The 71291-nt window shown below is 43.5% G+C and overlaps 5 protein-coding genes across 5 annotated transcripts in view; 3 read left to right on the forward strand and 2 right to left on the reverse strand.

Annotated features, from left to right (window-relative positions):
* The first annotated feature begins 1559 nt into the window (after positions 1 to 1559).
* yeats2 (YEATS domain containing 2) lies at positions 1560 to 29060 on the forward strand. The gene is given in 33 exon segments (XM_071538813.1): positions 1560 to 1587; positions 2091 to 2196; positions 2344 to 2441; positions 2624 to 2716; positions 2816 to 3049; positions 3177 to 3295; positions 5299 to 5460; positions 7153 to 7264; positions 7959 to 8003; positions 8088 to 8253; positions 9076 to 9306; positions 10919 to 11086; positions 12242 to 12333; positions 13112 to 13297; positions 13433 to 13664; positions 14020 to 14181; positions 15453 to 15580; positions 16366 to 16512; positions 17732 to 17920; positions 20666 to 21038; positions 21169 to 21303; positions 22229 to 22369; positions 22604 to 22760; positions 23247 to 23323; positions 23444 to 23523; positions 24507 to 24711; positions 24976 to 24978; positions 25392 to 25508; positions 25511 to 25626; positions 26093 to 26167; positions 26329 to 26386; positions 26389 to 26401; positions 27403 to 29060. Coding segments are annotated over 32 exon segments (4323 nt in total). The 5' UTR covers positions 1560 to 1587; positions 2091 to 2096; the 3' UTR covers positions 27512 to 29060.
* Positions 29061 to 30145: 1085 nt separating this feature from the next.
* Positions 30146 to 35514, reverse strand: map6d1 (MAP6 domain containing 1). The gene is made up of 3 exons (XM_071538778.1): positions 34970 to 35514; positions 34018 to 34369; positions 30146 to 30223 (listed from the first exon to the last, which is right to left on the reverse strand). Exons 1-3 carry the CDS (start codon positions 35512 to 35514, stop codon positions 30146 to 30148), a joined length of 975 nt encoding a protein of 324 aa, XP_071394879.1.
* Positions 35515 to 40861: 5347 nt separating this feature from the next.
* On the forward strand, positions 40862 to 47199 carry LOC139660617 (multidrug and toxin extrusion protein 1-like). Its single transcript, XM_071538815.1, has 16 exons — positions 40862 to 40930; positions 41928 to 42029; positions 42238 to 42306; positions 42544 to 42692; positions 42961 to 43003; positions 43132 to 43176; positions 43265 to 43362; positions 43637 to 43734; positions 43989 to 44170; positions 44488 to 44596; positions 44729 to 44804; positions 45483 to 45552; positions 45687 to 45819; positions 45933 to 46027; positions 46754 to 46827; positions 46989 to 47199. Exons 1-16 carry the CDS (start codon positions 40862 to 40864, stop codon positions 47197 to 47199), a joined length of 1623 nt encoding a protein of 540 aa, XP_071394916.1.
* A 923-nt stretch (positions 47200 to 48122) lies between these two features.
* Positions 48123 to 52951, reverse strand: acsm3 (acyl-CoA synthetase medium chain family member 3). Its single transcript, XM_071538821.1, is given in 15 exon segments — positions 48123 to 48236; positions 48326 to 48445; positions 48652 to 48751; positions 48843 to 48970; positions 49327 to 49428; positions 49527 to 49607; positions 49695 to 49818; positions 49928 to 49997; positions 50000 to 50006; positions 50158 to 50223; positions 50226 to 50313; positions 50451 to 50594; positions 50742 to 50949; positions 51751 to 51961; positions 52742 to 52951. Coding segments are annotated over 15 exon segments (1746 nt in total). The 3' UTR covers positions 48123 to 48149.
* A 902-nt stretch (positions 52952 to 53853) lies between these two features.
* The window catches only part of ece2a (endothelin converting enzyme 2a), a gene marked incomplete at its 3' end in the record, with an annotated part of 32993 nt that continues 15555 nt past the window's right edge, over positions 53854 to 71291 (forward strand). Inside the window, exons 1-2 of the mRNA XM_071538822.1 lie at positions 53854 to 54082; positions 54445 to 54615. Of these exons, the coding sequence (XP_071394923.1) occupies positions 54456 to 54615 (160 nt within the window). The remainder of the gene's footprint in view (positions 54083 to 54444; positions 54616 to 71291) is intronic.

Here is a 71291-nt window from a genome sequence, read left to right on the forward strand (position 1 = left end):
TTTATAGGTATTAGGTGCATGGAATTTAGAGGCAAAACTGCTCAACATGGTCATTTTGAGATGAAATGATAGTGCTGTGGATCATCTTCAGTTACCAAATGGTGATTTTTAAAATCCTCTGTGACGTATGACCTAATTATAGTTCACATTCTTTATTAAACCCAGCTTTGAGTTTTGACTTGGAATATGGAGGCAAAAGATTTGAGAGGGAAAGCAGCTGTTGTGCAGACAGTTATGGAGGAGACGGCCCCAGCAAGGGTTAGTGGATGTTTTCATTTCAATATGGATCAGCGGATTGGTCTGTCTTCACACCGGAGGGAGCTATGGAAGATAGAAGAGGAGATATATAATTACAGACTGTGTGATAAGGAGAGATTGAACCCACAGCTGTCATCTTAATGGTCCACCACCCACTGAGACAGAGTATCAATCAACAACCAATAACAAGAAACATGAGATCTTATTAAAATTGTTGCAAGCTGTTCCATATTTCTTCAAGGGGTGGATCAATCATTGGAATGAAATTAAAACTGGTGTTTTTATGTTTTAATGGACCATTGTATTGAACAAGAATATAGAAAGCAAGCCACAGTATTTCAAGTTAGGCAGCTTGTATGCAATAAGCATTCACAAGGGCATGGTGTTGTTTCCTCATGTTTTGATTTATGTGCTCTATATTATGGTTTTGTTCAGTCAAAACCACAAACATTCTTCTTAAAGATTCATATGAGGACAATGTTTTTACATTTTACAATAAACAGTATAGAGTGGTGCAAGTTAGAGTTCATCAGGTGCAGCATGGTATGTATGGATCCTTCTCATTAGAGAAACTCCCATAAGGGAAAATGCATAAATGAATCAGTGTATAAGTTAAACTCACACAGAGGAGATTTGGCAGCATATGATGTAGCATTTTTTTCTGCACCTCACCCACACAAACATTCTAGAGCAGGCCACAGGCAGGAATGCATTATATATACTGTAGATGCCAATACTATTGCCACAAAACAAAGAAATTCATTGGAACATGACAAATGTGTGTGTGTTTGTGGTGTGTGTGTGTCTGTGTGTGTTTGTGGTATGTGTCTGTGTGTGTGTGTGTGTGTGTGTGTGTGTGTGCGTGTGTGTGTGTGTGTGTGTGTTTGTGGTATGTGTCTGTGTGTGTGTGTGTGCGTGTGTGCGCGTGCGCATGTGATAGCCCAAATCCAATGTCTTATGCACAACTATCAAACATGTGTGGAGAACTAGCTTGCAGGAGCACAAATAAGCAAACAAGAGGTGACCTGTAAGGTCATCATACATATGATGAGGTGTAGTCATACTGACTTCTACAGTAATTAAAAACTATTTTTTCAGTTTGCATATTGTTCAGTGCTCCTGAGGCATCTGCTCTGTAGAATAGTGGGCCCTGGTGGCCATTTTCCCGAAGTGCAAGGGCAATCTCCACTTTTTAGCTGACATGTCTTCTTCGAGATTTACCAATTCACGAAACATGAGTCTTTAAGATTAATATAGCACACAGGTATGCTGACATTGAATTAAAGCACACGCCTCACAGAGAAACGTTGGTCCGCAGGGCTTGTTCCAGTAAGTTTGCATTTCAAAACACGTTGTATCTGTGTCTGCATGAGTGTGCTAACTTTGCTAACGTTAGCTAAGCAGGCTAGCTTGCTACAGTTAGCGGCTGCCGGCTGCACGGACGAGTACAGACGGCTTTCTCAAACACATAGGCCGTGAGAGTGTAACACTGTGATGTAATGTTAAGGTAAATCATTTTAGCTTTATTGATGAATTTCATTTGCTCAAATTATGGGCCAACAGTATGCTACAAAACAGTGCTAGCTGGTAGATAGCTACCCGGGGCTGTAGTGAAGGCGTCCGTCTGCTAACGTGTATTATGTTAGCACTATGTTAGCTGGCTAGCTAGCTAATACTAACGTTAGCTGCGGGTAATGACTGTACAAGGCGACACCTCTGCTAGCAGGCTAACTCGATGCTAAGTATCTTTACAATTGCCCATTCGAGCATAGATGTGATAGATGTGTTAGCCATTCACATTTTCTTCTCTCCTGTTCTACTTTTCCTTGTAGGCAGTCATGTCAGGAATCAAAAGGAAAATAGAGGATAATGATCCAGACTATGAAGACATTTCACTGGTCCAGGAAAGCAAGAGAAACAAAGTGGCTGAACATAATGGTAAGATTATGAGCACAGAGTCAATACACCTACTTCAGGTGTTTGGCAAAGTGTTGTGACATTCCCTCCGACTAACCACACTCACTTGCCCCTATGTTCTCTGGTACTTAATCTCTGTTTGTTTCTCCTGTGTGCTCACTTTAACAGCCCGGGAGGCAACAGTACAGAAGATTGAAGCTATCATCAGAGAGCAATTCTCTTTGGAGATGAAGAACAAAGAGCACGAGATAGATGTGATTAGCCAGGTAACTGGATTATAGTTGAAACGTTTTGTATTGTGTTGTTTTGTATTTGTATTGTAATGCGGGAATGAACTGTTTTGCTCTCAAATGAAATACATTTTTTGAAAGGAATCCTTCTGTAGTTGCCACCTGGTAACAATGTGAGGTAGTACATTTTGTTCATAATTTCTCCATGTGTACTGCAGCGACTCAATGAAGCCAGGAGGATGATGGACAAGCTAAGGGCCTGCATAGTGGCCAATTACTATGCCAACGCTGGGCTGACAAAGCTCCCAGAGGTACATTTCTTTCTGAATATTTAGACCGTAACAGTTGTTGGCTGCAGTAAGAAAGTGAGATGTAATGGTCGCAACAATCACCATTCCTGTGTTACCCAGCAGGCATCGAAGAGCGACCCTGCAGTGCTGAATCATCCAGCCATCAGGCGGTTCCTGGAATCCCCCTCCCGTTCCTCTTCCCCCCTCAACCAGGGCTCTGAAACCCCATCTCTGGCCCCCTCAGAGTCTGAGTCCCTCTCACAGCAAGGAGAGGGAGCTGAGAGGGATGGAGAGGGAGCATGGAGAGAGGACAGCAGCAGGCAGGAACGCAGGCCTGGACGCAACACAGGCAAGGTGAGTTCAGTGGGCCGAGATGACTGGGTTATTAATCATTTGATGGATGGGAAATGGGCATTAACATTGATCTTGCTTTCTTTTTATCCTTCATCAAGCCACGTTAATTCTCCATTATATGTTGTAGGACACATTTGGTGTTCCGTCGTCAGCAGGAGCGGAGCAGAGGGTGACCTACCACACCACTGGAGATGAGGCCTCCAGACTCTACGCAAAGAAGACGATTGTAGTGGGGAATGTGTCCAAGTACGTAACCTTACTATCTAATCCAACACCTTATACTGACTCAATCATACTCTTAACTCAGGGGCAGTATTTAGAGTAGGCAACCATAATATGAAAGAGCATTACCACTTTGATTTGGTCGTCCAGTATAGGAGGGCATTATAAAGATGCAGCCTAGCTTAAGGTCACAGCGCTCCCCACAGATTACATTACCTCCCTGTTCTTTTTTCTTCTGCTAAATATGGTTACTAGAGAAGCTGAATGTGCGTACTGTCTCCTCACCTGCTGTGTTTTAATAGGAGAGTTATTGGGTGGTCTGTGGTGTGGTATGAGAGCTGTACCAAAGTTAGGAGTAGGAGAGACTTAAGGAATGCCAGAGAAAAACAGAATGTGCAAAATTAATGACCTACAGTGCCCCCAAGACAGAGTAAAACAGGGTGTTTTTCAGAGGGCATTTTAACTCCCCTTCATCTGATCTTTAAGAGCATTTTGGTCCTTTAAGGGGATTATACTATCAAATAATACATTTGCATTGCAAGTAAACACACAATTTGCACCGCTAAGATTTGTTTTATTTTAAATCATAACAAACCACACATCCCACACTGGCAGCAGGCCTTACAGAAGAGGATAGTGTTGTTTCCCCCTCTCTTCTTCAGTCAGTCTATCTCTATACCTCTCTATACCTCTATACCTCAATTGTTTAGTTTTTTACGATATTGGTTGTTGTTGTTGCTGCATTGTTTTTTTTGACACAGTGATTCATGTGGGGTTGGCATTTTCTTCTACTTCTGATCATAAAACCGCTCCATTTTTCTGGTCCAGAATGCACTGGAAAGATTCCTTCATTCATAGACTCAGATGAATCTCCTACAGTGGCCCATGGGGAGAAGTAATTGCATTCACACATTAATATTTGACAACTCAATGAAAAATTTTGAACAGGGTGAAATGCACAGAACTTCTTGTTATCGGGGGCATTTTTGTGCCATCTCATATTTATTTTCATGGGCATTTTCTCTGTCCCCTCCCCAAGACCAGCCCTGTCTTTTCCTCAACATTTTTGTTGTGTTTATCAGTGTTTGAAAGCCCAGCCTTTCTGCTGAGTTTCTTAGAATGTCTTGTTTTTTCATCGCTCTTCAGTTAAGAGTGGAATTATAATTTAGGTTAGCTGCAAGCCCAATCTTGATGCAGGTTGAAAACGTTGAATGCCAATTTTCTTGACTAATCGCTTTCCCCCTGGGCCTATATTTATCAAGTGTTGATCAGGATAACTGACAACTCTCCCAGACCATCTGTTTCAGTGTGATATGTAGTACATCTTAGATCAGCACAAATTCTTAGAAGCTTGATTGACGAGACCCATGGATCTCATGCAGTGTATATATATCTCAAGGGCTCAATGAGACATACTGTTATTTTTCCTGTGCTATAATGCATACCTCTACACAATACAAAGGCCTAAACCTGGCACGACAGCTACTATAGACAGTTAATGAAAAACAAATGGGATGAACTGTCAACGAGTTTAACTTGACTGTCAACTAATTCATCATTTAATGAAATTCTATGTGACAGGCTCTTTGTAAAGCTGTGTGCTGAAATGTTTGTGTGAAATGTTTAATGTGCAGACTATCTATGTGATAATCTTTCTATACACAGTGTACACCATATATTTTTCTTGGCTGTGTCCCAGACAGCCTCTCTGTCTTTCATCTTTTTTTCCCTCCCTCTTTCCCCTTCAAGGAAGTTTTCCCCAGTGCCTTTTCTTAGTGAAATGCAAACAATTGTCAGAAACGGTTACAGCTGCTTTACAGTGTTGCCAGCCCACCTGTCTATCACACACTGTCTCTCCCTCCCACTTTTGTGTACCCTGTGACCTACTTTCTCTCCCAGTGCATCTTTAAGCCCTCTCTCTCAACTGTGTCAAACTGTCTCACCCCCATCCATCATCCCTCACCTTTACTCAAACCTAATTCTTTACCCCCCTCTGCCTCTTTTTCCTCTCTTTCTCTCTTCCTCAGGTACATCCCTCCAGACAAGCGGGAAGAGAATGACCAGTCTACCCATAAGTGGATGCTGTACGTCCGAGGCTCCAGGAGGGAGCCCAGCATCGACCATTTTGTAAAGAAAGTCTGGTTCTTCTTGCATCCCAGCTATAAGCCCAATGACCTGGTGGAAGTCAGGTGTGTGCCACTTTGTGTGTGTCTGCGCATGTGAGAGAGAGGCAAAGCATGTGTCTGTGTGCACTTGTTGCTCATGCACGTGTGTACCGATATAGGCAGGGCTTCTCTCTTGTTATTGAAACAATCGCTTGGGTGTTGTTTTCTTATGTGGTTGCCTCAGGCACGAATAGAAGTAGAGAAACGGGAAGAAACTTGTTCTAAACAGATTTGCCCTCGTGGTGTTGCGTTGCCTATGGACACAATATTTACTTCTAGGCCTACGATATTATTCTAGGTCAGTAGTTTGCTCCCACCCCTTTCCATGCAGCACTTGCCAAGCTGACGAGAGTGAAGAAACAATTTTGGATTACACAGCACTACCTGGATGCATAGGAGCCAGTCTTCATCATTGCGTGACATTTCCAATTCGGTCTGGATTTCAACACAACATTCAGATCAGCTATTGAGTCCAGAAAGGGCCTGGAGCTCAAACAGTTGCTTGTGATTCACATTGTGTTGCACAGATCTCAGTTGTAAACACACAGCAATGGAAAAAAAACTGTTAACAGCGCCCCCTTGTGGACATTAAGATGATGCAGAACTCCAGCCTGCATCCCCTGACAAGATATATATAAGTTCATTAAGTTGATGGTCAGCTATGATTGATGTTTGTCCCTTTGAGTAGAAATACTCCAACTGAATGTTTACCCATGGTCAACTTTTATGCAAACTGAGAAAGAGCCGTTCACCCTGCAGACTGGACACACACATGCTTAGGTGGAGTGCTATGACGTTATTTAGCCCATTATGAGTCAGCCTAGGAGTCAGCATCAACACATGACTAATACTGTGGACACACCCAGCTCATGACATGCACACAGTGTAATCACTCAGAAGAGCTTGTGTCTCTGAGGGCTTGTCTCAGCCCAGAGCGCCGAGGTGTGGAGATCAGCGTGGCATGCAGAGTTATAATCGAGCGGTTGCTTTATGGCACAGCTAGGAAGAGATCTATTATCTAGAATGTACAGAACTTTGGTGGCCTCAAGTGCTGAGGTTTCGATGCCTCACTTTAGTTCTTATCCTCTGAAAGTGGTAAAGGATTTAAGTTTGCCCATGGCTTTTGAGTGAATGATCTCTTTTATCAGTCAGCAATTCTGATCCTGAGCCATAGCCTCCTGGCTGTTTTTAGCTGACAAGGCGCCCACGTTGCTGTAGCAGTCCCACATAAGCTCCCACCGACTGACTCAAGTCTTCATTCCCGCTGAACCCCACACAGTCCCAATGCTGTTTGCTGACTGACACATTCTGAGTGTAGATGTATGGGAGAAATACACATCAGAAAAAAAACAAATGCACCGCTCGTAGAGTCACACACATATTCCCTCTAATGCTTGCAAAGACACGTACACGCACTCACACACACATACACACACACTTGCACATACACATGCCCTTATAAATGCATGCAGTCAGATCAGTCTCTGTTCTGTGGGGATGAAAACCCCAAGCTTCAAAGAGAGAGGAGATGAGAGAGGAACCTTCAAGTCATTGATTTTAGGAGATTATTAACTCCAACTGAGTCAGAAAGCAGGGTAGGAGATTAGCATTTTTTTTGCAAAATCATTGTAATGCATCCTCAATAGTTATTTTTTTTCTCTCTGATGCGTATATTAATGATGTTACATAAGTCTTTTTGCATGTGTCTGTCCTCAGTGAGCCTCCTTTCCACTTGACGCGGCGAGGCTGGGGTGAGTTTCCCGTGAGAATCCAGATCCACTTCAAAGACGCCCGCAACAAACGCATCGACATCATCCACCAGCTAAAGGTCAGGCTGCATCAGAGTCAGTTAACTCACCTTCCGCTTTAGTTTGAGAGACATCAGATATTCATGTCAGATATTCACTGCACCCCTTCTCTTTGATGACTTCTGTCTCTGTCACTGGAAAATTACAAATGAAACAAAAAATAAATAACAAAAAATAATTTGTTATCTCTTAAATTTGCCAAGTACAGTGTGTGCGCAAGGAATTTCATCTGGTTAGTTGGTGTTGGTGTACCAGACAGTTACATAATGCAAGATTCAGACACTAAAACCAGACAGACCCGTTACATAATGCAAGATTCAGACACTAAAACCAGACAGACCCTTACATACAGTGCAGGCAAGATGTATGACTAGATCATAATGATGTAAAGAAACTGCAAATAAAAATTGTTCCAATGTAGGAGCATTGGCAGCACTGTGAAAGCACACTTGGCAAAGTACAACTAGGTTGACATATATATATATATATATATAAAAAAAAATTGCATAAATTACTAAATCCTTTTGAGAATATGTTGTCATTTGATTTAATTATTATTATGAGGAATCATTCACAATTCATAATTTATTCATAGTGGTTGAATTTATAACTTTTAATAGTCTTCACAACAGATTTACCCAGTCCTCTACCTTTTATTATGTTGCCTAAACTCAGTCGTAGTCTTTATTTCCACTTCTCTCTTTTTGTTTACAGCTGGACAGAACGTATACTGGGCTGCAGACACTGGGTGCAGAAACAGTAAGTTGTACATGTTCTCTTTCTCTCTCCTGCGTTCACTTGCTTTCAGAGCATTACTCTGATGACAAGCTATATTTGTTCCAGGTGGTTGATGTGGAGCTCCACAGGAACTCTCTAGGGGAGGACTACTTCTTTCAGGCCTCCTCCAAGGTGACTCACAGAGCAGCCAGCCCGACGTCCGCCGCCTCTCTGACCCAGACTCCCGGACGCTCCAGCTCTCCCACCCTGCATGATTCCAGCATAGATAAAGGTACACGCACAGAAAACTCTGTCCTTTCAAATGTGATCATGAACAAAGGACATGTATGTTGTGGGCAATTTAGACAGGACATCTGGCTTTTTATTGATATTGACTGTTGTGCGGAATTAACCTATGATCTTCTGGTTTCGTGACCGTCTCTCTAACCACTAGGTCAACCTGCTTCCCCAATTATAGGATATCGATAATTAAAGGATACTATGGGAAAGTCTGCCATTCTTTCACTTTGAGAGGAGTTGTTTTTCTCCCCTATTTATCCTCTATTCTCCCCACATAAGAAGATAAGAAACTATAGAATAAGTTAATAAGTTAGATAAGAAAATGCAGTGGACTTTTTGGCTCTGAACTTTAGGGGTTAATTTACTGCATGGTAATATTTAAACACATTTCTGGTGGAGTAATGTAACATTTGCGTGAACTGTAGTGCAAGAACTAGTTTGTTTAGCACTGAGCGTGCCACTTTGATCCCACTGGCCATTACTCATTTTCATCCTCTAATCCAGAGTGGGCCAAATTTCTGTGGTTTTGCTCTCCTCTGTAATCCTTTTCTCTACAGGCCAGTGAATTATTGATGATCTCTCTCTCTCTCTCTCTCTCTCTCTCTCTCTCTCTCTCTCTCTCTCTCTCTCTCTCCCCCCTTATCTACCTGGTTCTACAATACTCTTATCTTCTCTCTCTTCTGCCGACCCCCCCCTTGCCCCACACACTATATCTGTGTGTGCCAGGATGAGTCTCGCTAATTAACTCTAGATGAGGTTGAGAGTGAGCTTTAATGATCCGTGCTCTCCCGTACCCTTCCAGGTCTCATCAAAGCCGAGACGGGGAGGTCTGCAGGGGGACATGGCACAGGCCTCACAGCTGGCGAACGAACCCCGGCCAGACCCAAAGCCAGCGACAAAATCACTCTGGGCTCCCATGGCAACTCCGCCTTCCAGCCAATCACGGCAAGCTGTAAGATTGGCCCTCAGGGACAGCCACCCAGCCCCGCTGAGTCTCCTGGGAAATCGTTCCAACCAATCACCATGAGCTGTAAAATTGTCTCAGGTAACCATCTCCACCTGGCAAAATTTGGCCATTTCATTTCATTTATTTATATGGCTCAAGACCATGATCACATGGTATGGAGCACAAACAAAACATACAATAATAACAAAACGATAGCACAAGGCATGGCTGAAGTACAACAAATGTTATTTGAACAGAGGAAGGACATTCTTCAAAAAGGCACCTAATTTACAAATAAGTTTTGGCCTATCTGATTGTAATAACAAAATTAATTTAAACATAGATGGGCGATTTAAATAATACTTTGGCAAATACCTTTCTCTATAATTAATTATGTTTACATTCTTGCATTCAAACAAAATATGATACCCGTCACCCACACGGTTATCATTACAGAGGTCGCAAATCCTCTGGTTTCTATCCAGCCCTTTATATCGTCCAATGACCTTGGGGATTCTGGTGTTGTTCACCCTAAAGTTCCAGATAGCCTGTCTATACTTTTGGTTTTCATGCAACAGATACTTTTCCAATTTAAGCTCTTGTTTAAATTCTACATAAATATCACAATGCTTCTTTGAATTTATTATGTATACATTTTTAGGGTTTTTTTTTTTTTCAGTGTCTCATACTTTCTGTCCTTCACAGTGGGGGCGGGTTGTCATTCAAAGTCAGATAAAGCTGTAGTAAGAAGCACCCTTTCACTTGCTATCTTTCTGATATAACTGCACTCTTTCAAACTTGAAAAACCTTTGAATTTCATTTTTTTAATTCAGGTATTATACTACAACCGCTGGGAAATATTGTACGACTACTGCCTCTTTACTGATTTCATATCACATTTTTTCAGAGAAATTCTAATATTCAATCTTTTGTTCCATCTCTTGTATTTTGCACATTTTGTTCCCTGGTGTCGATGTTCATTTTTCACTTGGCCTACTTATTTGATATGCACAAGTCTGGAATGCACTGTGCTGTTCAGGGAGGATAAACTCAACAAGATTTCTTATGTGGATAAGGCACAAATTTGCAGCTCTAGGCAAATCTTGTAGAAAGAGGTCCAAAAACCTCTGAGGTGTTTTTAAAAATAGTTTCTTCTTCGCCCAATCCTCTGAATTTGTGCGGACGGCTTATTTTGGACCAAATCACCACAAATTTAACTGAATCCCAACAAATCAAATTGAATATATACATGACAAGTGATAGTGCAAGCGACATCGCTGGTCAGCAAGGTGGGGGAGTAGAGATCCACTGCATACATACATACACACAAACACACAGCACATAACATATTAAATAAAGGGTTCCCAAGCAGATGTAAAAAGTCTGGGAACTGAAGGAAAAAAAAAAGAGCTCTAGAAAAGTTTGGATATTGCACAAAAAGTTCATAAAAATGTGGAAGAAAATTTTTGTTCTATCTTGATGTACAGTGACCACACATTTTATGTAGTTGTACACCTATTGTCACATATTCTCTAGACTGAGATTACAGTACTCTAAATCTGCCTTAACGGCTTAATTTGCGCTAAATCTCAACAAATCCCAACGTGTTCTTCCACCACAAGAGCTTTTTTCATATTTATGTTCATTTGTCCTCATTAACACTTTTAAGGAGAATTATTCGGCTAATACTTTGTGTATTTTCTCCTCCCAGGCTCTCCCATCTCCACCCCCAGCCACTCCCCCCTGCCCCGCACCCCCACCACCTCCACCCCTGTCCACAGCAAACAGGGCTCCTCCTCGGTGCTCAACAACCCTTACATCATCGTCGACAAGCCGGGCCAGGTGATTGGCATGGCTACCACGTCTGCCGCCTCCACAGGTACACAACTCCTACTCAGTGTCAGAGTGGCGCTTGATATAGGAAGTGGACCTGCAGCACATCGAGAAGCAGAGTCTGAGCCGCCCACATAGAATATGAAAATGGCTGCTTAGAATGTCCTCTGTAGCGGTGCAGATGATGAACAACACCCCCGGCCTCCCTCTGTCTCCCTCTCTCACTCTCTCTTTTCTCTGCTGCTTCTTTGCCTAGTGGTACTCTTTTTTTCTTGCTTGTCCGCTTCCTCTTTTTCCCCCCTTTCATTTTTTTTCTTATCCAGCAATGTTGGACACTAGCTCTTTTTACTCTCTCCCATCCTCTATTCTCTCCCTCTCCCTCCCTCTCTATCTCTCTCTCTCTCTCTCTTTCTCTCTCCTTTGTCCCTGTTTTGCACTCATAAATCATGACGTGTGGTGAGGCAGCAGCATCGTTGCTGGATGAGAGGTTACCATGGTGACTGAGCTGCTGTGTTTCATGGCCAGATTAGAGGATATGGTGAAAGTTGGATGAGCCTACACAGTCACAACAAGTTGTATGTGTGTGTGTGTGCGCGTGTGTGTGCATACCCGCCAACAACAGTGTGAATTTTGCGATGCCCTCAAAGTTTGCATTTCACTATAAAATCTAACAACTGCTCAGTGTGTCGGCATCAACTTAAAGTGGAGCAGAGTCAACACCCGTCACCCTAGCTGTTGTATTTCGCTTCCTCGCAGCAGCATCAATTCACATTCCAATCAGGAGTTCTCTCCCCTAGATCGCTCACTCTCTCGCCCACTCAGCCACTTCCACATGCCCTCCGCAAATGCGCGGCTCCACCAGATCTAGCAGTGGGGTCGGAGTGTTACTAAGTGATGTTTTATCAAGCTGGATGAGGCTGATGTGGGCGTTGGCGCTGATTCACCACTCTTAGGTTAAAAATTTCGGTGCAGTAAGTAAAGAATTCAGCTTTAGCACATCTCCCCTCGCCGAGTTAGTGCGGTGCAGCCTAAATCCCACTTACACACCCCCGCTAAGTAACCCTGACAGAAATCTGTCCTCTCACACCACAACAGCCTTGATGTCTGTGGAAAGGACAGCAGGAACAGCAGTGAGCCATCAGCAGTGTAATCATCATTTTCTCTTACTGACGTGTGTGCTTGTGTGTAAATTACCCCGCAGGAAGCCCCTCCGCCAAACACTCTGCGGCCCAGGGCACTCGCTCTCCTGCCCCCAAAGTTCACACCGGCAGCTTCCTCTCCTCGGGGGTGAAGGTGAGTTGGTATGATCTTGTCGGTGTCGGGGTCAGCGTGGATTCCTATCGGTGAAAACATTCTTCTACTGATCTGTTCCCCTCGTGTGAAGATGATATTCCGCTCCTGTCCCTGTAGAGTCTGTATCTCTAACAAGGCAGTGTGGTATTAATAGTACGCCAGGGTGCTATCTTCAGCAGATGTGAGCGCCTTGGCAAGCTATTTAAATGGGACATCACTCCAAAGACGAGGGGGGGGGGGGGGGCATTGCAGAGTGAATTGCATGGTTCTGTATCATCCTCTCACAGACAAGGCACACAGGGTGTCAAAACCCTGCAGTAAAATCCACCCACTCCCACCACCTCATCATCCACAGGCAATAAAATACGATTTCAGTTAAAATGTCTGTTTTATTGCAGGGATATTCTCACTATGCCCTGTGAAACTGGCTGAGGTTCTAGGGTTGTCTCTATTGCAGTCTGCTGGCTCCTAGTACTTCAGACTAGGGTGGATGGGGAATATAGAAACACCTACTTGATGAATAAATGATGGTGTTGATTTTAAAACTCACTTTTGAGCACACCACCCTGTTCTCTGTTGCCTGTTGGAGAAGAATAAGGATCTTAATTTGCAGTCCAAATACTTATCAGGGATTCACGTCATTTTTATTAGATTGTAAAGTATACACCAAATAAATAAATATCAACTGTTGCAATACCTAGAACCTGTTGTCTTTCAAAGCACCAGGGCCTTTCTGTTACAGTCTTCCTCTCCCTCTGTGCACTCATGCCTTGTGCAGGTTATTATCAAGCAAGAGCCAGGGGAAGTTTCTACTCAGCAGCAGCAGATGGTTTCCACGGTAACCACCCAGCAGCAACCTGCCGCCACAGCAGCGCACCAGTTTGTCGCAGTGAAGGGAGGTCATGTGATCTCCATGTCGCCCCAGAAACAGGCAGGAGGGGCCACAGGGGCCACAACTAGCAAGGTCCCATACACACACACACACAAAAGCACAAAAGCACTTTAAACCTTTACTGATTAATACTGATACAAATGTGTCTTTCTTATCAAAAGTTATTGTCATTTGGAAACTATATTTGGGAATTGTCCCCGTTTCCAGATGTTAGGCATCCCTGTTGGCTCAACGCTCCAGTCTGCGGTCAAACAGGTGGCTATCAGCAGTGGACAGATTCTGGTCGCCAAGGGCAACCCCTCTGGCTCCAAGGTGATGGGTGGGAAGCAAGTGGTGGCTCAGGGAGTTGCTAAGGCCATCGTCAGTGGAGCAGGTGGCATCGCTGGTCAGCAGGCTGCCACCAAGGCAGCTGGTGGTTCGGGAAGTGGAAAGAGTGGAGGTTAGGTTTCACACACACACACCTGAACATCATGCAGAGGTACATGCGACACACACAAACATATTGCATAAAGGGCTCAAAGCGGGTCTAGGAAGTTTGGAAACCTATAGAAAATCAATTTGACATTTTCCAGGTCTTGAAGTTTTGGAAATTGCTCAAAAAGTGTATAAAATAATATAAAAATTGTGTTTTTTGTTTTTCTGTGTGTGTGTGTGTGTGTGTGTGTGTGTGTGTGTGTGTGTGTGTGTGTGTGTGTGTGTGTGTGTGTGTGTGTGTGTGTGTGTGTGTGTGTGTGTGTGTGTGTGTGTGTGTGTGTGTGTGTGTGTGTGTGTGTGTGTGTGTGTGTGTGTGTCAGTGATGGCTACTCTTCAGCTGCCAGCCAACAACTTGGCCAACCTGGCCAACCTGCCTCCAGGCACCAAGCTCTACCTGACCACCAACAGTAAGAACCCATCAGGGAAGGGCAAGCTGCTCCTCATCCCACAGGGGGCTATCCTCCGAGCCTCCAACTCAGCAGGTAGGGCACATTGCATACTATGGACGGTACCTTACACGGTCAGTTGCAAAAGAATAGGGACACAGTGTTTCCTTTGTTTGTCATTTAGCTCTGTTGCCGCCCCACAGCTGAGAAATTTCCCCCACAGCTAGAAAAATGTAAATACAATGAAAATTCATGGTTTGGCCGTATTGCTCTGCAGACAAACAAATAATAATATTTACAATTGCTATTACAGCACAATTGTATACATATCATGATATAAATATACAAATAAGAGCTACTCTTAAACTGCAACACCTAATGGAGCTGATGCTGGAGCCCAGGAGCAAATCTGGGTCCACTTGAATAGAAACATCACATGAAAACAGTTGGAAATTTTAACTTTGAAGGACCTAAATCACAATTACAAAGGCAGTTGCTCAAATGACTCATATTAGCCGAATGCAGTATGTATGTATCAGCTGTAAAAGTGGTCTGACAATCACCGCTTTTATGTTTCAAAGCAACAGAAGGCAGGTAAGAGTTCCAAAGAGGCCAAATAGCGAGTGCCCAAATTGCAGGTACATCAGTCAGAAAATGGTAAAATTAGGCTATTTAATGTGGCAAGGGGAACAGTCTCAAATCATGACAACATATGCCAAATACAGTGACACATCAACAACAAGGAACAGTGGTTGCAAGCCTGTGTATCTCTTACATGGAATTTTGAGTTGGGCAATTTTGTGACTATAGCTGACTCGATATCCAGGGTTAGTTTCCCAAAAAGCTTTTGCCCTCACACTGTCCTCCATGCCTCAAGTGGTACAGGGTCATATTAGGAATGTTATTGCTCTTGGTTCATTATCATCCCACTGCTAAAGTGACTGTTTACAACTTGAGGCATGCTGGTGGGAGTTACAAGATTTTGGCTGGTACACAACCCCTGGACAGTGAGTCAGTCATACAGTCAACTGTTTGTTCTACAATATACTTTATGTACTGTGGGGCAAAATTGTTCACACAACATACATCCTGTCAAGTTGCATTGAGATCTAAGAGGGTTCACAAGGTCCTGTATCATATGATCAGAAATACAAATTTAATTCCAGTAAACCAATGTCTAATACTTGGGCCACTTGGGACTGTATAGCTCTACTCAAAATCCTATTGTCCTGGATAGAACATGATTTTTTTTTTATTTGAAATTACTCAAATTAATGAATTGAATAAAAGATGATCTGAGATTTGGGATCAAGACTAATGGGTTTGTTTATGAGGTTTGAGACTTATGTGTGTTGTGTGTAATTTAGGTCAGCAGTCCCAGAGCAGCTCGTCTGCAGGCGCCGGAGGCTCCCAGGCCACCTCCTCCTCTTCCTCCTCGAGCAGTCTGCCTTCCAACCTCTCCTACACGTCCTATATCCTTAAACAGACTCCACAGGTAGGTAGAACTACATACACACTGTAATACAAACCCCACAGATGCACACACACTTTCTTTCTCTCTCTCTTTCTATTGTGTTTTTGTGGTTTTTCATCGCATTCTTTAGAGTATTTTGTCACTGTGGCATGTTTGGAGCGGTGTAAAGACTTCTTTTCAAAATCTGTAGGAGGCTTAGACGCTTTGCACGTTATCCTTCTAATACTCGTCAGCACACTTTATGTAATACCAAAACCTGGTTTTAGATTTTATCCCCTTATACCATGACAGGACTTCTATGCACAGACTGTCTACAAAGGACGTTGCTTTCCTTTGTGAAGCCCAGTTTTTTTTGTATTCTAGTGGAGCAGTTGAGCTTGGCGTGGTCTTAATTAGACACATTCATTACTGTAGCATTGATCCAGCAGTCAGCTTTGGAACAATGCTGTCTGTGCATTTAGCCAACAGCATTTAATGAAGCTGGAGTCCTTAACTGTTTCGCTGTGGTTTCCACCTAAATTTAAACTAAAGATCAAAACTACACCCCATTTTGTAGTCTTAATTATTTTTTATTGTAGTTTATTTATTTTGGGGCTTTTTTTTTGGAAGAGATTGTTTCACACTAATTCATGTTAGTTATTATTATGTTACTGTGTTGTTACTTTGTTATTATGTTGTTATTGATGTGTTAATGCTATGTGTTTCAACTAGCAAGATTTAGACCCTAACCATTCCAATAAATTCCTAAATGAGTCACTGTAATATAGTTGGATGTTTTTTTCTCTGCTTGTCCATTTTTTACCTAGGGCACGTTTTTGGTTGGCCAGCCAGCACAGGGCTCAGGGAAGCAGGGGGGTTCCAGTTCAGCAAGTCACGCCGCATCATCTCCAGCAACTGTTACCCAGCAGGCCATCCGGGTGACAGCCGGACACAAGGCGGCCATCCTGGCTCAGGTCAGTATGGGGAAGAAGCTGGAGGTCAGCACTTTGACCTCTACACTGTCTGGTCCTAGTGGAAGCCACTGTAGTTACTGACTGTCGTTGTGTGTGTGTGTGTGTGTGGTACAATTAATTTCCCACCCTTGAGTTGGCTATGGTACAGTTCTGTCTGTGGCTGCGATGGGTTGTTTGAGTATGCCCTGATTATCAGATTAGAGCTAATGATTATGGTTTTGGCAGAGATTTGCGCAATAATTTTGTCTAATTCACCTGATTGCCAAAAAGCCTTTTCTTCCTTCCTTCTCTGTCAGTAAATTTGATGAGCTCTCTCTGGTCTCAACCACTTTTCTCCCAAGAAGAGAGTCAGTTCTACTAGTGTCTCCAACAACATTACACTAGTAAAAAATTCATTTATAGACAACATTGTTGTGGAGTTCAGACAGATTTACTTTTAGCTAGAACCAGTATTGTTTGAATCAATTTCAAACCGTACACATATGTCACATATAGCCTGCTGTAGTTTCAGAGGATTGTCTTAGTAGTTGACTTAGTTTGACAGATAAACAGTCTGTAGTATTTGAGAGTTGAACAATATGTTAGCAGTATGCTCAGTTAAGAATGAGCAGGAATAATACATTTTTAGTGTAATCAGTTTTCCATCTGTACAGTACATATGTGAGTGTGTGGCTGGTTCGCACAGTGAAGGACTCATCAAGGGAACAGCTGGTATAGGCCTAACTCCCCCATGTCCTGCTGGGCTGGAGGCTGACACTTCCACTCATGCTGCTTAATCTGTTTCAGTTTATATAACGGCACAATGGCCATTTTAATTTCTCACCACTGTTCACTCCTGAGACTATGCTGCGGCTAGTTGCAGAGTGGCTCTTACAGACCGCGTCCACGTTCTGCTTAATGCAGCCACTTAAGGTTAATGTGTGTTGTCATGAAATGGGTTGTAGAGGGATTTCTGTTCGGCATTTTAGTGGACATGTAAAACAAAGTTTGTTCTAGGACAAAGTTGCACTGTGTGGGTAGTGGACAGAAAACCACTTTGGATTTTGCATTGATTTACTGTGGTGTGAATTTACTGCCACCTCACCGGCTTCCTGGAGAGTTTTGCTCTAGGCTGCATTTAGACAAATATTGTTGTTCCTATTTATGTTGTTGAAAGTGGATGTTTGCTATTTAGTTTTAGATCATGAATTCAAATTTGCAATCTTTCTGTGATTGACAGGTGGTGGGCGGCTCCCAGGGTGCGCAGGTGAAGTTGTCTGACGGCTCTGTAAAGACGGTAACCGCGGCCACAGCAGGCCACTTGTCCAAGCCAGGGACGACCACATTGAGGATGACGGGCGGAGTCATCACCGCCGCTAGCTCCACCCCAAGCTCTGTCAGCGCTGCCACGGCAACCAGCCAGCAACAGGCCAGTTTGACAGTCTTTGTTCTCTCTTTTATTCTGTTTGACTGCTATTCCTTCTTAAAGCCTTTTCATATGACACAGCAATTAAATAGAAATGGTCTTGAAGTATTCCCTGAATGCATACTGACTGTGAAGCTTTCAAGTGCCCAAAATTTCATAACTAGCTAAATTTCCTCAAGTTTGAACTGCAGTCAGTTGGGCAACTTTTGATTATATTCGTATTCAAACATTTCCTCACTGCATATTCACATTGCATGGGAGTGCAATATGAATATACATCAGTCTGTAAGGTTTTCTTCCAGCCCTCTAGCTCTGGTTGTCCTCTGTCTCTTCCATATGTTTGCTGTCGCTTCTCTGTGCTGGAGCCAGGGTTTGTTCCAAAATCTATTTCCAGCATCATTTTTTTCATCATTTAAGTCATGATACAGGACATAATTTCACTATAATTACCTTATGCAAAACTAACAAACTATTACTTGGCAAGGAATAATCCTGGTTGATGACTTTTCATTGTCTTGACATTTCTCTACAAGTGGGGTCAATTTTCCAGCAGTTCAGCGGTGGCCGCTGCTGTATGAATATAGGGGAAACAGGCATGATCCAGAGTGAGTGCAGTAGCTAGGCCAGTGGTGTGGTTGTCAGGGAGCGTAGGGAGCGTAGCTGGTGTGTGAAGAGCCTTAAGCAGTCTATCACTGGCGGTCTGGGTTGGGGTTGGGGTGATTAAAGCTTTACTGTCGGTGGCCAGGCCTCATTAACTTGAGAAATGGAGAGGCACAGAAGGACTTTATACTTACTGGAGGCTCTGACATACACAAAAACAAATATATATACATTATGTAACAAACACACAGAAACAGAGTTTTTGCAACAGAGGAACACAGCCCTGGCTTTCCTGTTTGGAATGGCAGAAACTGCTCATCCAGGACTGTTAATTGTAATGCCAGGACCCTGACAGAGAGAAATTGACTCTTTTGTCTTGGAGAATTCCCTAAACCCAGTGACCTGATCGGCACAGCTCACTCCGGGAATTGAATGAGGCTGGAGAACAAATGTGAATTGAGTGAAGAACAGAATGGAGCACAAGACAGTTAACACCAATTCTTAGAGGACACAGTGAATGTTGAGCGCTTTTTCCAGCTTCTAAAACTGCCTTTGGATTTTTGTATGGTATTGTCAGAGAAACAATCATCATGTGACATACGCTATTCTCTTAAATTCAACTGGACACCAAATGTCTGAGATGGAGTTGAGGAGATGTGTGCACCCATTTTTGTTTTTACTCGCCTAATAAAGCATTACAAAATTGCGCACATTCAGAAATACCTAACAGTAACGGCGCAATAGTAGGTGTGTCTATGATGTTAGGCAAGAATGTAAACATTGGAACAAGCAAAACGCTATAGCAGCATAGCTGTATCATTGGAACAGTGTCGGATTCTGAAAAAGTGAAAATAAAAAATACCTCTCCAGATGCCCAAAACTCTCACCATGATCTTTGCTTGCGCTAGACAGCACTTCTCAACAATCGTTAATATCCTCAATGATTTGACATTCTGCCTCATTTCAAGCCTATCGGATGCGGATATCAGGGTGCTAAATAAGCTTTTTATTCTTTGACATGTTGACTCACAAATCTGTGGGTAAAAGGGAGGAGATCTACAAAATCTCGCTAGCTACAGGTTACCTAAAAAACACACACACACACACACACACACACACACACACACACACACACACACACACACACACACACACACAGAGAGAGGAATGTCATAAGGGAGAAAGGGCACTCTGGGAAATGGGCTTAACATTCACCAGGGCCAGAATTACCCTTTAAGACACAGTCACAAAATAAAATGTTTGTGTTTGTGTGTATGTGCCATCCTGGCTACCGTACCTGTCCACACTCCTATTTTCCAGGGCTTCTTCCATATTTTTAGTCTGTTAATCTGGTGTGCTCCTGGGATGTTTTTTCCTCTGTTCGTCTCCTGTATTTCAGAGCAATTCTCATTATAATTAATTAGTCTTCACACCTGTACTGGTGACGCATGCATCTAATATGCTCTTTGATCACATTGCACATTTCTTCTGCCTTTCTCCACTCGTTCTAACTAGGAATTATGTGGGGTGCCAAAATATGTGAAAAGCAGAATAACCAGATGTGATCTACAAGAGGAAGTTGGCCTTGAAATTTATTGGACTGCCTGAAATACGAGGGAATCATTTTGCTTTCAGTTTACATTACTGATCATTTTAGGATCAGGGATCTCTCCATATTCATTTTATAAAATGCAATTAATTATATATCATCTATGAACCAGGAGCCCACATTGAGAATCCAACTGCTTCTATGCTGAATATTTATTTTATTTTAGTTTAGTTTTGTGTGTGTGTCTTGCGGGCAGGGACTTATTGTCCTGGAGAATCTCCCTTATTTTCAGAAGTCTATGTCAGCAGGTATGGCTTTACAGCATAAAGGCTGGTGCCTTGGTGTAACATTTTATCCAAACTCCAATGAGGACCCAGGACTTCACAAGTATCTTTTCAGTCTTTGCTTAGTTGGCTGACATTCACTATGAGAGAGCGCAGACATGACAATGGGTCTTCTTCATACTGACTAGTCTCCAGGAAAGACACCTGGAGACTAGAGCTCCCTCTATGCTAAAAGTAGTACTAATCCTGTCAGGATATCAAGATATTACATCCAGCTGAAAAAAAAGCTGACAGCTGTGTGTGTTTTCCATGCAGGCTGCTGATGGTGTGAAGCCTGCTTCCCAGCACCACCCGGTCCTGGTGGCAGCCAACCAAGCAGCAGTCATCAATGCGGCCAAGAATGCCAGCGCTGCCGCCGGCAACAGCCTGGCAAAGAGCGCCGTGGCCACCTTGGTCAAGGGTGCCGGCAACTCCGGCACCATAACGAAGAATTCTGCAGGTTCAACTGGCACCGTGGTAACAGTTGCCAAGAGCATCACCAACATGCCGGTCATCAGCATGTCCAAGGGGGCGGGGGTGGGGACTGTGGTGGGCGTGCCCAAGAGCGCAAGCACGTCATTGGTCACAGCAGCCTCGCTAGTCAGCGGGATGGCAGCAGGAGGAGGGAAGACGGGCACTACTCTCTCAGGTAGGCACAGAGAAACCTCACGTGTGCCACTGGGCTTTTCTCCCGGTTTGATTGTGGGTCCAAGATACAGTAAAAATCTAGGCCCAGCCCCAAAGCTCTCTCCACCCAGGATGTGTTGTGTTTTGTGCAGGCATGCTGAAGATCCACTCTGGAGGTTCCAGCTCCCAGCAGACAGTCTTGACCATCCCGGCCAACCAGCTCAAACAGCTAGGGGTGGGCACTGGGTCTGGTGGGGTGCAGACCATACTCATGCCTGTTGGGAAAGGTAAGTGTGACTGAGCCAACCCAAAAAATATTTGTTCAGCCAGCACAGCAATCAGCCTCATTATCACTGTCCATATGAACAATTTTTGCGAGTTCCTGAAGAACAAAAACAATTCATAGTATTCCCATGATATCACATGCATTTCCTACCAGTATGGCACTTGACAATACACACAGCTCATTGGTTTGTCATTTGATTGTAAGCACCTGTTAATTTATTACAATTACCTGTTATTTTCCTACCAAGATGGCCGTGTGGTGATGTAACAGAATACTGTGAATAGAGCCTAAGATTTTACTGTCAATCGGGAGGACCAGATGTTTGAAAAAAATACAACAGTCTCCCAATTTTTATAGGAGGAAAACTACTTTGGTGTGTGAAACCAGTGAAACATAGTTGTCAGAAGAAAAAATGGTCCACACTCAAAAGAACCACATTCAAGCTTTCTTCATTTAATTTTTTTTGCATGCACAGACGTTTCAGCCCTCTGGCCTTCCTCGGCTCCAAGCCTGTCTTTTCTGCATTGGAAATTTGCAACAGAACAGAAAAATGTTGAAATGAAGGAAGCCTCAATGTTGTCCTTTCGAGTGCAGGCCATTTTTTCTTCTCACAATTCTGGAGGGCCAGCCCACGTTCAGTCTATCAGTAATGGGCATCTGCATAAAGGAGAGTACAAGAGGAGAGTAGCTCTGCAACAGCTTTATTGAGTTTGTGCTGTGGAACTGGGCTTATTCTGCCAATACAAATTACTATAGAGGGTGACTTGATTTGTGATAGAGATACACATACTGTCGAGTGTACCTTATATTTTCCTGTCCTGTCTGTAGCATATAGCCTCTTCCTCCCCCCTCATTTTTCATCCAAATATTAAGCCTACTTTGCCATATAGGCTATTGATCCATCCTGTTTATTTTCTTGTGTGTAGTAGTGTCTAAAGGCCCAGTCTCCAGTACTCCTTCCTCCTCCTCCTCCACCTCCACCACCACCCCAGGAGCAGCTGGAGCTGGAGCCTCCCCCAGTCCTGCCAGCCAGGCCTCCCCCTCCCTTGCCCTGCCTCTGGCACAAGGTGAGAGGAGACCCCCACCCCTCCCCCTCCTCACATCCCCTCTCCTCACATCCTCTCTTCTCTCATTCCCTCCTTCTTTCTCTTATTCCCAATCTCCATCCTCTTCCCTGTCACCTTCCATCCCGCACCTTTTCATCCATCACCTCTTCTCTCCCCACCTTACTGACAGTGTGTATGAAATGAATCATTCTCTCACACTTGCTTTCTGGTGTCTGCTGTCGCTCTCTACCACAGTGAAGACAGAGCCAGGTGCTGGCACACCTGTCACTGCTGTCCCGTCGCCCCCGGTGACTGCTCCCGTCTCCTCTTCTGTCTCCTCTTCTGTTGTCACAACAACTACCACCGTCAAGCTGGAGCAGGGGGCAGACAACTCCACGCACGACCTCATCAAGTAAGAACCGAGTCACGGCATCGCTTTTGCTGTTAAAAATAAATAGCAAGCTGCCAACAAAATAGAACAAAAATTTAGCCAAATTCGTCACATTTAAGTACAAACGGGCATAATGTCAAAGTTAAAGGTGCAAGTGCAGAAACAGTGCAGCTATTTTTTGGCAGAAAAAAATAGTGTGCAGAAAAAGAGAAAACTTTGAGTTTCAGTTTCAGCTTCATCAGAACGTTAATTCCCTGCACCTGCACTAACACAGAGTCATCAGAGTGCAACGGCATTCCTCTATATTTTTTTACCACTTTCAGTTTTTACATCTCTGCTTTCACATGTTGAACTAATTGCTCTGTGGGGATTACTAATGCTGCATTTTATTAAAGCTGTCAGATGGCTACCATGTAATTAATAGAAGGTTATGGCAAGAGTTTCCCCTCCTGGTGAACATTTTGCAGAATGTTTGCTGGTTCTGTGTCTGACACTTTTTCTCTTCAGCACCGAGCACATAGAGACCATGATGCAGCTGCTGACTGCTGTGGTGAAGAAGTTCCCTCTGATTGTGCCAGAGAAGAGTAAGTGAGGTTCCCCTTTCTTTCCAGTTGACATGCCTAAAGCCACTGCCACATAAACAAAGACTGAATGTTAACAGACCAGCCATCTAATCTTTTTTTGTTTGTTAATGTTTTTTTTAGCTGAAGATTCCCATCCGTTCTGTGCCTCCTCTACAGAGCAGTATTATTCCTGGAATATTGGCAAGCGCAGGGCATCAGAGGTAACTTTTTATTGTTTTGTGTATGTGTGCTTGATGTTGGAAATTCAAATTTGATGTTGTACATTCTCTGTGCCTCTCTACAGCATGCAGCCTCAGACCCATGTGCAATCAGACTACTGATGAGATTCTGCACATTAGCAATGAAAATATGTTTCTAGGGAAAAATAGCCACTAAATGATCAGAATGTCTTACCATTTCAGAACAAATCAAATAGATTGACGAATTCACCAATGTTTCAAATATGAGTGATGCTTCTGTTCTTTGCTTTGCTTACAATATCAGAACACAGGTCGGGAATCTGTTTTTTCCCAGAATCATGTTTTCACTGCTCTGTGTGGGTGCACAACAGCCACAATAGCAAAGCAAATTCCCCTGATAAAGGTTTAATTTAAACTCAACAACATCTCAGAGTGACAATACTTGTGCCTCTTGTTATTATCCAGATTCCAGGGTGAGGGTGCCGTTATTGTCAGTGATAATTTGCATTGTTTAGAGCTCTGCTGTCCTGTTTAATTTGTCTGTGTGCTCAGCACTGGACTCCTGACTTGGCAAGCTTTCTGCTTGCCTCATGTCTTGTCTTGCCCCTCTATCTGGTCAGATGTGTATCTGCCTGGTTGTCCCTTCTCATCTATTCCTAATGGGTTAATCAATGGCCCTTGTAGTCCAGCCTGTGTCTTCGCTGCCTGGCCTCTTTCTCTCTTACTGTAACAGGCTCTCAGACAAGCAGAGACAAGGATATTTATATCTACAGGTTGCTAATTTACTTCGGGGACAGGGGACTCAAAGCACATTATAATAGAGCATGAAGACAAGGGAAGCTAGGTAGCTTATACTGGACTGTAGAGAGAGACACACAAAAGCTGTCCAGTCACAACATGGTTGTCCATGGTTATGCTGAAGATGTTTGGGCTTTTAGGCCTAATGTACATTTTTACACAATATATGTTGTCATTTCTGTGTGTGTGTGTGTGCGTGTGTGTAGCTCCAGCGAGCGGTGGCAGTGAAGCGGGTTGTCCAGGATGTGTTGGACCACTCGCCCCGCCTGCAGGCCCTCACTCCCCCAAAGACCAGAGAGGTGGTCCAGTGGTGCCGTCAGAGGGGCTACACCCCGCCTGACCCCGAGCCCCAACGCAAGAATGATGAGGAGTCCATCGAGGACATCCTCACACAAATAGACAATGAGCCTGGTGAGTTTTGGAGTGTGTGTGTGTGTTTGGGCGCACAGCTTTTACAGGGGGATCGTTTAGTTTGGCTAGTTGTTTTTGTGATTTCACAGCCTGCCCTTTCTGTTCTCAGCAGTTCAGAGTGGATCAATATTTTCCCTTCTATGTTCCAGGGTGTGTGAAGTGTGGGTGTAGTGTTTCTGCAGTTGCCAGTTCGTCCAGTAATGTGTTTGCTGTCCAGTAATGTGTGTGAGGGCGGCTAGTGTGCAGCCTTGGTGTTTTGTTTAGCCGGTATTCACAGGCAGTCCTAATTAATTCTGTCTTTTGTCTCTGAAGGGTGAGAGACGAAGCTGCTTAGCTCAGTGAGTCGCACACTTGCCTGAGCCCAAACAACACACTACTCTGTGCTGTTCATGTTCTCCTCCTCTGTCTCTTCTCTCACTCTCCCCCTCTCTCATGCACAGATTTTACTGAATTACCTGTCAAATTGCAGAGCTGGTAAAATGAGGCAATATTTTTAAAAAAGAGAGCAATGAAGGTTTGGTGCTTGACATTACATTCCTTTTGAGTTTTATCTCCTTAAAACAGACACTCGCGCATTGAGCAGCCACGATCAGAGTGAAATACTGAAGCAGTTGCTGCCTTGCTGCTATGCTGCTGTTTGTTCACTGGTGTGTTAAATGTACATGTCAATCTCTCCACAGAGTGCCCGTCAACTCTGGGTAGCTGTGAGGAGCTGGTGCTGCGGCTGGAGCAGATGCAAACTCTGCTGAAGACGGAACCAGAGGAGACAGACAATGAAATAGTGGACATCATCACTGTGACCCCCCCTGCCAGAAGCTAAAGGTCAAAGAGGAGGAACAAGAGGCTGACTCGGAGCCCAAGTTCTTCCTGGGTCCCTGCCCGTCCACCCAGTTTGTCCATGAAACGGCTCAGCAGGTCAGGAGCCACTCTGGGTTTTTGGAAGTGGGGCTTTTCAGATTTCCAGTGGAAATGTCTTCTTTTTGGGTCTTTTTGGAAATGCTTTGCTGAAAGACTTCTTGACTTTTGATTATTCTGTTTGGTGAACAGATCTGGCAAATACAGAGAGAGGTTGGTGAACAGATCTTGCAAATACAGAGAGAGTTGATGAATACCAACAAAAAATCCTAATTTCCAGAATGTTGCTTTTGATAACAGGATTTTGAGAACAACTAGCAGAAGCTGCACCCCTTTATCCATTCATAATATGATTCTCTCTCTCTCTCTCTCTCTCTCTCTCTCTCTCTCTCTCTCTCTCTCTCTCTCTCTCTCTCTCTCTCTCTCTCTCTCTCTCTCTCTCTCTCTCTCTCTCTCTCTCTCTCTCTCTCTCTCTCTCTCTCTCTCTCTCTCTCTCTGTCTGTCTGTGTCTTCCTCCCCTTCTCAGATTGGGGTAGCCTTCCAGCCAGTGGAGGTGGAGAAGAATGTATTTGCTCCAGTGGTCGAAGCCATGATTCTCAAGGTGGGTCACTATGCAGGCCAGGGAAGTTGCCAATTACAGTGGAATAGCTCATCATTATCTCAGCATGCCCTTGACATGTACAGTATTGCATGTTTCCCCTTGTACTGTACTAGAGACTGGGTTTCTATATGACTAATAGTGTGTGTGTGTGTACACTGCAGGCTACAGAACAGTTCACCAGTGACATCCTGAGAGAAGCTCTGGCTGGGGCCTATGCCAAATCCCTCAAAACAGGTCAGAGATACACCCTCTGTTTTTCGTTTGGTTTGTTTTTTGTTTTCTTCCAACATATAATCTGCTTAGTACTCCATTTCTTACAGTTTTTTTTTAAACTGTCATATCTAGGGCTGGCCCAAACTATTTGGAGATTTGGCGTGTTTGTTCGTTGGGCTGGGGTTATGATACCAATTTGGTGTTCAGGAAGATTGTTTTGAACTTTTTCACAACAAAAATCAGTTAACTACAGTAAAATAATTTGACAGCAGAATAAATTGTATTTCAGAACAATAGAATATTATTTAGCTGCATTTAGTGAAAAAAAAGTCATGTCTGTGTTTGGTAATAGGTGTTTAGAAAACAAATGTTTAAAGGTTTGTGAAGGATAATGTATAGCGAGTCAGTTATCGCAAAATGTCAACCCCAACGCCTATACATTATCCCTCGTATTACACGACTCCTAACCTAAGACATTATTTGTTTGACACAAAATATTGATTTACAGTGATTTCTTTACAGGCTAAAGTAATTTACAAGCCTCTGCCAAAAAAAATAGTTCAGCAGGACAGCAACTCTAGCTAGCATCCATAGGCTACACTGTAGCAGAAAGTAACTTTAGCAACATAAACAAATCTGTAAGATTGACATTCAGCCTCTAACGAGCAATGAAAGCTTTCACACTCCCCGAATAACTCATTTAAGTAATACTGGAAAAATCTTCCATGTTTATTATCTGGTTAGCCAAGTGTTTGTCTCCAGTAAACAAGGAGTGATGGCTTCAGGTGAAGCTAGTCAATTTGATCAGACATCAATAATATCTACTGGACTCCTTGTCTGTGGAGTGAAACAGCAGTCTGTTAATCAGAAATAAAAAGACCTCAGAATGCATTCATTGGCCAATCAGAATTGAGTATTCAACAAAGCTGTGTACTGATAAAGGTTCAGAGCCTGAAAAGCGATGTTCCAGCCAGTCTGTCAGTTCTGCTCAAACTCCTGATGCTGTTATATGATGTTTCCAGGGCTCCGAGAGAGATCACAGCCATGAACGTCCACCAGGCGGTCAGCAGCATCCCCACCTGTGACTTCCTCACCAACACACACATGGGCTACCTGGCTAAAGACAACTGACGCACAACAAGACTGACACTGGTAACTGACACATACAGAGTGGTGAGGACTGTCTGATCCTCTGGCTATGACAACAGAGGAGGAGTAGGACTCTGCACTTTGAACTCAACCGAACCGTGTGAATCTTAACACCTGGATTTAGTCCTGTTGCTTAAGTGGTTGTGTAACATCTGACATTTACTAATGTACTGTATTCATTTGACTTGATCATAGAAGGGCTCAGCTTGCCACACAGCAGTGAACTAACAAATGTTTCAAATGCTCTGAGAATATTGTGACATTTTAGTCTTAATATATCTAGAAAAGCGGCATAGTGGGGCTTGTGTCATTTGATTTCGCGAGGCAGTTGTGCTCTCGCTTACCTCATAACAAGATTATTTTGGTGATGAAGTGTTTACTGCCAAACAGCCAGCCAGTGGGGAAATGTAGGCTGAGTGACTTGCAGGGCTGAAACTGTAACAGCAGACAATTGTCCCCTCCACCAGTCTTAATCCTGCTGTCTCCTCCACCGGACTGGGAACAATATTACACTCAGTCAGCTTGGTTCACCAGAGGAATTGAATTATAGATTTGAGTTATGAAATGGAAACAGTCTGGGACATCTCAATATTAAAATCCTCTATTAATTGAGTTCACTTGTCTTGACCCAGGAGGCGTGTCATGCAGCAGTATTTCCCAGTTAGCCATGTGAAGAATTATTTGCAATTCTTCATGTTTTGAGTACTTTTATCAAAGTAAACTAAGGTATTCTTACAGAAGTGTCATTGCCATGGCAACTAATGATTTGTCATCATGAGGTAATTGTGCCTCTTGAAATACAATCCCGCAAGTAGCCACTGTAATCTAAGGCAGGTTCAGAAGGATAACTGTTTCTGTTTCTGTTTCTTATTGTAAGTTGCAGACCTGATTTATATGTTGTTTAGATTATGACAGTGAGATCTTAATCATATCTGTTGAGAAAACTCTTGGCTAACTGTAATAAGCCACTGGAAGTGTCACACTATCATTGTGAGTCCAAGAAGTCTGTCGGTATAATTGTCTACTCTCCTTTACGGACCAGGTTTGATAGCCAGTTCATGTACTTTTTAGTGTTCTGTTTTACCACCATAATGTATCTATCATGTAATGTACAGTGTATATGACCAACATGAAATAGATGGTGTTTCAATTCCTGTTTTATTTTTATATATAATATCAATATCTGCAAACAGTAATGCCCTAACAGTAGCGTGTGTATGAATTTGTGTGGGTACTGGATGTGCTCATTAGGGTAGTTAATTGGACTGGATTGTGTGTGAATGCTGATGTGTGTTTTGTCAACTGATACAAATAACTAAAGACCGAAGAGGATGTCGTCGTGTTGGAAATTCAGTCCGTTAAGCTTTGCATTATGTTAATGTGTGGATTGGGTGAGTGTAAGTGTTCTGGCTGGGTGGTTGTGATGCCTGTTCGACCAAATTAGTGTAGAAAATACCTGAACATTGTATTTTCATTTTTCAGTGCACACCAAAAATATAATCAATATTCTTGTAATAAAAAAAAAAGCAAAAGCCTGCTTAAATTACTGAATGGTTCTGTGTTTTTTGTCAACAACCAGGATAAAATGGATAATAAACTGGATAGCGATGCTCTTATTATCCAAGCAGAATAGTAATGCACACACAGAATTGGGCACCTGTGATGCCCCAAACAGAGTTAAAGCACATTATATAAGAACTTAAGTATTCCATGTTATTATCCCAGTCACACTGATCAAGTTGGTTTCTACTCAAAACAAAAAAAAAAGGTGTATGAAACCTGCCACCGCCTATTTTTACATTACTTGATCTCAGGAATAATGGTTTGTTCCAATCAGTACATCTTTCATACAATCCTGTAAATGGCTAGTCGTAACGTCCAAAATTAGACAAGATTATAAAAAAAAAGTGACTGCTGAGGCTAAGAACCTAATATTCTTTTATTGTAATTTCACTTACATTATATATTTGCTCTTTATTTTCTTAAACAACAGATTTACAAAATAATAGACCGAACAATACTTTCTCAAATAGTAAACTAATTGAATACTGAGGAAATAAATAATTGAATCTTTTTATTTTGCTTTTTCAATTAATAAAAGACTAGCAGATTTCTTAGCAACACCAAAGGGGCAACAAAGTGCTTTGAGCATACACACTTACTGACAAACCTTGACCTCGTCATTATTGGAGCAGACTCAACAGTATGTACAATAAAAGGACAAATCATTCCAAATCAACAGGTGCACACATACGCACTCACATACACATACATACACACACACACACACGGAGCAGCCGGGTTCTCGTGTGTCTATAACACTGCAAAAAAGCTTGTTTTCAAACTATTTTCTTACATGCATATTCATTTCCATAGCAGTAGGAGCAGGAAAGATTGTAAAAGGGCGGCGTCTCTATGTGACATCTGTTTTTCATTCACTCTTGGCTTGCGATACTGCCGGTGCCGCTCCACAGACTTTGCCTTTCCAGATACACTGACAGAACAATACATTCCCTTGCATAGATTCTTGTGGTGTGGAATGGACTGAAATCATTCCCCTGTTGGTTCCTTAAAGTGAGCTGGCCAAAGTGGAATGGTTGGTAAGTGGTGCAGTTGTCAGATGTTAAAGACCCGTGATCCACTTTGAAAGACGGCGGAGGGGTTTGGAGGGAACTTGGTCCTCACCAGCTGTTCCTGAGAGAAGGAAAGAGAGAGAGAGAGACGGAGACAGTTAAGTTGAGATGGCCTTAGGTGTTAATAGCAGTATTTGAGGTGATCAGAAGGAGCGTTGCTACAGGAGAGGGCAGCAGCTGCGGTGCTCACAGTGGACACATGAAATGAGAGGAGACTGGTTGGGCTGTGCAGTCAAAGAGCATCAGGTCTGCTGTCAGAGCGCTGGCAGCCCGACTACATCGCTACTCGCTGCTTAGTGCTGCTCTGTTCTGCTGATGGCAGCTGTTCTCAAAGCCTTACCAGAATCTATCTAGGCTGTGTCAAACAAATGGCCCGTAACGCTGAGATGTTGCCCATATTCTATTCTTTCTAGCAATTACTGGATCGGTCTATGAAAATGGGCCAGGCTATTTCAATTCACTTGCATAGAGCAAAAGTCTATGGAGATTGTAGGCTTGCTGTCCCAGCAGCACGCTGAGTGTGACTGTACAGCGCAGTGGGTGGGAAGGAAGACTGTGTACATGTACACATTTTAAAAGCTGTCGAAGTAAGTGCGCGTGTGTGTGTGTGTATGCGCGCGCATGTGTTCACCTCCACCCGCCTCCCACCCACACCGTCTTTTCCGCTCTGTGTAGCAGCCAGGTCTGCCTCTCTCCTAAATTAGATTTGTGCTGAAGAAGACTGCAACCCACTGCAACATCACACTTTACCAGAAAGGCAAATAATCCATCATCTGCCCCCCCTCCCAATCACCAATCACACATACACTTATCCTGCACCTCTTTCCCCCTCTCTCCTCTTTCTTCTTACCTCGCTCTCTTTTCCTCACCATTTTTTTTTGTGCCTTTTTGTTTCTTTCTCACTCTCCCTTTGCATTGCTCTTACTATGAACCTTCTCCCCTTCCTCCCTGCCAACTTGGCACAGAGGAGTCCTGTAGTCCCAGGCAGCGTGGGAAAAGGGAAAAGGTCCAAGTGAAAGGAACAGGGAGAGAGAGACAAACAAGAGAGAAAGCCTGGCCGGAGGGATGCAGATGGAAGGGAGAAAGACAGAATGCATGAGGGAATGGCGAGCGGAGAGAGAGAGAGAGAGAATAAGAGAAATGGTGCGGAGGAAGGTGAATTTCAGGATGCATTGTCCCTGCAGACTGTCTCACCCTCTCTTTATGCAGTTGAAAGCCATTGTGAGCAGCTTTTCCATCCCTCTACTGTGCATCTGTGTCACTGCCATACACAAAAACAGCACTCCTACTTATTGTATTCAGAAGTTCAAGGAGTGTTGCCTGGGAGCTGTGAGAGCACAATCCAAATGTCAGGGGAATACTGCTGCCTCTAAGCCAAACCACGGATCTGTTATAGGATACCTCAACTAGAACAACAGTTTCCCCGCTGTGGTATTCATTCTCCGTGCTAAATGTGTTGCCCATTCAACGGTTTTTGCCTCGCTCATCCCTGACACACACTGTGGATTATACAGTCCATCCTCACAAATCTGTTTGCCTTGTGTTGCGTTTGCCAAGCCTGATCCCAAACAGCGCCCCCCCCCCCCCGCCCCGCTGAGAGCTCAGCGCCACGGCTTGGTGCACTCATTCACGCCAGCGAGGACAAGCCGGGCCTCGGGTTTAATGGCGGTTCATTCCCTCATTTCACAGCTCGCAATCTCATTTAACACATCCCCACCCTCGGCGGGTTCAAGAAAAACACGCCTTTGCTCAGCACAAAAGTACCGACGTGTTTTAATCGGCCGATTGTCTCTGCGGCGTGTCGTGGAATTAGTTGAGAGATGGCTGTAAGTCCGTCATTTTATCTGTTTGAGGTGGGGGAGCACACAATCTGACAAATTGATTTGAGCAATAATGAGGTTTTAATAGCCGCCCAACTCTCTCATCATGAAGAGCAGATTGATTGTGATTTTGGCAGCTTATTTAGGACATAAACATTACATCTTTTAACAAATGGAAACAGTCAGTCTTGTTGGTTCAGCTATTTTGCACATGACATTGGACGAGCAGCCTGGCTCTCCTGGTGATAACACAGTTTGGCATGGTTATACATGATGTAGAATGGCATCAAACCAAGAATGCCCATGATTTGAGAGCCCTCCATAGACAAATCCCAGCAAAATGCCCCCATCCAATGTAATGCGTACTGGAGTGGGATGTGTAATGCTTGGTCGGACACCTCTGCAGGGGGGTGGTGAGTCAATAATGAGTTGGCGGTGAGTGGGCCGTCGGTGACTGGGGTGGATTATCTAAGATCGACTTGATCCCCTGCCAGGCTGGTTTGTGTCGCACTGGCAGATTGTGCTGTGACTGATGAAATTGCCTGAAAACTGATGGACTACACTTGTATGTATGTGTGTAATCTTGAATGCATGCAAGTTTGTGTGTTTTAAGGGCAAAGTTGAGGGCCAAACAGCTTCTAGTTATTATTTTACTTTAATGTAGAGTGATGGAGATGTACACTCCCATGGCTCAGCGTACTGCCAACCGCCAGCATCCCTTCTCAGCATATTGTGAACTCTCACTCCAACTGGGCCAGTGTTATTAATAGAGTCCGTGACCTACCATTGACACCACTCATATCGACCTCTACCAGCATCACACAGAATACTGAGGGACATAAAGGCCTCATAGACATCAGAATAGAGCAGTCATTATTCAGAAAATTATGCAAATGACCAACAGGTCATCCTGATTTCCATTCAAGCAGTAATTACTTTTTCAGAAACCCTCACTGCAACAAACTGATGTTGCATGAGACAGGGCGAACAGCGCCCAAAAGCTAGCGCATTTCCTAAAGGTCTCTCTCAGCTCAATGTGAGACAGCAGTGGTGACAGTGGGGCGAGCTACCCAGTGTCTGTGTCTGCACTCCTACACATGTCAGAGTGAGAGTAGCCCGGCCTGGTCCAGCCCAGAGCAACCCCAAGTCTCCACTGGCAGATGGCACAGAGTGGTGTGGGCGGGGAAGGCACTAAACCTCTGGAGATTCCCGAAAACTGTTTGACTTACTGTCACACAACAGCTGCCCTGAGTAACACCACCCAGGGGAGAGGAGGGAGGAAAGGGAATATGTCCCCTCACCCACTTCAGCCTACGGTAATCTCAAACAACCTGGCCGAATTGATTAGTTCCCAGCTTCCTAAGCAAATCCTCTTGCCTTGTTTTTGTTTTAGTTTTAGTTTCGGTCTGCCTAGTTTTAATCTAACTGTACATCTGTCTCTCTTGTCTGCCTGTCTCTCTGTCTCATTATTTCTGAGAACACAAATCTGGGACAAAATGTCCAATCATGTGAATATTTACTTTTATGTTCTCGTCAAGCCTGTTCTATTCAGGTCAAAGTAATGAGTGGAGCACCAGCAGAGTGTTACCTAATACAGTACATGGCCTGTTTTAAACAGCTGGGTCACTTTGAGCTGCTTAGGGACAGAATGCTGTATCACTTCTCTGAGGCGCCCCAACAGCAACAGACCACCAGGGAGATGAGTGAAGATGACTTTCAGGAGCATACTGCAATTTAAACCTGTAGCTCTTAAAAAAAATGCTTTTAAACCTCCAGCTCTTTGATTAGTAATGTACATAATGTGGCTACTTCAGATAGGCTTTCTTTGATTTTGGCAAGGCTTTTTAACAGGCTGTGAAAGCAGCTAGTGAGTGTTGGTAATACTGATTTTGAGGCAGTAGCTGCAGTCTCTCCCTTTCCTCTCAGTGCAGGTATGTGTGACTCACTACATGAGAGAAAAATGGATGGAACGTTTTGGCCTTGCAGTAAAATACACTTCTTCAAAAGCAGGAGTTCTTGTGCCACCTGCGCTCACCTCTCCCTTGGTTGTTACACTGAGGTCGGTCCTCTCAGGCAGGCTGCTCTGCTGGAGGCTGGGGGGGCTGGGGGAGCCGCCGGCCTGGAGGGGGGTGGGGATGGGCTGGGGGACAGCAGCGGGCTGTATGTTGGTGGTAGCGGAGGGGATGTGGTCCCCCTGGTGCAGCCCTACGGACCTGTGGACCTCCCCACTGTAGGCAGCCTGGTAGCTGGTCTCAGGTGGGAGGTGGGCGGCCTCGGTCCCGGGGCTGGCGTACGGAGCTGGAGGGGTTTTCCTGGTGCTTTTGGCTGGTCTCACCCCCGTCCATGGCCGGTACTCCTGCCTGGAGGAAGAGAGAGGCATCGGTAGGCTGAAAGAGGGAGAGGGGGCGCTGCAGAGTGCAGACCTCTTGGGGTTGATTGTGTGGATCACATTCAATACATGCAAAAGTTTATATCAAATTGTTGTGTGCTGCTTTGGGGCAACTTTGGACATATTGCCAGGCAAATGTTAAAATGTTGAAATGAGGATGAGGGTGTTATGTGGACTTTTTGACAAAGAATGATTTAATTACCAGAGGTTATCAGCAAACCCTTGTCATAATTCATCAGCACTCTGTTCTGTTTCTTTTTGTGCAAAGAGTCAACATCTAACCTAAAATATGTCTAAAATGCAAGCTCAACAACTTTATACTTAAACTACTGACACACCTTCTATCTGGCTAGCACTCCAATATGAGAATATGAAATATGTGAGAGAATTATTGATGGCCTCCATTTCCATATGAGCTAGCTGGGTTAACCCTTGGAATGAATGAATTATTAATAAACGCTTCTAATTAACCATCAGCACGGGCGACCACACATAACCCCCTCAGTGCCCCTGCACTGGATGTGCATAGCTCTGCTTGTCCTCAGATGGAGTGGACAGCGACAGGTGCTGAAACAAGTGACGGGGTGATGGATCTTACCTGTACGAGCTGATTTTGCCCGCTCCCGCTCCCTGCTGGTCCCCCCACTTCTGCCCCCTGCCCCGCTCCTCTCTCTCCCCCCTCTCCCCCTGTGCTTGGCTGGCATTGTGGTAACTGTTCACCGGGCTGTCCGAAACACTGTCAGCCCTGCTTCCTCCGGTACTAATCCAAGGGAAATTCTCCTTCCTGGGAATGGGCCAGGGTTTGAAATCCTGCTTGTACTGGGTAACGCTGGGGAAAGGCACGCCGGGCGGGTGGTAGTCCTCCCGGGGCTTGTAGCTGGGCTCCCGCCGCCCCCTGAAAGATCCCCGGGTCCCTGCGCCGTCGCCGGGCGCCTGGGGGGAGCCGGCGCGGTGGTCCGGGGTTGAGTAGTTATTCCTCGGAGGACGGTCCGCGGTGGAGACCTGCTTGGTGACTGATCGCACCTCTTGCTCGGCGATGTCCGAGTAGTTCTGGATGGTCAGCGGGACAGAAAGGTCCGATTTGTCGAACTGGTTCCAGAACCGAGCCAGGCAGCACACTCTGCTGATACACGGCCAAGCCATAGCCTAACCTATAACTGTTTGACTTGGAAAAGAAAGAAATAGACGCAAAGAAATGAAACAAAAAGAACAGAAAAGAAAAGGACGAAAACGACAAAGATCAAAGGTTACATTCAGAGAGCGCGTTGCCCTGTGCGTGCGTTCCTGGGAAACCGGGAGCGAGAATATACAGAGTCCAAGTGTCCATGTCAGCAGTAGCGGAGTGCCAGCGTAGATGAACCGGAGCCGCTGTCTGTCGGGGACCGTCATTGAATATTCCTCTCACGTGGTCTGCGATAGTGCCTCCACTATGCAGAGAAATCCACGGCAAATTATTCTCTGCATCTCCATCCGGATCGAGGGTGTCCACATCAGCCCCAAAGACTATTTTTTTCCTTTACATTCCTCCTGCATTAAAGTAAAAAAGCTGGACCCAGAGATGTTTTATGGCCAGGACTCCACTTATGCTAGGCTGAATCACTGAAATACATGCAGTCCTAGTTTGTTGCCAATATAGGCTGAGGTTACATAATTTAAACTGCAGCGTCAAACGTAGTAGAATGGGTTGGTTGGCAGCTGATTGGAAACACTTACCTAATCAAACCAAGCATACACTGAGCTCAGGGGCAGGGTGTGTGGAGAATGATGTTTAATTGAAAGATGCACAGGCTCTTCATTCGTGTTTTTTTTTTTTACAGGATCAGAATTTCTGATGTTGCCTCTTAATCCCTATGTTGCCTCAAGCTGTTTCATTTCAATGGAGCTCATGAAGTTTATCCCCCAGACCAAGCAACAGCAAAGGCAAAGCTTCACTGTGTACTGACAGTGACTTGTTATCTGAAGAAGTGGAAAGTTATTTATTTAATTACTTGCTTTCAAAATTAAGCTCATTAGTTAATTTATTAGTCAAATGCCATTACACTGTTTTAACACTACAGCCTATTTGAGATATCAGTATGGCTACAACATGGGCAGGGACAAAGTAGGAAGACCATTACAAGGAACAGGGAGTTAAAATCAGAAATGGAACTTTGGATACCAACTCAGTAAAAGAAAGTAAAAAATAGAGAGTGGACTCCAAACCTTGACACTGTGAGCAAATGGAAGGCTATGTGCCTTAGCCCACCGAGCCACCAAGCCAGCCCCAACACCATGCCTATCTTTCAGAAACAGCTGGAGTCTACCCCTCAATAGTGGAATTAGCAATTCCATGGATGAAGAGACTAGAAGTGCTGTGGTTTCTCCGGTGATAGCCACTTCTTTGTCCATTATGGATGATTGGCAGTAAAAGAGAAGAACCATGAATGATAACAGCAGGAAAGCTCTTACTGGCCAAATTGATGTACAGAAACAGAGTTAATCACAGTTCAGTGAGTGTGAAATGGAAGGATAGTTCCTGAGTGAAGTTAGCAGGATGGCACTTGATGCACTAAAGAAATCCTTCTCACCGTGTGGGAGAAAGTGAAACTCTTCACTGAGAAGGAGGAAAGCCCTTGCTTCTCATAAGGAGGCAGTAGAACAGCAGGTCCACTGTCAGTTTGACATAGAAAAAGCAGCTCTCCTCAGTGAAAGTGAACAGGCACTTGCAGCCTATAAATCGTCTTAACTACAAGTTCAACTATGAGTTCAAGTTCTCTCTACTCTTGTTCACACTAGCAGCCACCACACCGCTGTGCTATGACCGGGGCCAATGCTTTGTTAGGGCAATCAGCAACTCTAGTATGTGATTGACAATGCCGGCCAAACAGCCAGCTGCAGACAACTTTTCCGCACCAACAAATAAGGAAATCGGATGATCATGGTTAACATTGAATTTCTTTTTCCATGAAGAATACCTCAGTTGGAAATGAACAGGAGCAGCCTTAAGGCTCAGAGGAGACTGCACAACGAGGGAATTCTCAATCATGAAGGCATTGTGCTGGTCCTTTGCCAAATTACTTAAAGCAGAATTTTGGTCATTTTCAACCATATTTTGACCATATGTACCATATTTTCCCATCATTTTCCATCATACTGATCGATTCTGACCAAAATCTCGTCAATCTCTTCACTGTAGAGCTACTTTCATCTTAGTATCTCAAACTATTTCATCAGTGTGTGGCTCTCCAATACAGCCCTATAAGGCCAATGGACACAAATCACAGACATATGAGACATATTTAAATTGGCAATTTTCAGTTTATCCATAACCTAACAACTTTCACTGTACATTTTACACTACTTTACACAGTGGTTCATGTTGACAGGCAGCTGCAGCCAGCCGGCACAGAACTCAAAACTAGCATCAAAACTGTTTTTGTTTCAAAAAGTAAAGCAATAACCATTGCAATGACAAACACAAAGTATCAGAGTATATTTTCCCCCACTAGGACCAAGAAGTAGCATCAAAACTGTTCAAGAAAGCCATGACTTTAGATAAGTTTCATTTGCATCTTTTTACCTACATGTCTCATTACAGAGTGAGCAATCAATGTGTTGAAAAATATATAGTATCCATTGGCCCTTTAGGAATCTATTGGACAGCCGTGCACTCCAGCAAGCAAAATGTAAGTAACTCTATAATGAAGCAATTGACAAGATTTTGGTCAGAATTTATCTGTATCATGGGAAAAGATGTGAAAGTAAGACCAAGGTTGAAAATGTCTGAAATGCTTTAAGAGAGAAAAATGGAGAAAGCAGCAGCACTGACCTTGCTGCAGGACGGGCAACAAAGAGAGCAAAGGCTGCCTCATGCCATCGTGCCAGTCATTTTGAAGGAACGGAAAGACAGCGATGCTGCAGTCACAGAACTGAGAAACAGGCCGCAGTTATTGACTCCCTGCATACAAAGACTGATCAGAGGGACTCACCTTCTCACAACGTCCTATATTGTGGTTGGCTGTCAAAAGTTTTGCATCCAAGACATCCATGAATTAATGTCTAGCCTGTAGATTTCTGCTGCTGAGCTTGTGATAAAACCTAATGGTAATCATATTGAAACCATCCATAATGAATTTTCTTTGCATTTCAGATATACAAACAGTGCAGTAACATGGGTTAAACCACGGTTATCGGTGTGACTAGGTGCTACTTTTCATAGAACAGAAGACTGCATTAGTACAGTGGTACAGAAAATAACAGAATGGTATTCTGATGATAGGGGGAGGATAAGATATTCTAAGATGTATTGAGCATTTGCCAGTAAGTGAAAAACTTTGAAAATAGCAGTGTGACACTACCATCTGCAGGGGGGAATATGACATTACAATATGGGTGTGTGCATTTGTGCACTTGTGCTTGCATTTCGTTTGCATTTGCATGATCTCCCATAAACCACAAATGCCCTTGACGGTTTATTTGTCTTTTGTACAGTTGAGAACATAGCCCCCTCCTTCTCCCTCCTCCTTTACAGCCCTAATCCATAATTGCAGCATGTCCTGTGTAGCGTGTAGAGTTGAAAATATCGAATTTAGAATTTAGTAAAGGTATAGAAATATGAATATTTTGATCAAGATATCAAATTACATTCGTAGGGGCACCACCTTTGTAAATGAAGGAAATTAGACCTTTACTTATACTAATCAGTCATCAATCTAAAGATCATGAAATCTTTTCAGTTCAGGGATTACTTTTCTCTGCAAGTAAGGAAACACATGACAACTTCTCTGCAATAAATGGGAATATTTATTTAACTATTCAAGTATAACCATATTCAATGATATAAGCAATATAAGGCACGTATATTGATCACCAGAATGAAACGCTGAAACTATAGACTAAAATAGGCATGAAATGCAATGAAACAAAATAAGGATGAAAGGGAAATGATAATGAGATGTGGGAATAAGAATTGGCAGCAGTAAATGGAGGTAGCCTATGTATGGATCACTTAACCAGAGAAACGAGGCGGAGAACGCTACTGGTTTTTCACAGCTGTAGACAACAGGCCTCTCTGGATGTGGAACACTGTGGCGATGTTGCACCAGTGTTGGCAGCTGGTCGGAGTTGAAGTTTCTAACTCTTCTAACTGTTGTAAAAGACTAAATGATCTCGTTCCTAAATAGCTTTGAAAGCAATCTTCGCTTGGCCGGGCATTGATAACTTCTTAACTATTAGAAGCGAGGTTCAGACTTCTTGCAAGCGATTCTTAAGTTCATCTGGAGAAGACGTCTCTAACTCCAGGTTCAAACTCTAGGTTTCACTAAAGTAGAATTGCAGCTAAACTTGTTGATCTTGGTTTCAGCAGGTTTCTTGGCGAGGGCGGAATGTTGAACTGACGAAAAAGCCAGATAAGAAAGTTTTATAGCTCTTTTAATTTTCAGGCGTGGTTTGCCATGCAAATCACGCTTCGCGCTCTTTTCCTGTTACGCCTTGTTTACTAATTAATTTCTTTGTTTGAGAAGATTTCACCCCGAACAGGGAGAGGGGGGGAAATGAATGTAAGAGGAATTCTTCCTCTAGTCTATTTTATTTTGGGATCCATTACTGTGGTAATGGATCCATTACAAGTGCCAACTGTGGAAAAAACAAATCTAGTGGAAATGCTGAAAAGGTGTCAGAGCATGAAAGAAAATCTCCAACTGACTTTTTGTATAAAACAATACCATAATGAAAAATTGTATTAGTTGTATGAAAATATGTATACAAGCACAAAGAAAGCCAAAGTATAGTATAAAGTATGTAGTAGATGGTGCACTGACTTCAATAAAATAGATTTTTTCAAAATAATACTTGCAGCTGAAGTCCATCAAAGTGCATTTTGCCATTATGTGAAAATGAAAATTAAGAGTAATATATCTTAAAATATAGGAAGAGTACTGAAGAGAGAAATAATAGCACACATGTCCCAAAGAACCTGTACAATTCAAAGATTTGAGTCATTTTTGGAAAGCTCAAATAGCGAGAAAACAATTAGACAGAAATTGGGCTGATGAAGAATAAGTATGGGAGGAAGTGTGTTGTCTCACAAGTGCACTATTTATATGATGACTAGGCATAATAATATCATTCCCTGGATCATGTGAATTCTACTTGGGTTGCTCAAAATTCATGTTGCGCTGCAGGAGGGGGAGGGGAGGAGAGCTCACCGGGACCGTCCCAGCTGAGAGGGCTGTCCTGCACAGAGGAGCAGAAGGACCTGTTCACCTGTTCAGAGGATTCAGTAGAGGAAAGAGAAGAAGAGATGGAGATGCATTACAGTGGAACTGAACTGAGCCCAGGTCTAGAGGAAAGACTTTGTCTGTGCAGTGCTGAATCTTGTTTAGGTATGGAGGATTCAGTACAAAAGATTGTCTATAAATATAGAGTAAAGGAACACTTCAAAATAGTCCAAGTGCCTGCTGTTACCCATGGTGTTGACTTACATGCATGTTGTGGCACTTGCGTAAAATGCATGAGAGGCTGGCTGCCAGTGGACTGCAAGAATGAGATAATCCAACTTTTAAAACTAGCGGGACCTGTGGTAAGTTCATTTAATGTAATAAAAATCATCTATTATATTATAACTGATGAGAGATGACAATAATGGCTTTCTGATTGTTAGTTTAACCATTTGTTAACCATTTGTTACTATCTTGGTTTAATAAAAAATGCTACAATCAGTGTTAATGACTAACAGATTATTTTCAAAACTTTTCTGCTATTATAAAGTTGCAGCTGATGTTTATAATACTTAGTGAAAAGATAATAAATGTTTAATAAAACATTAATGTAGATTCAGTGTAAACCAACAGGTTGTAGTGCAAAGAGATAGAACTGGTGACTGGAAAAGCCTTTGGCTCCCTCTGACGAAGATAATATTTTATCTTTTTATTTTGGTAACATGCAGTTTTGTCTGCCTTCTGGACTGAAGCATGGGCCGTCTATTTTAAGAGTAGAAAATGTACATATTCTGTAAAGACTCACAAGAGTTTTATTAAAAAACAAATTAGAGCAGAGTTAGGTTTTAGAGAAGGAGACCAGAAGAAAAACAGCCCTGGGGGTATTTAAGTAAGCAGGGTGACCAGGTTTGTCAGGTAATTGTGAAATGGTTAATATTAAGATATGCTGACGGTTTTGAAGTGAACCTGAAAATGATTATTAGGGAATATCAATCAGTTGTCCATAATATGAATGATCAATAATCCTGTGCAACACTTGAGAACTATAATAATTATAAATTATAAATTAATAACAATAATTTACATTCAAATAAAGTGTTATATTGCAGAGTTTACTCTCCCAGCCTGTTGATATCTGTGTTGCAATTTCACATTGATTAACCATTTACTAACTACAGTAAACATCAGTCGCAACTTTATAATAGAAACCCAAAGAATGTCTATTGATGCTTCACAAATCATTTACTATCCTTTTACTAAGTATTATAAACATCAGTGGCAACTTTCTAATAGCAAACCAAAACATGTTAATAACAAACAAAGAAAAAGAGGAAGTGTGTGTGTTTTCTTGTATTTCAGTTCATTTCGCAGTTGATGATCTTCCTCATCAGTTTTGTCAGCACAGTCTTCTGTGGTCACCTTGGGAAAACAGAGCTTGCAGGCGTGGCATTAGCAATAGCGGTGAGAACACAGCTACATAGCCATTTGCATTGGCATCTTGGTTTCAAGCACCTTTTGCTGTCACTGTCTGCCTTAACCTTGCCCTTGAACCTGCCAATATCTGTTGATGTATACTCCATTTGTATATTTAAGCATGAACTAGTTTTTCCTTATCTCCTTATCTAGATAGGCTATCAGTTTAACAATCTTTTTTTTTCTTCCAATCTAGGTCATTAATGTCACTGGTATTTCCGTTGGTGCTGGTTTGTCATCGGCCTGTGATACACTCATATCTCAGGTACAATCTTTGTCAGGGCTTATCCATTCCTTCCTCATCTCATCAGAGCAGGCATATCCATTACTGCTCTGTGCAGATAGGATCTATCCATGGGCCGTGTGAAAACAGCTCAACAATGCTCTTCTGCATCATATCAGCATACTGCTCCTAACTATGCTCCATTATTCTCCATAGGTGTGGTAGCTATTTTCTTACACAAATTGTGTGCATGTCTGATCTATTATCTGTTTAATGCAGACATATGGGAGTGGTAACCTAAAGCGTGTGGGAGTGATTCTCCAAAGAGGAATCCTGATTCTGCTGCTGGCCTGTTTTCCCTGCTGGGCGATCCTCATCAACACCGAGCCCATCCTGCTCGCTTTCAAACAGAGCCCAGAGGTCGCTAGGTCAGTGCCATGGTGACCTAGGTCACACACACACACACACACACACACACACACACACAACTAAAACCAGACATGCATCGTCAACATCAGTGCATAACAACATGATGTGAATCAGCATCATATCATGAGTTCTTCAACAAATTGTTTACCAAAGTGTGATCTAAACTGAGATCTAAACCTTTAAAGCTATATAACCTTTCATAATTCTATGATTCAAATCCACATGACATTACACTTCAATATATATTTCTGTTTGTCTCCTATACAGACTCGCCCAGCTGTATGTGAAGATCTTCATGCCTGCTCTGCCAGTGAGTTCAGTCCACTCTGTATTCTTACAGACACCATTATACGTATATCCCACTCCGCTTGTCTGCAGACCTATCCACTGGTTGTATTCTACAATTTTATTCACTCTGATTGGCTGTCTTGTCTGCAGGCTGCTTTCATGTACCAGCTCCAGGGACGGTATCTTCAGAATCAGGTGCAGTACACATCTACAGAAACACAATAATGGCTGAAAGATTGCTATTAATATTAATATTGAGACAAAGTTGTGCTTTAATTGGCAGGGTATTATGTGGCCCCAGGTGATAACCGGAGTCATTGGAAATGTTCTCAACGCACTTATCAACTACATCTTCCTTTATGTGCTGAATCTGGATGTTGCGTGAGTTTTCCCACCATGAGAACCTGTTCGAAATAGACGTAGTCATTATTATTGTACACATAATATTCTACCCTCAATATTATGGCATTTATTTCCCTTTGTTAAGGATTACAATTTCAGGGTTACACTTAAATCTCAAGTATCAGTAACAATCTGAATAACCATGTGGGGACAAAAAGTTATGAATGGATGCTAATGAATGGACGCCTGTGTTTTTTTTGTTGTTGTCATCCTCTACTGTAAACCCTGCTTGGTCCTCTTGACCCTGCCATAGTGGATCTGCAATAGCAAATGCCATCTCACAGTCATCACTGGCTGTGCTCTTGTGCTTTTATATCTGGTGGATGGGACTTCACAAGGCCACATGGGATGGTGAGTTCTCTCTCCCTTTGAAATTTTGACCACTGGTAGGATATTTCTTTTTTATCTCTAGTGCAAATACTCCATCTATTGAGAACATTCCAACATATAATCTTTGACAAATATTAAACTTTTTAATGCTGTGTAGAGAAAAGAGTACAGTGGTGGCACAGCTCTTCACAGTTTAAGGGAAATACATCTCAGAGTTAGTCACAATACCAATTTCAGTAATATGTTTGCTTAAGCTGTTAACCTTTGCCCTTTAGGCTGGTCCCGTGACTGTCTACAGGAGTGGGGTCTCTTCACCCAGGTGGCCTTTCCCAGCATGCTTATGATGTGTCTGGAGTGGTGGACTTTTGAAATCGGAGGATTCCTGGCCGGCATGATTAGCGAGGTTGAGCTCGGAGCTCAGTCGATAGTTTATGAGCTGGCCACTGTTGTTTTCATGGTAATTCTGCTGGAGTATATTTTTCATGTAATTAGGGACTCCTACCCGTTAATTTCAAAATTTCAGACCCTTGCCACTTTTTTCCTTCATTTCTAAACTGTTTGAAGATCTTGGTTGGTGTTCAAAAGGATATACACCATATAGCTGAAAATTATTCTTTACCACAACAAATCATATATGTATTGCCAGTGAACTTTTCAAGATTTTGATTTTCAGTACTTTTCCATAGTTTCCAGACTTGTGTAGGAACTCTGAGTAGATTATGGATCTCTACCAAATTTGAAAAATTGTTTTTGAAACCTCATCCTACCCTACAGTTCCCTTTGGGATTTTCTGTAGCTGCCAGTATGCGAGTTGGCAATGCTCTTGGTGCTGGGAACACTGAGCAGGCCAAGACATCCAGCAAGGTCTCCATCATCTGTACATGTATGACCCAATGCATCCACCTACCACCACAAAAGCACTTATTCAGGCATATATTGTATAGATATATAGTCCTTAGTTCTATTAAAACATTGCCTGGCTTTATTAACAGCGTGTTTCTTATGTCCAATCCAGTCATAGTCTCATGTTTTGTTGGAGCTATTCTTGGATTCTCTAAAAATGGGATTGGATACATCTTTACAACAGACCAGTGAGTATGGACCACACTCAACTGTACAGACTTGGACCCAAAATAATTTTAAAAGTCTCTGATGAAGCTCTCAAATCAAATTTAATGGGAACAGAAAGCCACACACTCACACTCGCAGTACATTATGCTATCCTGCATTTCACCATGCTCTTTAGTAACCTCAATTATTATCATTCTGAGCCTGTCTGCTTGCTGTATACTGTAAATTAATCAAAGAGACAATAGTGTTTCTATTGGGTTTCTGTGTGTGGAGGAATTTCTTCTTGAAGATGCTGTTTGGTTTGAGGTTGTTGCCATAAACAATAAAGGAGGGGTTCGAAAAGCGCCTTTGGCTTTATTGCACTAGTTCAAAAGGGAATGTTAAAACCAAGCCCAGGAGTACTGCAAACTGCATGAAGACGTGTGCTACTCCCTGATGGCTGAAACATGTTGGAGTTGGTTGTTTTAACATGTTCTTTTGAACTAGTCATGCAATAAAGGCTTTCTAATTTTTTGTCTATACTACTCTGCTGCATTAGTTTCATCTCACCATTTTTCAACTCGCTGGCAACATTAACAATTGATGTTTTATTCATGTTGACCTTACCTAAGCACTCAAAAACCCTGCAATTTCACCTTTTTTATTTTTTTTGCCAATTATGTATTTCTACACCTGAAACAAATTTTTGCATCTTTTAGAGGAACTGTTCAGAGAGTTGCTGACGTCATGATCTTGTATGTGTTCTTCTATCCTGTTGATGCCATAGCGGTGAGTGACTGTACAAAGTAAAAAAAAATGGGCTATGGGCAAAGTCACTTCATGTCAGAGTCAGAGCTAAACAAAGCAGACCAGACATGCCAGTGGTCTACACAAAACATGATACCTGTACTTGATCTGTGCAGGGTGTGACAGGGGGCATTGTTAGAGGAGCAGGGAAACAGAGGACTGGTGCTGTCTGTAACTTGGTGGGATACTATTGCATTGGCTTTCCCATTGGAGTGTACCTGATGTTTGCTGCCAAAATGGGCATTGCAGGTGAGGACAAGATAAGCTATTAACATTGCCATGTCCTGTTACACTATACTCTTGTTTGAAGGCAGCCAAGTATGATACCCACTGGACACTCTCTCTTTCCATCTCTGCTGTAGGACTGTGGTTGGGGCTTTTCGTTTGTGTCGCTCTACAGTCCACATTCTTCATCATTTTCCTGTGTAAACTAAACTGGAGAAAGGCCACTGAAGAGGTGAGCGACCACACTTTGGAATTTCCATGTCAGAATATTAAACCTGCAATAAGCGATATCAGACCTCATAACCAATCCTGAAACTAACGTGTGCTATGTGGAGATTTCATTGAGACATTATGATACAAACTAATATCCACACACGCTGCCAGCTGTGTTTTCACCTCTTGTCAAATTCCGCTCCAGAACAAAGCTCATCCCGGTCTATTCAGTAGCTTTTTCATTTTTTAAAAACTAACTAGTCTCCTCCCTCGCTGTTTAAAAGCGATGCTCTCCCCCTCCCATTCTTGAAAAAAACCTCTCGTAATGGTGGTATCGATGAAAGGAACGAGTAAACTTGTTAAACTAGTAAACTTGCTACCTGCCTCTTCACTTGTCATTGTGGGACATGTAACCTTCAGTGGGAGAAAGATCTGGTAAAGGCAGACTAGTAACCGGTGACACTTCTCTGTAGGTATGTTTAGCTTATTAGCCTTTATGGACGATGCTTTGCAATGTTTGTCCTTAGTAGGCCTCTGTAGTGCAGTGGCTTTGCTGTGCTTTATTTATAAATGTGTTGCGATTTCTGTCACCCTCTAGTGGTCAGAATTTTGCTTATTGAGGCTGTAATATCACAGATTTGAGAACTTTACAATGCAAGTATATTACTTGGTGAACAATTGAGGAACAATATGTATTTGTCTTTGACCTGCATTACAAACAGCAGTCATTAATGTCTCTGGTCAGGCAATGGTGAGAGCAGGAGTCCAGGTCACGGAGAGGAAAGAACTGTTGGCAATGGAAAACACGGGTAAACAAAGGCACTCCTCACATTTCGTTTTCCTTCCACAGCTGCATGAAAAAAGCTTTCTAGGAACTGTGACGTGCCTGCTGTTCACGGTGTATACGCCTAACTCCATACGTCTCTCTCTCCTCGACCAGGACATGACCTCACTGCTCAGAAAGAGGCCGAGGTCAACAGCCTTTCATCTGATTTCCTAAGCTATGAGGAGTGGGACTCAGACCTGGAGGAGCCTGCTTCAGGCCAAGCTGGAAGAGCCACCACTACAGTGGGAAGGGTTCTGTCATTCAGACAGCTGCTGTTACGCCGCGGCCTGACTCTGCTGTTCATGGTCCTCCTCCTTGCTGCTGGGATCTTCACCAGTGAGCTGCTCATCAGACTGCTCAAATAAGTGACCATATGTTGTACAGGTGTCTTCTCCCTCTTAGTGCCATAGTGGACGATGCTGCCTTCAAAATGATAGTGCATATCGTTGCTGTCAGATGGAAACCTCATATCTCCAAACTGTCAACTTTTCATTTTTGATGGCATGCAGTTTTGAGTTTATATAATGGGGTTTTGAAAGGGTTTCATAAGGTTGTACAATTTCAATCCACTGTAATCCTTCAATTGAAATGAAAAAATGAAAATCACTGAAATAGGAGTGAAACAGATATATGGAAATGTATTCATTGTAGTGCAATGGAATGGTATTCTTTATATGTTAATATAAAGAATATTATTTTATTTTACTAGGGAGGTCAGTCACTCTATTGGCCCACTCGCTAGCAACATCAAGACCACCTCTAAGAATCTTGGTATTCTTTTTGACCAACATTTGAACTTTGAACCTCATATTACTAAGCTTATTCAGTTTCTTTCAGTTGAGAAATATTGCAAAAATCAAACCCATACTATCAGCCAAAAATACAGAACTTCTGGAGGTGATCGTGCTTTTGCAGTTGTTGAAAACGCTTGTGGTTGAAAATGCTTGAAAATAGCAATGTGAAACAACCCAAATATAACATTGCCTTGATCTACAAAGTGTATAATGTTCTGAGTGTGTGTAGACTATACCAGGCTATTAGAGACAGACAGCTATAGAGCTTTTAACATCACATAGCCTATATGTAACAAAAGAAAGCAGACCATGCACAAACAAGCAAATGATTCAATGAATACTGTATAATACTACGGTACATTGATAGGAATGAATGAATAAAAGGTTTTCTTCATTGTTTACTCTCCTATTATTTGGACAATAACCAAGAGGTAAGTGTAGGCATACTAACGCTACCAGTATAAAATATACTGTAAATGTGCAGCTCCAATGTCCTGATGGTCACTTTTTCAGATAAAAATTCAAGTCTGTCCCCATTCTCTCTTGCGTAGCTCCACTCTTCTGATCTTACCACTGATCGTCTTGGGAAGCTGCTCCACAAACTCAACCTGGAGAAAGTATAGAGTAAGAAAAGAAAATATAATGTTCCACATCTCCAATATTACAGCATGTTGTTTCCCTATCGATTTGAAGATACCTTGCGTGGATACTTGTATGGCGCAGTCATTCTCTTCACATGTGTCTGCAAGTCTTTCACAAGCTGCTCTTTGTCATGAGATCTATACTCTGCTGTCAGCACAACAAACGCTTTCACAACCTGGAAGGAAGAAAATATTGCTTACCAATGTTTTCATCCGAACTCTTTCTCATTGATAGTTCACACTTCACCATTACATATTATTGGCTTCTGGACTCAGATGCCAGGACGCAGTTGAAGCTGTTTGCTAAAGTAGCAATCACCATAGAAATTGACTTTTTTTTTTTTTACAGTGGTAATCAATTCCACCAGGTTTGACTGCATACCTCTCCTCTGATTGGGTCAGGGCTGCAGACCACTGCTGATTCAGCCACAGCCTCGTGTTCAATCAAAGCATTCTCCACTTCAAATGGGCCGATCCGATACCTGCCACCACCACCGACAGAGAGAAGTCACTTAACATTAGCGAAAAGTTGATGTGAAGTAGATTAGATCATTGCAATGAGCGCCATGATACCCGGCTGAGAGGATGACATCGTCCGCTCGTCCCACAAACCACAGGTAGCCGTCCTCATCCATGACCCCTCTGTCCCCGGTCAGGTAGAAATCCCCTCTGTAACACTCCTCTGTCTTCACTGGGTCGTCCTGGAGCAGTCAGTGTGTGTTTATTTCAAAAGCAAACAAATATGAGATATGTTACAATCAGTCTTGGTGTTTCAGAGTCTTTACTATACTAAAGCACACCTATGCCAGCCAATGGGGCGGCTTCTTGACTGCGGACAAAACCAGCAGATAGGAAACGGATTGGTCTGATGGGAGCGCTATGATTAAAGGCTGATTTTGATGGAACTTGGAGGGATGATGCATCTTTTTCCTGATTGGCCTCAGGGTTGCTTGCATTTGTGGGGGACATGTTCAGCCTTGTTTCAATCTTCTCTCCTTTTTCACATTGTCTCTTAACTATGATGCCCAGTATTTCCAAGTCAAGTGATTTTACTCACTGTGTATTCAGTAAAGAGAGAGAATGGCTTATGGGGTTTCACTCTGATGCCAAGGTTTCCCTCCACTCCTTCGGGCAGGACAGCCCCTTTCTCATCCACAATCTGAGAAACGTTACAAATACTCGATAGTTAGTTCTTTATCCCTGCTCCTGTAGGCATGCGGTGCATCTACATTCTTGTACTTGCAGAGTATTTTTTACCTGTACATCATATGCCGGCGATGCCTTTCCAAAAGACCCAGGTTTGATCTTCATCCCCTTGAAGGTACCAGCTATCAAAACCTGAGGAATCAGAACATTCACATTACATACGTAAGCAAACAGTACACTATTTAAGTTTTAAACTTAATTATAGTTGACATAACTCACAGTTTCAGTCTGTCCATAGCCTTCATAGATATCCAACCCAGTGGCCTCCTTCCACTTCCTCATTACCTCTGGGTTAATAGGTTCACCAGCGCACAGGCAGTGCTGCAACGACCTGAAGTTGTACCTGACAGGCAAAGAACTCACATTTCAGCTACTTTGCTTTCCACTTTGAATTGGTAATAAGATAAATGTGTGTCTAATGTGTGATATCAAATTAGAATGAATAAACGTACTTAGACATATCCTCTTGAACAAGCATGCGGTAAGCAGTTGGAGCCGTACAGAATGTTGATATACGGTAGTTGAAAGAGTCTGAAATGAAAAGATAGAAACAAGACAGGATGGAAAGTTGCACTGTGCAAGTGTAAGCTAACAAAAGGTGTGAGGTATGTAAAAAAGAGGATAATAGTCATCTGGTTCCCTCTGGCCATCAGCCTCCATACTGCCTGCCCCGCCCTCTCACCTCTAGCACAGTGGAGTTGTTAAAGCGAGGCATCTGGTGTATGAAGACACAGGCTCCTTGGATCCAAGGGCATACACACTACTCCAGGCCGACTTTGCCCAGCCAGTATCTGAGGTGTTCCACAACACATCCTGGTCTGTTAGGTCCAACCAGTACCTCCAGGTAGAAATGGAGACGCTCATCACAACTGGTGAGATCCTCAACACTCTCAAGATGACAGGTGTCTCCAAAGCAGGAATACACTCTGAATGCACTGCATATTGTTAAAATCAAGAAGGAGGTGTTGCACTTACCTGCCATTGACGGTGAGGCCTATGCCATAACTACAGTGGCTGTGCTGGGTCATCTTAGGAGACCCTGTGGTCCCACTGGTGAAGAAGATGGTCATAGGATCAACGCTGCGAGTCTTCGCACATTCATGGTCACTAGACACATTACTAAATAGAGTGAGGTAGAGGAAAATGTATTTGTGTTAATCAGTTTTGTATCTCTCACTTATTTTTCCTGCAAAATAAGGACAGAACAGGGTTAGTGAAATTTGAACCTTGATCCAGACAATTCTGCAGCCTTGTCCTTCTACGTACTTCATCAGATCACGGAGGTTGCTCCATCCAGCTCTCCTCTTATCGGAAACTAGTATTTTGGAGTGCAGGGAGGGACACTGACTGGCCACGGCCTCCACCAACGGAGCTAGAGACTCATCTGCGATGACACATTTGGCCCCTGAGGTCTGCAGCCGGTGGATGATATCTCTGGCTGTCAGCTGAGAGGTGCCAGGCAGCAGCACTGTCCCTACGGCAAGCCACAACACAGCAAGGGAGAGCGTTCACAGCCAGTGTTGGGGGGGGGGGGGGGGGGGGGGGGGGTGTTACAAAGTAATGCATTACTGCAATCACATGTAACGGAGGCAGGGCATTACTGTTCCAATTTCAGTAATCACATTACAGTTACTGATCTAACACATAGGTTGTTACTGTAATTACATTTTTAGCCTCTTTAACCACTTTATTGGTGCAATATCTAGCAAAAGATTCTCCTTGTCGTACCCTAACTTCAATTCATGTAGGAAATAATGGAATTATGAGCCAACAAAATGAATATAGAAAGATTTTGTGTCTGTCATTATTTAGATACTTCTGCTGGTAACAATATTTATTGGCCCAATGTGTGCAAGTAAGCTTAGCACAATTGTTTTAGGGTGTAACGCAATGTAATGTAACAAGTAGTGTAAATATTACTTTTCTCAGGGAATAATAAGAAAAGCAATGCAAAGTAATGTGTATAGGATGACTTTTCTCTCCAGTAACGACCCCAACACTGTTAACAGCTAACGACAAACAGCATAACACTGTATAAATCCATGCTGTAAGGGCCGAGTGATTTGGGTGGATATGTGAGAAATCACAAAATAATGCAACTGTAAAAGTTTCAAAAACAAAAAGGTGAGACTTTAGGAATTGAACCTCCATCTTATGACAGAGCATGCCTGACGAGGAACACCTGATATCTATTCTCCACTATAATTCAAGTGTTTATGGACCCTGAATGCCCCATAATAAGCGCTTCTTTCTCAGTTTCTACACAGTGAATTACCTGTTCTGAGGCAGGCGATGTTGACCAGCCACCACTCTGGGACTCTGGGCAGGAGGAGGAGCAGGCGGTCCTGTTTGGTGAGCTGACAGGCTCCTGACAGCACGTTGGCCAGTTTTCTAGACTGGAAGCCCAGCTCCTCAAAAGTCCACCGGATCTCCTCCTTTCTGTCATTCACCCACCACAAGGCAGGGTTAGCGGCTCTCTCTCCATCCTCCAAGGCAAAAGGGTAAGGACGACATTTGTGTGTGTGTTATGACAGTAGGCTACTTTGATTTTGAGGGAAAATATTTGTTCATTCATTTATCTAAAAAGGTCAAAACTGCAGAAACACTTGTAGTGTATAGAACAACTTTATTGTTAGACCAACGGGTTTCGGCTTGTGGCCTTCATCAGGGTCATCATGAAACCTTACAAACAACATTTAAATAGGGTAACAGAAAAAATTCAAAAACGTAAAACAAATAAAAGACAACCAATCATATACATCCACACACATATAAGCCAATGGGGTACCTACAAAGATGGGTTGGGTATATGGTCATGTGGCTTCATCGTTGTCCCAGACTGGCAGAGAGGCAAGGGGAGTGTCCAATAAGGGGCATGGGTGACACCATATTGGGTCATTAACTGGAGAAGTGCACCTAAGGGGTGGTACTTGAGTTTGTACAGAAGAGGCCTCAACCCAAAATGTGCCTATATGATGTGGCCTGTAAAAACTACATCATAAAAGAATAACATGTTATATCTATATGTTATATATATAGAATAACGTGTTATATATCTATGCCTTTTTCCCTTCTCCATGCACCTTGGCAGTAGGTGAAGTTGTGCCAGAAACCCCTACTCTGCTTCATTCATTTATCTACAACAATGAAAAGGTCATATTCTATATATACTATATATTCTAAGTTAAATTCTCTGCACAATAATAAAAATATGAATAAAAAAACGAGTTCTACTTTAATACAAATAAAGAAGTTATTATGCTTACCTTCTCCTTTTCTGCCCACTTGTCCAAGACATCTCTGGCAAAGTTGAAATATTCTGGGATTTGAGGGTTGAAATCAAGCCTTATGCTCTCATAGTCAGAAAAGTTTTTAGGAAGAGATGCCTTGTGTCTGTGGATCTGGCTCGCGAGTAGTCTTGAGAAGCTGGTTAGAGATTTATAATGGGATGAAAGGTTCCTGGTAAGGGTCCTCATCTAGGGGGGAGGGAAAGGGTTTACTGCGGCTGATCTGTTAATGGTAATGATTTTAGACAACTGTAAATACAGTAAATACACATAAAACGCATTCAAAGCATTCAAACTCTGGGTAGTAATAATGTTAAATTAGATCACATGCAATGACAAAGTACAATAAAACCAGTTCTAGACTAAGGCAAAGAAAAGTCTAATCAACAAAGTTACCGCGAGATAGTCCTATTGTTTGTTCGCTGCAAATAAGAAAGCCTGCATGCATATGGCGATCAAAACATTTGCAGGGAGGGAGAAAAACATGGAGAAAAACATGGGGAAAAACATGGGGAAAAGGGTCAACAGTCACCGTCTACCGTATTAACCGAGAATACACTTGCTAGCTGGCCTACTTGTTCGTGTGATGCTTTCAGGTGCCGTCGGAAATATCGCAATTACAAGTGAACGCACAAGAACAACCTAATAATATTCAGGTCCCCCCTCCCCAGTCCAACTGTGGGTGTAATAGCTAAGGGTTAAATTCTCAGTGGCATCCCCTCCATGGTGGTCACATATACATAAAGAACAATATGCCAACAATTGATGGTATTCTATGTAAATAATTATTATTGTTTCTATTTTCACTATAGCTTTTAGCTATCCTCTTGAGTATAACAAATATGCAACTATACAACTTTTTGGTAAATAACAACAATGCCCGATGTGCATTTTCTCTTCCATTTTGCTCAACCAAAAACATTTCAATGCGCCGACGAGTCGTTTTTACGATCTCCAATCTTGGGAGTGGGAGCTTACAAGGATCACGTGAAGGCACCATGCGTCATTGTTTGGGGATACGAAAGGGTTAAATATTGCTCCGCCTCGATGTGGAGTCAGGAAGAGGGTTCACACAGCGCACGTGAAAGTTTTCTGCAGTCTGTTCTCGACACCAATAGAGAGATTATGCCAAAATCCATAAAGCAGTAACGCGGTGCTGGGATCATAGCACTGTGCTGGATTCAGCTGCACCAGTTATGCGTAACCGGGGCACATTACCCACAATGCTTGGTAGATGATAAGACTACAACACGTGGATTTATTCAGCGGTATCTATTTGCTTTTTTATTGACTTGGTGTTTTACGAGGACGCATAATTTCGTAAGTACATTGTGGGGAAGAATATGTGATTGGGTAGAGCCCATTCTGTGTAGGATATGTAAATGACTGGAAGTTTGGAAAATGCCCAAAAGCCCAAAGTATCAACACATGCACTGTGCTGCCGGGCACCTTGGGCGTGGATACAGTTATATCCGCCTTTGCCTACCTTGGAAGAGGCTGCAAGAGCGTTATAGCCCGCAGTTGGTTGTTTGGAAGACGAAATGATTAACGTCACTTGTCACAGTAGATGCGCGTAGTGATAATATGACCAAAATTACAGCTTGTGATGAAAAACAAGACATAGACATTGAACGCGATTTTTTTTTTGTCATGTTTACATATTTGTGGTTTCATTATGCCAGTGAGAGAGAATATGGAGCACCTGCCAGATGACAACTCCAGATACAAAGATGTCGACTACTGGGATGAGAGATACAAGACAGAGCAGTGCTTTGACTGGTTGGGCAACTTCTCCAAATTCCAGCATCTTTTGGACAAACACATGAAGAACGATGACTCCATTCTTGTTCTTGGTTTGTAGGCTGCTATACCATTTTTGTTTGATTTTGATCAACTTTATACCTCGCAGGAAAATTCTGTTCAGAGCCAGTCCTGACCTCCCTGGGGCCCTAAGCAAAATTCTGCTAAGGGGCCCTCCTACCTGACCCGTGAGCCATCTAAACCATCTGCCATTGCCACGCAGTCACACCTGACACCCCAGTGCTCCCACTACAATCCTCCCTCTTTAAAACAGTTTGCTCCATCTGTTGGTCTAAGAATAAGTAGACCTATACAGAACAGAATGAGGTATAAACAAACAATATTTATTGAATAGAATGTTTCCTATAGAATCTTAAGATAAGTGAATATTAACATTAACATAAATAAGAAATTGTAGAAAATATAAAATCATCAATCAGCATCAGGCCCATTCAAACTGGCTCCCCCAGATTTCCTTTTATACATTTTCAAATATAAAATACTATTTATACTATGGCTTGGCTGAATACTTGATGGTTATTATTTACTGAGAAATGTGCATCCATATTGCCCAGTATGCCCAGCTAATCAACATTTTAAATTCAATATTTAATCAATAGTCAACGTCAATCCATTGCTTTCCATCTTGCATTAGTCCAGAGTTGTAACTAAACCTTGACTGGGAGACTGTCTGTTGCCGTCAAAAGTTGTCACAAGCGTGGCATATGAATGACACAAAGTGAAGTCCACCCTTTATCATCACCATCAACATATTGTCATCATCAGTATCATCATCATCAAGGCATCATCATCACTACTGCCATCTAATCCTCCTAGAATGTCCTTAGTGTGTGTGTGTAGTAGAGATGGCCTTTCATTTAGTGCATTAAAAGATAACATTATAGTAGCTGTGGGGTCTGGTTGGGTGTGGACACATTTGCAGCATACTAGGTTGTCAGATTCACTCTTCAGTGTCATAAATGCTTTCGGACAGGATCTCTGTAGCTTTCCTGAGTTTAACAATGCAGAGAATCCTGTTTGGCACCCAGGATCTCCTAATCTTGTACTTTTATGTGGCATTTGTGCTGCCATACCAACAGGTCATGCAAAACAGCTAAGTGTTCTTTATGAATGAGTCTGAGCTTGGCATTTCCATCATTATCAGTAGAAGCATTAGTCCACCTTGTTGTGAGATGTGCTGATAGCCCCATGCAGGAGTTTGCTATGTTGACAGTTTCACAAATTTCCACAAGATGTCACTCTACCATAAAGATACACCTAGTCATCTTGTACTCAGCACCACTTCCCTGCAGTGTTTGTCTTAATGGCCCTGCTGCTATAAGACATGCTTCAAAAATGTGGAAACGCAGGTTTTGTGCTGTTGCTTTGTGTGTATTGGAGCAGCACAAAATGAAATGCAGGGGTTGATTTGAGAGGGTGATGAAGGGAGATGGCATCATCACTATTAGTACATTATCCAATGTATCCCCCATGGTTAATATTTACTTTAGACAAATATGTGATGCCAAAACAAGCATTTACCTGTCCATCACCCCCATATTAAAATTTGAATAGCCTTCTACTGATGGGGAGTGTGGATCTACGGAGCTGCATGTTACAAACAGTGAAGTAGTCCTTCATTTGATTGTTTTACCATGTTATTCATGTGGTCAAACCAGGCATTATTTCCCGAGATGAAGCTGTACACTTTAATGTCGTCACTTTTGATCAAGGACATTCATGGACATCTTTGATGAAGACGGGTTTGGACAGCTGAAGGACAGTCCTGAAGTTATAGTTGATTGTTTAAACCAAAGACTGTAGTATTTTGAGGATAATTGATGAGTTCTAGACAAAGATAGTATGCCGAAATGCCAGGTGTAAAGTCATTTTCACTGCTGTACCTCTACAGAAGCCTAGAGGGCTGTAGTGGTCTATCTTTGCTGATGCGGACCTTGTTTATGTATGCACAGTGGCACTTGTGTGTATGTGTTTGTGTGTGTGTGTGTGTATCTGGGGGGTTCGTTAAATTTGTGTCAAGGAGTGACAGGGGCTTTCTATTGTGTGTATGTGTGTGTGTAAGGGGAGGGGGATTGGGGAGGTTGTCAGAAGTTGGGTATTCTTTCCTCTCCAGAAAGCTCCCTGTGTTTCACTCCTGTCTCCTCCCTGCAAGCCTACAGTACTGCCAATATACAAGCAACTTCATTAGACCTGGATGCCTTCGTCTTAATTTGGATATTGATGAAGTCGGTCTGTTGCCTTCTTGGCTGACAACACTACATTTTGAATTGCCTCTTGCATTTGCGTTTGATCGACAGTCAATTGTGAAAAGGATGGTGATAAAATGGACAACCCATGATTGTTTTTCCCCCTTACTGTTTTCCCAGTGAGAATGTCAGACGGACAGACACAAACACATAGTACGCACCTACACTTTACCGTCGTGCGTCATCGAGACACACCTACAGCAGAGGCGTGAGTGGGCTCCAGGCCTCTGGAGTCTGATGTATGAAATGCCTTCTCCTGCCTCTCTCCTGCATTACACTGCAGCAGGCAACACCAGGACAGACCGCTTTCTGCGTGCTGATTTAAACCCAAGGAGAGCCATTACACCGCCTGAGTGCTCTCATCTCGGAGCGGGCCTCTCTCTCCCTCTCCCTTTCACAATCATGGGATCGCACGTTTCTGTCACCGGCACGTGCTGCTGTCTTCTTTCGTGACACATATGCATGAAACAAAGCTATATATAGAGTAGCCTACTGTATAAATGTGTGAACCTTCACGTGTTGAGCAGACATGAAGGGCTCTTGCAACCACTTGCCATCGTCGCATATGGACAAACGCCCGCCAGGCTCGCACACGCATTTCCCTACTGCCATCCTCACTCCTCAGCTCTGTAAATCAGAGAGGCTATCCATATGAATTGACAGTGAATTACCCCTCACTATATGGGACTGGAGTGTAATTCTAGGCAGAAAGAGAGGTGGAGAGGGGAGATGAGAGGAGGGAAGATGTGGGAAGACATGAAGAGAGGAAGGTGCCATGGTGCTGTGTGTGTGGGATGAGTGCAGAAGGGATATTTACCTACTAATCAGGTTCGGGCCATTCCGCTCTCTCCAGCGGAGGTCATTTCCATTAGACTAATCTGCACAGCACAGAGAAAATGAGAGAAGAGAGGCAGGGAAGGATGGATGGATGAGGAGAACCAGAGCGCTTTTTTTTTTTTGTTTTGCTGCATGTTGATGACAGATTTAACTCTCCTCCATCTCTTCGTCTCATTTTACCTTCCGCAGTTTTTCGTGCAGTCTCACAAAACATGGTTTCCTACGGTGCATTTAGTCGTATCTGTGTTCACCTAGCTGTCTTTCTTTTCATTTCACACGCTGCTTTCTTGTTTGTTCGTTTCTCAATCCCTGCCCTCACCCACTTGTCCCTCTCATCTCTGTGCCCTCCCCTTTTCCCTCTCTCCTGTTTTCACCTAACCCACATGCTGTCTGTTTTCCTTTACTCTGCCACACTCTCAGCCTCCTCCTCTGTGTCATCTATGAACCTCTTTTCTTCCTCCTCATCTCTTTTTCATGCTGTTCTATTGCCTGGGTGACAGGCTTTCCCCATCACCCTGTTTTCCCTCCCTACCTACTTAGTAACCCACTTCTGCCTTTCGGTATTATTCTTTCTACCCCTCTCCCTCTGTCTCTGAAGTGCTTTTCTCTTCCTCCTCAGCAGTATCAACCCTCTCATCTCGACTACGGCCACACACAGTATGCACAACCCGTCTCCGTGCGCGGGCAGGTTTGCCATCATCTGAAATGGAACACACCGATGCAAACTCACATGGTCGGACACCGGTGCGGCCTCTGCAGTATTAGGGATGTGATCAACAAGGTGGTTTAATCGTTCCTAATTGCATATCCTGTCAGTACATCGGCTGTGCTGCCCACACAGACACCCACTTAGAGACCCACTGACATTAGGTCAGTGTGATATGCTTTAAAAAGAAAAGTTGCTCAACTACAGACAAGAGTGCAGTAACATTTCTGATTATGTGGATAAGTAAAATTGTCAGAACTGTACATTGTGTGTATGATCTCAGTGCACATTTGCACTGGAAATCCCATAAATATTGAAGTGCTGGAGCTTATGAATAGGCCTACATATCCTAAATTATCAGTTAACAGTCTCAACATCACTAAGGATCAGTTATGAAACTGGACTACGACATGGAATATATACTGTAGCCTCAATACAGTAATGATGTACCATTTTCAAGGCACTGTGTGTCCTATACAGCCCTATAATGTGACATAACTATGCTCATTACATACTGGGCTGGCTGCAGGGTAAGCTAGGCCTGGGGTTGTGAGTGTCATGGCATTGTGTCAAGCAGTCACTGACCCTCCCGCTGACCTGCATGAGTGTTAGCAACATTACCAAGCATTAACAATGATCCGCACACACACACACACACACACACACACACACACACACACACACACACACACACACACACTCTGCTCTATTCCCGCCTGCCACACAGCCACAGCTCATGCTTTTATGACCTGCCCCGGGTGGTTACCAATGATGTAATGACCCCGCACATCCCAGTGGTCAGTGCTCAGTCATTGTTCCCTAAGGCGCTGGGTGATGATGTAATGCCGGGAGTGTGACGGGGGTGGGGGGGTGGAGGGTCGGGTAGCCTGGGAATAACTAGCCACCTACACATAATGTTCTCTACATGTTTCCAGACCGCTACACCTGGCATCCAGGGCATGATATCACATCTCCTGAACCAGACCAGGAGACCAGACTTTGGTGTGTGTGTGTGTGTGTGTGTGTACCCATATCTTACATGCAGTAGACTTAATAGGGTATGTTTGTCTCGCCCAAATGCCCTGTATTGTTCCCTCTTTTTAGCTCACCTGCTGACAGCATTGGCCCTTGACTTGCAGGGTGCCTTCAGCTCCTGAGGATGGTTTATCAGTAGCGGCATTGTAAATGGCCATCACTATGACAAGTTGATCAGCTGTTGTGTTGTATGTATGGCCCAGTGTCTGTCCACCATTACATTATACTTTCATGAAGAACATTACATCACCGCTCTCATGCTAGCAACAATGTAACCTCCTGTCATCCTCTCCCCCCTCGCCCCTTCTGCCTCGACCACAGCTCGACCCGTTTCACTTCTTCGTTGTTTACCTCCCCTCCCGTTGCTCTCGCCCCTCATCAACTTTGCCTCCTCCGCCGCTTCCTCTGTTTCCATCTTGCTGTCTCATCCCTCTTTTCCCTTGTCAACCGTTGCCTCACTTATGCCTCCCTTGCCCTCCTCTCTCCCTCCTTGTCAGTATTGGGTATCAAAGACTTCCACCTGTGTGCCCGGGGCCAGTCAGTCTATATATAGCTGGAGTAGAGGTGTTTACAACAGTCTTGAGAGCTGCAGGAGCTGCACTTTCCACAGGAGATTCCTGCCGACCATTGGTGGGCTATTATGGTGAGCTGTGGGTCATTCACTAAGAATTGGCTTGTCTGATCTAAGATTGTCTGTCTCGTTGTGGGACAAGTTACTGTGTGTTATGTCACTGAAAGAGATGACGTGCACATTTCCTAGGACGCCTGTCAGCCACATGCTGTTTGATCTGTGTTGATGGATTGAAGCTGCTGAACGCTGATATTTTGTGCCAGTATTCAAATTTCACCATATTCATGCCCCAAAAGTAACAAGTATCCCCACCAGAATTATATTCCTGCAGGATGGAAAAGCCTCTGTAGTGGCATTTAGACCATCCTATGGCAGTAAAAAACTCCATTGAAACCCATATTGATTAAATTATTGTAGGTGGGTTAGCATCTCCTCAAAGCAGAGTGAGGCAGGTTTCATTGCATTTTTTTGCAGACTGCCACTGCTGTTGAGTAAAATCCTCCCACACCACACTGGAATGATTTCTCTGGTCCGCCATCTGATATAAACAATAATAATGCTGCCTTTTATTACTGGGAGTAAGTATGAGTCTATTATATGATCATGTGTTTCAGTGCTTGTGTCCTCACCTCCCTTAGACATTGGGAGGTAGTTAATCCATATGAGAGTGTGTACATTGTGTGTGTGTGTGTGTGTGTGTGTGTGTGTGTGTGTGTGTGTGTGTGTGTGTGTGTGTGTGTGTGTGTGTGTGTGTGTGTGTGTGTGTGTGTGTGTGTGTGTGTGTGTGTGTGTGTGTGTGTGTGTGTGTGTAAAACACTGCAGTAGGTGTAGCACTGTAGGAACCTATAGGCTAAGCTGGAGGATTTTGTGTCAGTGTTAATGGGGAGCTGTTGGGTGAAGGTCCTCTCACATCCCTTTTTCCGCAGTGTCAGAAATGCACAACACGCACACACACACACACAGACACTAAATGCTGATGGGACGGAAAGTCACTGGCAACATAGAGAGGATGGGGGGAGAGCGAGAAAGAGCGAGGGAGAGATCTGAGGTCAGGAGTCATGTCTTAGCAGCTGTCAGAAAACCCTGCTGATATCAGATCCGCTGTTGCTCGCGACAAGTTCAAAGCTCTCCCAGCCCCCATCTCCACCTTTTTCCATGTAAGCTTTCCCTCCTTTTTTCCTGTTTGGCATCTCTCCATATTTACCCTCCCTTTTGTTTTCTTCATGTGTTCCTCTCTCCTCCCACATCTCCGCACATCTCACACCTCTCCACCTACTTTTATTTATCTCCTTTAACCTCTCCTCTGTTTTCTCCCTGCCTCTGCTCTCTCTTCTTCCTCTCACTCCCACCCGTTCAACACACACACACACACACACACACACACACACTTTCCCTCCCCACCTGGATTAAAGAGGTGTGGAGGGACAGGGACAAGTGAGGAACGGGCAGCTTTCAGAGGAATAATAGAACCAAGGGACAGGCCTCGGCCATTTTACGCTCTGTCCTTCCTTGTATTGATTGCAGCCCTTCCTTCCCATGGCGAATGGAGGCGGAGCACGCAGGATCAGATAGGCTTGTATTGGCTCTGTCCTCCCGTGTCACTGCCCTAGTTTGTGCTCGCAATTGCCAGCCAGCTCATTCACAACGGCATTCAAGGAATACATTGGTTTCATGTATTTAATGGTGTCCTAATTCTGTAATGACTGCATGGTCTCAGAGGGTCCAACAGTCTCTCACAGGTTTATACTCTTAATCAAACTGATGGCACGGTCCTGCATTCAGAATGGCATTTGAATGTCTCGTTAGGCCTGTTGTCATGTAAAAAGTACGGATAATGAGCAGCAGTGATCTAGTGATATTGTGTTGTAGTGTTCTGGGTAATACAGTTAGTCTTTGACAGCAGCAGGGTAATGCAGTGATAGATGAGGCTGCTCGACAAACAAAGGCAGTGGAGGTTGTTTTGTCTGCAGTGTCCTCTGGCCTCAACCAGAGGGAAATAGCCACACACACACACACACAAAATACTGAGCATTAGTGCACTGCCTTTACTGAGAGGTGCTGCACAAGTGATATAGCATCTGCACCAGATGAACAAAAGAACGACGGATGAAGTGTGTGATGTCTGAATGGAGGAGGAGTGGAATGAATGAATGGCTGTATGGGTGAATGAATGAAAGAGAGAAGAATAGGGGAGGTGGAGGAGAGAGGAGATGAGGCGGATGGATGCAAACCCCCATCCTCTCCCCTCCCTCCCCTCCCCTCCTCTCAGCATTCGGATTGGCTGTTTTCAGGGAGCCCTCACCATGCAGCAGTCAGTAAGTCAGTAGGGGCAACCCTCCCTTTCCATCCCGCCCTCTCCTCTTCCCTCCCTCCCTCCTTTCCTCCCTACTTTTTGCCGCTGTAAGGAGTGGTGCTGCTTATGAATGAGCCTTAGAGCCGCAGAATGTGAATGAAAAATAAGAGAGAGAGGGAGAGAGCAGATATCGGGTGGAGGCTGAATGAAATGCAGAGAGCGGGGAAGAAAAATGGAGGAAGGAGGCTGAATGGAAATCACATGGGTGGGAGGGAGGGAAATGGGAGTGGGGGTGGGGGTGGGGGTGGGGGATGAGGAGGGGGGGTGGGGGCGGGGTTGGGGTACCAATGTTGAGGGAGGCATAGAAATGGAGAGAATGTTAAAATATATTGGAGAGATAGCTGTGCTCCAGTCGCTCTGTCCCGCTTGCCCCCGCCCTTCTGCCTGTGTGTGTGTGTGTGTGTGTGTGTGTGTGTGTGTGTGTGTATTGTCCGTCCTCATAGGTATGCAGATCAGGGAGGATGCTGGGAAGGAGAATGCCTGGACCGGTGGCTGCTTTGCCTATGAGCCAATGGGAACCTCCACTACCTAGCTAACACACACACACACATACACACACTCATGCACATACCTCTCCCTCTGCAAGCTGGTGCTCCGTGCTTTGAATAATAACGGGGTTACCCGGGCAACCAGGCTAGGATGATCGATGGGCCTGGCCCTGATAAACAGAGCACCGAGCAAGTGTGCCTGTGTGTGTGTGTGTTACAGTGTGTGTGTTACAGTGGGTCTGTGTTTCTGTGTCACAGTGGGAATTTCTTTGTTCTGGAACAATTAGAAGACATCTCATTATCAAATCTTTTCTGACCTGTGATTGTATGTGTGTGGGTGTGCAGACTACACACAGAGACATCGACATTTAGAAGGCATGTCTGCGCATGTGTGTGTGTGTGTCAGCGTCAGTAGAAGTGTAGTCGATGCTTGTGTGCGGGTGTGGAGGGTTTGTTCGTGAATGACACACTGAACGCCCTTGGTGCAGGCGGATGGTGGGGGCAGCCACACACCACCACACACACACCACCCTGAATCATTCACTGGTGGTAATAATATGGCCATTGGAAGGGGAGAGGCGGCACGACCGTCACTCACTCCCACACAGAGCGCAAATTACACAGCTAACCAATGAGACTGACTTGCCATTTTGATTTGATTAAATCTGTGCTGCATACAGTGTTGTTGTGGTGAGGATGAGCCAGCGTGTGGGAATACGTGAACTGTGTTTCATTTCAGTGAAGAGCCTACACATGTGCACATGTGTCTAGGTCTCATCTTAGAATATTGGTGTTCTGACACTGCCTCAACCCAGAGGAATGAATTGAGTCACCCCCCAAGACCTCCTAGGTGATGCATTCTGTGTGTGTGTGTGTGTGTGTGTGTGATTGTACCTGTTGCACATCAACTGCGACCTCATTACCTGTTGGAAATGAGTGCAGGGGGCAGCACCCCTCCCAACTCAAGTAGGAAGGAAGAGAGGGAGGAAGGTTCGGAGGGGAGAGTGATGGAAAGACACATGGGACAGCAATGTGTGTGTGTGTGTGTGTGTGTGTGTGTGTGTGTGTGTGTTAGACAAAGAGAGACGTAGGGGTGAGAGAGAATGAGGAGGACAATGTGAGAGACAGAGGGAGAAATAAGCCAAGACTGAGGGAGCAAAGGGAAAATAAGGAGTTGAGGGAAGTGAGAGAGAGCAAGTGGAGCACGTCAGAGCGAGGGGTGACAGAGTAGAGAAGGAGTGCAGATGTGGGGAGGGGTGGAGGGGGGCTAAGATGCAAAAGGTGCGAGGAGAGTGAACATGGTAGAGCGAGGAGGATGAGAGAACTAACAAGTGAATCATTCAGTGAGGGAAATGGACTCTGATGTATAGCTTTGGGGAGCACAGACAAAGGATGATGTTAACCTAAGGGTTAGCACTTTACTTGGATTGTTAAAACATTCATACAAGTCATACATGCATAGTAAGCATATTATAATCAAATCATAACTGCATCAAAAAATGACATAATGTGCTAAAATATATCATGAATCTGGCATGAGCAGGTTATCAGGCTGTTACAAGAAATATATTTGCCACTAGAACCTATATATTTGTTTATAGCAAGCATAAACACCTCATAAGAACATTAGAATTACATCATTGTGGCATTAGAAGATCATAATAAGTCATAATACACTTTGATGTGCCATGAATCTGGTATAACCAGTTTATTAAGTCATTATAAGTAATCTATTTAACACTGGAACCTATATATTTCTTTTGTTTATAAGACATCAAATGTATTATGAGCTGTAGAATTCTTTGTAATGTGCCACAATGTCATAAGTAAATCAACATTCAACTCATCATATTATCTAAAGTGACTCAAAATTAACAATATGCAGATATATTTACTAAGAGCTGTAAATGTCCTGTTGTTAGTGTGGCATACTAATGACCAGGTGTATTATGACATTTAATAATGATGTAATTATAATGTGCTTATGATGCACGTATAATGACCGAGAACAATTCAATTAAAGTGTTACCATATAGGGCACTTAATGATGACACACACTTCATTACGCACTGTAGCTGAGTGCTGCTGATGTGGTTATGGGAGTGTCAGTGGGTGTTGCTGTGGGCTGCTGACTTACATATGAAACGTGGAGCCCGCCCTCTGACGCCCACAACCATATATGTAATATGCTTGTATGACTGGCACATGCATTTATATTTATACAGTATATGTGTGTATGTGTGAGTGAATATTCTGTATGTACATAAAGAGACTGCAAGAAAATAATGACAGGCTCTAGGAAACACGTTGGTTTCATGTCACGAGCACAAAGACTCTCCCTCTGCTAATTCTCCTGAGATGCTCCTCATGTTCACCATTAGCAGCCTTTGATCTTTGAATTTTCTTTATTGTCGTGTGTCTGTGTGTGTGTGTGTGTGTCTGTGTGTGTGTGTGTGTGTGTTTGTGTGTAGAGGCTAGGGAGTGGTATGAGATTGGCATTCACACAGCCTCCTCCTATGTCTGCACTGCATTCTCCTGCATCACATTGGGCCTCTCTTTCTCACCTCTCTTTCTCCCTCCCTGTCCCTCTCTGCTCGCCCTCCCTCCCCCAGCTGAGAGGGAGAGTAGTAAGGAAGGTTCGTCAACTGGTGAGAAGTGCATCTGCAGTCAGAGTCAGCTCTTAGAAGAGCCTCAGTGTCACCATGTAGCTTACTGAACATTGGTCACAAAGACATTATGTCAAGGTCAAAGAGGCGCATCAAAGTGCATTCAGCGCCGCACTGCTCTTCTCTCATTTAAGCCAAGAGCCAAGCTTCCCTCGCTGTGACAGTTGCTGTATGTCGCGGCACAAAAAGTCACATCCGAATGACCTTGTACACTTAAATCCGCAGTTCTAGCGACAGACTCTGCCGTAAAAATCACCATGTAAGTCTGTGTTAACATATCAGCTAGGACAGCGTGTAAAGACCCATGAAGCTTTAAGAGAATGACCCGATTTGGTGAGGCTGATATAGGGCTTAACAGATGACAAAATGAACAATACAGATGTGCACAAGGTAGGAACATTAGGGCACATATGGCGCTGCTATTAGTCCGACAGTAAAGTACCCTTTTGTCCAGGCTTCTAAAGTGATGCAGCACTTAAGTATGTAATCCACGGCCAGGCAGGACAGCGCAGCACTATACGTACATCACAGCTACTCCGGCTAGCTTGAAGTTGCGTCACCGATGCATCAGTAATGTTGCAGTGTTAGCTGGACACTTTTGGGCTAGTCTCACTCTGATCAGATGAAAGCACAAAGCAGGATGGCATATATGCACATACAAACATATGCACATTGCACGCTCATGCGCATGCACTCAAATGAGCAAGGGTGCATAGTTACACACACACACACGTTAAATGTTTTCATGCCTGTATGCGCAAAACCGAGAGTGAGATAGAGAGAATTGGGTGTGTTTGATAGTTGCAGTCTGTGCTTTTCAGAGAGAGAGAGCTATAGGCACTGTGTCCTGAGTCTCAATGGCGTCATTAACCTATCATCACTTGGCTCTGAGAAGGGAAAACCCTGTCAGCTAGGTAATAGGACTGTGTGTGTGTGTGTGTGTGTGCGTCAGCGATGTCCCCTATGCGTTCAGTTCTCTGCAGTGACGCACTGGAGCTGCAGGCCTGCTGTGGTAATGCGAACTCGCACACCTCAATCACCTGTGTGTAGAGGTGTGTGTGTGTTTAGGGGTGTGTGTGTATGTAGGGGTGTGTGTGTATGTAGGGGTGTGTGCGCGAATAGCTATCAAATGCAGGTTAAGCGTTGCTTGTTTCTATGAATTAACAGACAGTTGTTTGTGATGCTAACAGTGCGCTGGATGGGCCGAGTCTTTACAAATAGAAAAATTGGCACACACACACATACAGTATAAACTCTCTCTCTCTCATGGACATGTGCATTCGAATAGGTGTCCATATAGTTCACATGAACACAAGACCATAAATATGTTTTAGAGGTTACAGAGGACTTGCTAGTTATATGTGCTTTTATGACAGCACAACATGGCAGATACAATAGAGATAAACTGGAAACAAACTACCACCACATTCAATGCAGGTATACGATGACATCATCTTGGCCTCTCTCGCTCTCTCCTTCCCTCCTTCTCTCTCTCATCAGCCTCTTATCTTTCACCAGAACCTTGCATTGCTGTATCTTTCCCATATGTCTCTCCAAATCCCCTCTTCATCCTCCCCTGTAAGACCATTACTGCAGCTAAGTCGTTAAATACACTGGTTGTGTTTTTTTTTGTGTGTGTGTGTGTGACCAATAGGATTTTTAGGAGAGTGCTGGCTTTGTTTGAGGCTGTCCTTGATGCTATTATGTAATGCTGCTTGTAATGCTGCAGGCACAGACTACAGACCTGCACATCCACCTCTGCTTCTTTATGTCAGCCTGCATGTCTGTCTGTCTCTGTTCCAGCCTGCCTGACTGTCTGTGGACCTACCTGTCTGTCTGATTGTCAGCCTGCCCTCTTAGTCTGTGTCTTTGTGCCTACTTGTCTGTCTGTGTATCTATCTGCTAACGTATTTGTCTGTCTCTCTGTGTGTCTTAAGGCGGTTCTATCTGTCTCTCTCTTTGTCTGTTTTACTGCCTGCCCCGCTGCCCGTCTGTCGGTAATTCTCTGTGCCTGTCTCATCGCTCTTGTTTTGTTGGCCTAACTCAGTGCCAGTCTTAAATCCTCGCTTTATTTCTTGGCTGTCTCTACATCTTTTCTCTCTATCTCTCAGTTCTGATAGAGCATGCATGATGGAGTTAGTTCAGCTTCGTGATATTCTTACGTAACTCTCCATTTGCCTCCATGCTCTCACTTTCTCTCTGTCTCAAAGACACACACACACACACACACACACACACACACACTTTAACATTTATTCTGCCATCACCATAGTGACACGAAGAGACAGAGAGCAATCTAGGACCAGCCGTGCCAAACACTGGGCTATCCAACCCTTGGCCAAGTTTTGTATGTTTGTATGTTTGTATGTTTGTATGTCTAGGTTATGATATGACATATGTGCAAAAGTGTGTGTCTACAAATGCATATGAACCCATACTTCAATGTTACAGCCAGGAGTTTCTAATGAGATGTCATAATATAATGAGCATGCTCTATTTAATGACTAGTTGACCATGATTTCTCGTCAAACATGGCAAACCCATGCCCCATGCTATCTTTGCCATTTATAAGGAGTCTGTATACATATTCAATACACTGACGAAAGCCATGGGCTGAAACGTTTGTGTTTTGTTTCTGCTCTTCAAGTAAAGATTATTTTTAACATATTTGGTATCTTATTGTTGTTATTTACGAGTACAAACTTTTCAGTCTAATATGCTTTCCATGTTTGGAAATAATTTGCAATCAACTAGTCATGCAGCTAGTATAGCTTTGACCTCTCAGTCGCCTTTCTCCTGAGTGTTTTTGCTCTCAGTGCTTCTTCTCTGCAATGTCTATAAACAATACTGTAGGTATGAGTGATTGGATGGACTGGCCGGAAAGCAAAAGCGGGGTTCAGCAAGACAAGTGAGCAAGTTGAGGGAGAAAGGAAGGAAGGGTGTGTAAGTTAGAGTGACAGAGGGAGAGAGTGAGAGAGACATAGAGAAAGGCACACTGATTATACTGATTAACAGTGGAAACTGCTCAGCGCCGTCTCTGGCCTGCTGAAAGCCAGCTGTCTCCCCAATGCCACCGCTGCACATCACTGACTTAGACTGGCCGCCCTGACCGAGCCTCCTCTGCTCTCTCTTGGCTTGCAATGTGCCACTCTTGCTGCTGTTGCCATCATTGCTGTTGTTGTGGTGTTTGTTAAAACGACAACAGGCGATCTTGTCTTTGTGATACCTATGTGATGTGATACCTTACTGATCCCCGTTGGGAAATATTTTTGTATCTATGTAAATTAACGGCAGAGAGTGGGGCTCAGTGTGGGAGCAATGCTCGGCTAGCGCAACACGTTTATCGGTTAAATCACCTATTCCACCAATGTCACACACCACAGGTAATAACGTGAGCTACCATTAAGGTTTGCAGAACAGCAGAAGATGTTGATGTCTGTAAATTGACAGCGAAGAGTGTGGCTCAGTGTGGGATTCAATATGGCATTATCAGTATGGGACTGAATGTAGCATTTAGCCCATAGGCGAGAGGCCATCTCTTAGTCAAAGGCGCCCTCTAGGGGCCATCTCATGAAGCAGCATCTCACTAAGCGTTACCTGACTGACTGACTGACTGACTGCCTGACCTGAATTTGCCTTGTGATGCCCTCGGCTGCGCCGTGGGGAAAGAAAAAAATAAATGACATCATCATTGCTTGGCTCACATGCCCTTTCTGAACTCGCTCGTTGGTTAACAGTAAGTGAGTCTGGGCAGGACAGGAGGAGAACTAGGGATGGAGGGATGAGAGAAATATATTTTGATTACAGGAGGAGCCTCACGTTCGACTGGAGGATTATCTCGTCCAGTGGTGCTAGGATTAACTAGCACCACTGGAGTGTAAAAAGAGTGTGTGTGTATGTGTATGTGTGGCCTATATTAGCCAGTACAGGGAATCAGAGAGCAGATGGTCTGCCATGGTTTGTGATGCCCTGTTCATATTAACCTGAGAGGCAGGGCCTTGCAAACCCCCCACCTTCCCCAACACACACATACACACACATGAAAGAAAGAAAAAGAAAGACAGAAAGAGAGAGAGAGAGAGAGAGAGAGACAGTTTTAGTTAGTCAACTGAGACAGAGCAACAAACCCATGGGGATAGAGTCCAATGTTCTGTTTAATGCAACACACTTTATCAAGACAATCCCTCCCATCCTTATTAGTCATGTTGGAGTCAGCGAGAGGAGCGAGAGACGAGTCCAAACTACCAGTGGAGAGTTAGTTCCTCTGCCTGTTGCCATGGCTACCCACTCCCCAAGACAATATTTATTTTGAAACACATTGTTATGCATTCATTTTTTGTATTTGGCTGTAATAAGAAGGTAGTCTTCTTGTTTCTGTGTGTGAACATAATGAATGGGAGAGCCAACATGGACCAGAGCTATGTCATCTACTCTGCGAGCTCTGATACCATTGGGAGATGAATGGCTTTGCATATCATTTTATAAAGCATATCAACAGCATTCAGCTTACCTGTTTATGGGTCAAGGATAAAAAAGAGAGTGAAGAGAAAGAAAGAAAGGGTGGGAGAAATGTGAGAGTATTGGAGAGAGTGTTGAGCTACAGTTAGATTTTCACAAATCCCACTGCTGGGAGTCTTTCCAGAGCCTGTGTTCCCATGCAGATTAAATCCAACACACACACATACACACAGAAGGCAACACCACATACTTAAACTATGTCACCCATCGCACACAAACACAGACTGGCTGAGAGTGTTGTGTTACGAGGCATGCTGTCATTCTCTGTTTTGATTAGCTGTGTGTCCATACTTGTCCCAACCGATGAGGCTTCTGACGTCCCTGTGACAAGACATCGCTCTTAGTTTAAACAGCCTGAGTCTCTTTTGCCTGCTGTGCTATGCATTATTCTTGGATGATAAATGTAGTTCCTGTCACAGTATGCTGCTTACTGGGCTGTATGCAAGCCGATGAGTGCTAGTTCTATGACTATTTGATGAGTAGAGGACTTGAGAGTCTCCCTTGTTTTATACTGTGCACATATTGTCAGTTACTTACCTCTTAAAATCAGTTCTAAAATCAGCTGGAAGCCAATGCAGGGAAGCTAGAATATGGGTTATATGATCTCTCTTCCCTGGTTAGAAGTCTGGCAGCAGCATTTTGAATGAGCTGAAGAAGGAGAGTGGGCTTTACCACTGAAGCAGACAGTTGCGGTAATCAATTTGGTGAAAAAAATAAAAGCATGAATAACTTTCTCCAAGTCAGAGAAGGATAAAAGTGATCTAATATTTGAAATGGTTCTCATCTGATAAAAACAGGACAACTGTTTGACATGGTTTTTAGAAGTGAGATTAGAATCAAAAATAAAAAGTTCTAGCACAAGGTTTAATGTAAGATGCCAGGTTGCCCAGTTTTTCAAGAATGTCTGATGAGTTCAGCGGGCCAAATAAAACAATTTCGGATTTATCGTCATTGAGTTGGAGGAAGTTCTTAAACATCCAACAATTGATATCAGACAGTTTTTGAGAGAATTCAGATTGTTAGTGTTACAGGACTTTACAGGTACATAAAGTTGCCTGTCATCTGCATAGCAATGGAAAAAATGTTATGACGATGGATTATTTGGCCAAGTGGTAGCATATAGATGCAAAACAATAAGGGACCTAGAATAGAGCAGAACTCAAGTAAAACCAAAGTAGAGCCTTCAGGAGAATCTGCTGCAAGAAGGAGGTCATTAGTGACCCTTAGTAAAGCTGTTTCTGTACTATGCTTGGACCGGAAGCCAGATTGGAATTTAATTTAATGATAT

The sequence above is a fragment of the Centroberyx affinis genome, unplaced genomic scaffold (genome assembly GCF_046629955.1).
Source record: "Centroberyx affinis isolate AG114_WGS23_722 - 3 ecotype Tasmania unplaced genomic scaffold, CSIRO-AGI_Caff_v1 ptg003351l_1, whole genome shotgun sequence".
Lineage (NCBI taxonomy): Eukaryota > Metazoa > Chordata > Actinopteri > Beryciformes > Berycidae > Centroberyx > Centroberyx affinis.

Coding starts and splice junctions, on each gene's coding strand:
- map6d1 (XM_071538778.1), bottom strand. CDS start 35,514: ATGGCTTGGCCGTGTATCAGCAGAGTGTGCTGCCTGGCTCGGTTCTGG. Junction 34,370..34,969: donor GGCAAAATCAGCTCGTACAG/GTAAGATCCATC, acceptor TCCCTCTTTCAG/CCTACCGATGCCTCTCTCTT. Junction 30,224..34,017: donor GTGTAACAACCAAGGGAGAG/GTGAGCGCAGGT, acceptor TCCTTCTCTCAG/GAACAGCTGGTGAGGACCAA.
- LOC139660617 (XM_071538815.1), top strand. CDS start 40,862: ATGAGAGGCTGGCTGCCAGTGGACTGCAAGAATGAGATAATCCAACTT. Junction 43,735..43,988: donor TCACAAGGCCACATGGGATG/GTGAGTTCTCTC, acceptor TTTGCCCTTTAG/GCTGGTCCCGTGACTGTCTA. Junction 46,028..46,753: donor GGAGAAAGGCCACTGAAGAG/GTGAGCGACCAC, acceptor GTCTCTGGTCAG/GCAATGGTGAGAGCAGGAGT.